Below are 60,948 nucleotides of genomic sequence, written 5' to 3' on the forward strand. Positions count from 1 at the left end.
ATAGCGTGTTCATGGTAAGCGGTATTCAGAGGGGGTTTCCCATTCCCTCCCTCTGAGGCTAGTCCTCTCCAGCTGGCTAGGGCCTGCTCAGCTTGCCATAGCTGCACAAGCCAGCCCCTTCCTTGTCCACAACTGCCAGCTGGGGGGCAACTGGGCTCTTCAGGACTCTGCAGCTTGCCCACAGCTGCACAGGTGGCAGGGCAATTCATTTCCGATCCTCTGTTCAAGGATGTTAAATAATACCTGTGCTATCGCGTTGAGAAACTCTGATCAATCCTGGGTGGAATAGTTACAGTACAAATGAAGATTATTCCCAGATTCTTGTTGCTATTTCAAGTACTCCACATCTCCCTCCCTCCAAGTTGGATTAAAAAATGGCAGGGTATATTAAATCATTTTCTTTAAAAACAACAATAACAACAAAAGCCAGATTGGCTATGAAAAGAATAGAAAGCCAGGTGGAGGGGGAAGGGGACTCACAAATACTGGCACCTACTAAGATGTATTTCAGCTCTGTCAGTTATGTAATATGATTTGGCATGTTTAAAAACCACTGGATTAAAATACAGGCATAAATTTTAAATCAGACCCCTTTTGTCTTTGTGTTTGCCTACATAAGAAGAAATACTTTAAAAATATACCATAGATGGTACAGAATTCCAGTACAATAATCACACGTGACAGTGAACATAGCACCAACCTGTTGATGTGGATGTGGTGCTAGGGGTATATATCACCACCTTTGGTGGGAGTGGCTTAAAGTAAAGCAATTCTGGGAGGAAGCATAGAAGGAAATCTGTAATATTATTCAGGAACCTTTACAATGCACTCCACAATAGGTTAAGGTGTTGGACTACGACCTGGGAGACCAGGGTTCAAATCCCCACACAGCCATGAAGCTCACTGGGTGACCTTGGGCCAGTCACTGCCTCTCAACCTCAGAGGAAGGCAATGGTAAAACCACCTCTGAATACCACTCATCATGAAAACCCTATTCACAGGGTCACCATAAGTCGGAATCAACTTGAAGGCAGTCCATTTCCATTTTTTCATATTTGAACAGGAAAACATAATAGTCAAATCCAAGGACGTTGTCATATTTTTACTGGATCCTTAAGACAAACTATTGCCCAAAGATGGAAACCATAGTTTGTATATTACACAGTTTGATAGTGAAACTTGGTATAGGAATGTGTGGAATATTGCCATCTTAGGGAAAATAATCACTCATCACTTATGGTGTCTACAGGGAATTGAATGACTTATTGATTAAAACATGTATGCACCTTTGATATAAAACAGCTAGATGGTTTACAGAATAAAATCAATATTGATCCATATTCAATCAATAAAATGTAAACTCTGAATAGGGCTTATAACCTTCACAAGAACTTAATACTAGGAACAACAACAAATCTCCTTATGAGATGCCTAATTCTCCTTGTGAAAATACGATCATTCCGAATGATTATATCTTGCAAGACAGCATGTTGGAATTCCCTTACATCGGTCTACACAACCAAGTAGAAAATTCCGCCTTGGACAATAATCTTTCCCACATCTCTTCAGATGATCTTCCTGGTCGTAGCATAACTCTAAAAGGCTGGATGTTTATGTTGTCAAATGAACTGATTCATGTTAAAACATATCTAAAAGAATGTAACTCGCTCCTGTTAACACTAACTTCCTTACAACAAAAACAACAAGTTTTTCACATGAATACTACCAATGCCAATTCATCCATTTCTGCAGTTCCAGTGAAATCTGTTTCAACTACTCAATTAGTTAAAGGAAAAGTGAAACGGAAAAAAAGAACATTTTTATCATCTTGTAGATAAAAGACTAAAAATCAAAAATCATATAAAATAACCTGAAGAAACAAAATGAATTTTAAAAAACTTTTCAGTTTATTGGATTCAATGCCAGATCCTAAGGGAAAAAAATTACCCCCACCCTCAAGAAAGAAAAATCAAGTGGATTGCAAACATACATCTATAAGAGACAAGGACAAGTTGCCTCCAGATTTACCTTCTAAGAACGATAATGATCCTTCTTTCATCAAGGGTACTGTTTGCCCTCAGCCTCATCAGGACCCTTGGCAAGATGTCTTAGAAGGATTACATCCACAAAAGAACAACGGATCATCAGACTCATTCTCATGTTGGAACTTAGTACTAAATAGATACAAATTGGAGTTTGAAAACTATCCCAAATGCTGGGGTTACATAACTGTCGATCTTAGAAAACGCCATTTCATTGACCTCATAAGAAAAGGATTAACAACGTCTCTAAATGTGGGGGACATCGAACATATAGAGTACATTTATTATAACAACAGAACTGCCCGAGCGGTGGTCACCTTTACCTCCCATGAGGCTGTCAACTATTTATTGACTAACAAAGATGCCCTGATAAATCTGGGCTTATCAACTCTAAGATTCTTTGAGAACATAGCTCCTCCAAGAGGAATATTCTTTGACTCTGCTAACCTTCACACCAAAGATAATACCCCTTTTGACCTTTTAATTGACCTGGACTCTGATGAGGAAAAGAACAGGGTGGACGAAGTTAAAGATGTCCTGGAATCTGTGGCATCAGACAAGAATAAGAGATCATGTCCTAGTCTTCTTACATCGGATTTTTTTTCCATTCTCATGGCAACTACGTTAAAAGGAACATCTAAAGTAAGTGACCTGATGGCAAAGCAAGAACACACAAATCATATTACCACTTTGTCCCCTCTTACAGAGCCAAATAAGGAAAATAAGATAAATCTTCAAGAGGAGTCTACAGATGCTATTATAGAAGCAGAGGAACAAGAGTTGTTCCATTCCTTTGGCAATCTACCTAAGACTGAAAGGGATGAAATCCTAGATAGGCTTGTGAATTTAATTCTTCGCCTATCAACGATCCATGACCGCACAGAGAAGGACACGTCTATACCGGCTGAAGATAGTATGGAGATGAATCCCAAGTCCAAATATCAATTTTCACAGGTTCAAAATCAATCCTGGCCATTTCCGATGACAACTTTACAGCCGTCATCACAATGTGAGAACTCAATTTCTACAACATTACCTCTTACACCAAATAATAATCGAGTCTCCCCCCCAATTATGAGGGGCTCAACGGGATATCACCCGATTCTTTCTTGGAATATAAGGGGCTAGTTAAACAAATACAAAGATGAAAATTTCTTAACTTTTTTTATGGATTTTAAAATTATATGGCTTCAAGAAACCTGGACACTGCCAGATGTCCCAATGCAGCTAAACGGCTACCAAGCGTTTACCCTACCAGCGAAAAGACTTAATAATAAAGGCAGGGGCAGTGGGGGTCTTTGTATCTTTGTATCAGATGACTTGGCAGTTACTACTCAAATTATTTCCCCTAATTGTGACCAGTTTGTCCAGTGTGTAAGGATAACCGGCCCTCCTATAGGCGACCTTATAATTATAAATGCATATATACCCCCAGATGTGGCTAGAAGTTCTACTCCAGGCTGCATCTGGGCTTGTCTTTCTGAATTTCTATTCTTTGTTGTACACCAATTTCCCTCTTCTAAAATTTTACTTTCTGGAGATTTTAATGCCAGATTAGGGTCAGCGGACAATGATGGGCAGTCCATGAACCAGGGCCCAGATTTTGACTTCCCTAAAATTCCCAGATATTTGAAAGATCAGTTTGTAAACAAACAAGGGAAAAAATTGGCAGAACTTACTCAATTATACCAACTGGAATGTCTACATGGCTCCCCATTAGATCTGACTAACGGTGCCTATACATATGTCTCCTCGGTTGGGGCCTCTGTAATAGATTATATTTTTGTTTCAAGATCTTTACTTCCAGAGGTTTATACGTTCCAAATTCTTGATAGAGTAGAAAGTTATCATTTCCCCATCTGGATGATACTTAGTTTACGAAACCATTCACCATCTGCTAATCCCACAAATCTGGAGGATGTACAAATAGTCGAACGTAGACTACGTTGGTCCATAGCTTTAAATTTATCCATTGCTCAATCCTTGAATAGTGATCCTATGCTTTTTCTTAGAGATGAAATTATGAACTCAGAGGTTGACATACTTGCTTCCTATCAAAATATTATTTTTCATCTTAAACCTCTCATGATAACAAAAGGTCATTCTAAAACTTTTTGTCCTTTGGAAAAGAGGTGGTTTGACAGGGACTGTAAAATGGCTAAACATAACTTAACATACTTTGCACGTAGGTTTATAAGGGAACCATCTATTTACACGCGGGAACACCTAGTTTTTTTACGCTCCTCCTATAAGATACTATTAAGACAAAAAAAAGACTCTATTCACGAATAAACAATGGCAACAGCTTATCCAAGCCCAGCGGGATGGAAATGATCGCTTGTTCTGGGAAATAGTTATGGGTGGATATAGATCTAGTAGCCAAACCACAACTGACCAAATTTCCCCCCAGTGTGGTGAGCCCATTTTAATAAACTTTACTTTTCCCCATTTGTATTGGATGATACATTACCGGTATTTAATGAGGCAAAATTCTGTTCCTGGTCCCCGGTTACGGTAGCACAAATTCAAATGCTAATTTCTTCTCTGAGAAAGGGCAAGGCCCCCGGGGAAGATATGAGCCCACCTGAACTGTTTATTGATTTTCCGGACTGGTGGGCTCCGATTTTAGCTAAACTCTTTACCCGGATAAATAATACAGGTATAATACCAGAGGGCTGGAGGCAGAACATAGTTATTCCTATTTTTAAAAAGGGACGAAGACAAGATCCTGTGAATTACCGCCCAATTAGTCTTATAGATGTAGGAGCGAAGCTTTATAGTAAATTTCTTTTACTTAAATTACAGGATTGGGAAACTGAGAACATGATTATCCATCCGGAACAAGCGGGGTTTAGAAAAGGACAAAGCACAATAGACCATTGCTTTACCTTATATTTTCTAGCTAGACAATCGATAAATGGACCTACAAAACATCTTTATGCCGCCTTTATCGACTTGGCGGCAGCCTTTGATTCGATTGATAGAGAGCGTTTATGGTCCAAACTGGCATGTACTAACATCGACAAATGCCTTTTACATTTAATTAGGGTTTTATACTCTAATAATACTATAAGAATAAGATCAGGAAATACCATCACTGATCCTATAAAGGTGAATAAAGGTGTTAAACAGGGCTGCCTACTAGCTCCTTTTTTGTTTAATTTTTATTTAAATGATATTGTAACAGAGCTTCAAGATTCATCCTTCTTTGCCCCTTCAATAGGAAACAAAAAAGTTACAATTCTTTTATATGCAGATGATATGATTTTATTATCTCTTACTCCAGTTGGACTAAGGAGATTATTGACAAATCTGGACCAGTATTGTAAAAAGGAATATTTGCAAGTTAACTGTCAGAAAACCAAAATCATGGTTTTTGGAAACAGATATAAACAGCACAAATGGTCTATGGGACATCTCCCTATAGAACAATGTCGCTATTTTAATTATCTGGGGATATGGTTCCAAGACAACCTCTCCTGGAAAAGATATCTTAATACTATTAAACAATCAGCAAATAGGGCGGTGGGAGCATTACTTAGATTTTACAGGACGGTGGGGGGCTTCCAAGCGGTCCCTGCATTGAAAATTTACCAGTACAAAGTACTATCCCAGATTTTATATGGAGCGGCAGTTTGGGGATGGGATGCTATTGCATTCCCGTCTCTTGAAACAGTCCAAAACAACTTTCTAAAACAATTACTTCGTTTACCACCTGGCTCCCCTTCAGCCTTCTTACGCTCTGAATGTGGACTTTTACCAATTAGCGCCCATATTCATAAGAACTTATTAACATACTGGTCTAATTTAAGCAACTCAGCTACTAAGATTCTAGCAAAGTCCTGTTTCGATCAGTCCATGGGGTCCAGATTTTGGAAACAGAGATCCCTTAGCATTTATAAGCATTACCATTTTACGGTAAAATCACCCCTTTTACTTGATAAATCCAAAATTCGTGCCCAGATAACACAGCATTCCAACTGGATAGATAAAATAACCATTCTTAACTCTAAGTTCTCAAAGTGGTTTGGTACATATAATTGTGAACACACAAGGGCTGATTATTTGCTAAATCGTCAATCAGTACATCTAAGACATGCATTTACAGCCCTCAGATTCCAAACCATGCCCTCTGCTATAACATCAGGTCGCTACTAGGATTGCCAGATCTCCGGTTTTCTGCTGGAGTCTCCGGTAAAAGGGGGCCGTCTCCGGCCTCCGGCCATAGTTTGTTTGAAGCCATTGATCTCCGGCTTTTCAGTGTCTTCCTCAGGCACGCATGCGTGATTGACACGCATGCGTGATTGACTGGCCGCCTTCCCGCCCTTTGTCATTGAGGGAGGGACTACTAGAGAGACAGGAAGTGAGCAAAGTGTAGCCGCCGCCCCTGGAGCAAGAAGGCCTTGTCTGAGGAGGCCGGCCCAGCTTGTTGGTAGCTAGGCCTCTGCTTGGGAGTCGTCGCGCCGGGGAAACAGGCTTGGTAGGCCCGAGAGAGAGAGAGGGGGGGCAGGCAACTGAGCTGTGGAGTGAGCAGATTCAGCCCCACTACACCTTCTGCTATTGCAGACAAATACCCCCTGCCTGGGTCATTGCTCCCACTCTTTATGGACTCCATAACTGAAAGTAAACTGAGCTGCTAGAGCCATGAGGAGGGGGAATTGGCAGGTGAGAGGTAAGTTTAAAGATTCCTCTCTCCTTTCCAACATTTGCATTGTTAACCAGCCTGGGATGGGGTGAAACAGAAATATTCCAGATAAAGTAAAATAACATGCCAGTTCTCCCCTGCTTTCACTTTACATTATTTTGGCTACCACAGGTTTGGGAACCTGCATTTGCTAAAATAATATGTAGTCCCTTCTGTCCTTGGGCTGAAATTCTGTGCACACACAAGCTTAATTACTATTAAACTCAGCGCTTACTCCCAAGTAAATGTATGTGGGACTGGGCTGCAAGAGGCACAGAACAGAACGTGAAGAAATAATAACTGAACTGAGTCTGACTGCTCGTTTCTTGAAACCACATTTTTAAACTTGTGCATAAAATAAGCTAGCTGGTTACAAAGTGATTGCTTGCCAGAAATCTAAGGATGTGTAAACACAAGCTGAAGAGTTGTTGGAAATTATCAGGGATGAAGTGTATGTATAGTATTACTCAAACCTGTAGAGCAACATAGTATTGAACTGATGTTTCCTTTAGCTTGTAAATAAAGAAACTGCTTGAAAATTACTGCACAATATAGAAGGTTCAACTGTAATTATTTTATCTCAAAGTGCCTGCTGAACATAGATGTTGACATAGTTTCAGCTATTTTACAGTTTATGACTGCAGCTTACAAACTGTTGGGAACTTTGTAATGTTAGTTTAGTGAAGATATAGTCATGTTAAGGGCTGTCATGTCAGCTTGTTGTTTCTAATGGTTACAGATGATCCATTGTGTCCCAGCTCAGTCACAATGCAACATAATCTGAATCATGTTGTCTTCTGGCTAATCAATAAATGACTCTAGTTAGATAAAAGCAGCTGTGGGGAACCTGTGGCCCTTTAGTTGTTGTTGAACTACAACTCCCATAATCCCTACCTAGCTATTAACAATGCTTGCTGGGGATGATGGGAGTTGTAGTTCAGCAACATCTGGTGGGCCAAAGGTTCCACACACCTGATTAAAATTGTCAGCTGATACATGATGGGAGCTGTGGGTGGAAACTCCCATTGGGTCAATAAACTGATTATCAGAGGGCTCTGATCCTGCAAATATCCAGTTGCCACATACACTACAGTTCAAGATCCACCAGCCACTACAGCAGGTCTGGGGAACCATGGCCCTCCAGATGTTGTTAGACTCTAACTCAGCCTTTCCCAACCAGTGTGCCTCCAGATGTTGTTGGACCACAATCCCCACCTTTCCTGACCATTGGCAATGCTGTCTGAGGCTGATGGGAGTTGTGGTCCAACAACATCTGGAGGTACACTGGTTGGGAAAGGCTGCTCTAACTCCTGTCAGTCCCAGCAAGCATAGCCAATGGTCAGGAATGAATGGAGTTGTAGTCCAACATCTGGGTGCCATAGGTTTCCCCACCCTGCATTATAACATTGCCAGATTTAAAAAAGCAAATTCCTGAAGGAAGGGCTCAGTGGTATACCACATGCTTTGAACAGGAAACGTTCTGGGTGCAAGCCCTGGCATCTCCAAGTCAGGCTGGGAAAGACCCCAGTCTGAAATCCTGCAAAACAATACTCAGCTAGTTGGACCAATGGCCTGGCTTAATGCAAAGCAACTTCCTATATGCCTTTTAATTAACAATAGTTTACAATTTCTGGAAGGTTGTAATGTTGTGAGAAACTATGTCTGCTGGAATTTGCCCTTCTGGGCAATTTTGAAAGTCCCTGTGGTATTTAATATGGCATCTGTAACAGCCAGTACATCTGCCCTTAAACTAGCTTTGCTTTCTTTTTTATGAAATTAACAGTTTGATTCCATGTACGTTTACCCGGAAGTCTAACCCACTAACAATATTTATTCCCAGTCCTAAATATGCATAGGACAGCAACCTACATTATCACTGATTTCACTGAATGTGGTCGCACCATGAGTGCAACCCAGCTCCTCGCTGATTGCAGCAGAATTAATTCTGTATGTACTGCCTTATTAAGACACAGCAACAGATTTATTCAATATCTAAAAGACTCTGGAATGATTGCATGACTAACCAGAAATCTGTAAGCTATATGCAAAGCAAAACTTCATTATGAAATGTTAATGTCTAGAATAATTTATGCAATGAAAAGCTCAAAGTAAAAAGGCTGATTGAGGTTTAAAAGGTTAACAAAAATAGCTGTAACTTCAATACTTAACAGCACAATCCTATGAATGTTTACTCATAAGTCCCACTGTTTCCATAGGGCGGGGCATATACAACCTACTATATGTATTTAGGATTGAAGCCTGTTGTTGTTGTTATGTGCCTCCAAGTCGACTATGACTTATGACAACCCTATGAATCAGTGACCTCCAAGAGCATCTGTCATGAACCACCCTGTTCAGATCTTGTAAGTTCAGGTCTGTGGCTTCCTTGATGCAATCAATCCATCTCTTGTTTGGCCTTCCTCTTTTTCTACTCCCTTCTGTTTTTCCAAGCATTATTATCTTTTCTAGTGAATCATGTCTTCTCATTATGTGTCCAAAGTATGATAACCTCAGTTTCATCATTTTAGCTTCTAGTGATAGTTCTGGTTTAATTTGTTTAACATGGCTGCAACCATACCTACTCAGAAGTAAGTCCTATTGAGTTCTATGGGGCTTAGTTCCTTAATAAGCATGTTTACAGTTGCTGCCTTCAGGGGCATCCATCTGTGCTCCCATCTAACATCTCTGCAACACTAAGCTCCTTTCTTCCAATAATGGCCTGGCCTGAGGGCACGTAAACCCTTCTTGCCAGAAGCAAGTAAGCTAGATTAAATGTTCCCTAAAGGCATTGAACTGTGACCTGGCAGACCAGGGTTTGAATCCCCACACAGCCATGAAACTCCCTGGGTGACCTTGGGCCAGTCACTGCCTGTCAGACTCAGAGGAAGGCAATAGTAAACCTCTGTCTGAATACTGCTTACCATGAAGACCCTATCTGGGATCAACTTGAAGGCAGTCCATTTCCATTTTGCATCACCCTCAGCTTGTGAGAAAGAATGACCTTGTCACTTCAGATGGACCTAGGAACACCCTATTTTAGGTAAGATTTCTATTTTAATCTCCAGATAATTTTTTTTTGAATGGTATGCTCCAAGCAACTATGGTTGATACAATGTATCATGTTTAATGATGTCACTAGGGCCCGCCCCGTGATGTCACTAGGGCCCGCCCCATGACGTCACTAGGGGCCGCCCCATGACGTCACTAGGGCCCGCCCCGTGACGTCACTAGGGCCCACCCCCATTTTCTCAGGTTTTTGGATGGTTCCGACCTGGCAACCCTAGTCGCTACTTACAAACTCCATGGGAACAGCGTTTGTGTATCTGTCTCTCTGGGCAGGTAGAAGATTTGTCACATTACTTACTTGACTGCCCCTTATATAAACAACCAAGAGCTATTTATCTGGACCCGGTGATTAATAATTTGGGCACTACGGATGTCTCTCAAATTATTGTTCTCCTTCTTTCAGATAAAGATCCTCAAACTACTAACATGGTGGCCCATTTTGGTTTTGTTGCGCAAAAATTGAGGGCTAAATTCCTGAACGATTCTGAATTTTAGAGACTTTGTCTAGGTTTCTGGTTACATATGTTATTGCTCTGAGAATTTTAATATGGTTTTAAATAACTAATGTTTTATATGTAAAATGCATGTTTTGTTTTTGCGTTGGCTTATGGCCTGGCAATAAATCTTGACTTGACTTTACTAGATGAGATATGCACTGGCCCCAGTTCATAAGAGGTCAACATGAGCAGGGCAGATGTATCTGTAAAGGTTTCATGCTTTCTTAATGTTGGTGTCTCCCCGTCATTCCTCCCAGCTTCACTCTTTCCTAAGAGAAATCCAGTTTTCAAATGCTTCCATCGGTGGGCTACATTTTGATGAGAATGGGGAGCTTCCAGGTAACTATGATATTGAGAACTGGGTGATGTTTCCCAATACGTCTCATGCAAGAGTGAAAATTGGAAGTATAGAAAGAGAGGCGTCCACTAAAATAAAGTTCACCATTAACCCTGAAGCCATTGTGTGGCCCAAAAAGTTTAACAAGGTGGGTGACATTCCACTGCATGCATGACACCACCTCTAATAATTTATTAAGTCATTCAATAATGACTTTGCACACTTAACAGGGAGCATAGTCCTACTGAATATGGTTCAGGGGTGGGAACTGGCAGCCCAGGGAGCCTCCCCCTCATACAAGGACCGGGTGAAGGTCCATGAAGGCTTCCCACACATTTTGGAACCCTGCAAATTCAGAGTTTATAAAAGGCCTGGTGATAATGGTTGGCCAGTGGCCCCAGAAGCTTAGATGGTCCTGACCTAGCAGCACTGCCTTTACCGCCTTCCCTGCCAGGCCCTTGAAGGGCTGCATTAGCACTGAGCAGGCAGTGGCACTGTTATTGATCAAGAGCCAAGTTTGGCTTCTATCTTCAGTGGCCGTCTGCCATTTTAATTTATGTAATCCCTCTCCCTACAGATTGAATTTTTTTAGCCCACCTCTCATATGGGACAAAAATACATGACAACCCATCAGTTTTTATTGCACAAATATGCATCCCAGCTTGAAACCTCTGAAACCATGTATGTTATATACTCCATTGGGCATCCTAACATCTGATACCAAAAGTCATCAGTCGCTCACCCACTGCCAATCAATCCACCATGTATCTCCCTATTTTTAACAAGCCATTCCTTTCCTAGCTTGGGAATCAGATTTGGGGTCCTTCCCCGTGATCCGTGCAGTGATACTGAAAATCAGCAATGTCCTGCAGAGTGATATTACCCTACAGTGTAATACCTGTAATGATTCTGAAAACCAGTGTGGGGTAATGAGCTTGGTCCAGTCCCAGTCTATCAGCCTAACCTAACACCACACGGCTGTTGTGCGGGAAAGATGGAGAAGGGGAGAGATCCACAGAGGGTCTTGGAGGAAAGAAAAGAAATAATAATCATAATAATACATGTTTAGCTTGATTGTTTTGTTTTTGTATCCTGTGACCTCTGCCTTGAGCATATTTATATATAGCAAGGAGGGATGTAAATGCTGAAATAAACAGGCGAACTCATGCCATTCTGCATCAAAGATGCATCCCTGAAAAAGTGCTTGGGGTCAGTGGGATTAGCGATCCTGATGGGTCCTTTCCAAACTCTATGAATGAATTCCGTAGACGCAAATACTCATTCCAGATTAACTGAGCATCAGTAAAACACACTGTTGAAGAGCAGCAGTTGAACACAGGGTCACCTAAAAATACAAGCTAAACATGTATTATTATGATTATTATTTCTTTTCTTTCCTCCTCTCACCTTCTTCTCTTTATGGCCAGACTGTGCCCCGCTCAAGGTGTACTGAAAGATGCTGTCCTGGATACAAGTTAGTGATTCAAGAAGGAAAGCCGGTTTGCTGCTATGCTTGCGCTCCATGTGCAGAAGGGACCATCTCCACTCAGGAAGGTGGGTGACTCCAAGGGAAAAGGAAATCCCTTGGGAGAACATAAAAAGAGTGGAGATTCCTGTGAAGATTCTCAAGATAGTTCTGAGTGTGGATTCTTTCTTGGCGACTATCTTTTAAATCAGTTTCATTCATTCCAGAAAGTGAATGGAAGGAAATGCCCATGAGGAAACGATCTCTTGAGGAAGCAATCTCCAGGCTACAAACTGGGGAGCACGAGGGAAGCTCGGCATGCACTGCCCACCACAATACATCTCTCTTCTCTAGTTTAAACAATGGCCTCCAGGCTCTGCTTTGTACAAGGGTCGCCAGAGTTATGCAATGACAGAGGGCTTCCCTCTCCCCACTGTTATTACACTTGAAAGAAGCATTCTGTTAGCTGACAAAATAGGCTGCAATGTGTACTTGGTTGTGGGTGGGTGGTACTTATGATAGCTCTGCTTTGAAATGTGTCCCAAGATCCTTTATGTAGCTGCAGGGATCAACTCACCTTGGGAATTTTGGCAAATGTAACAATAGACAATCTTCTGAAATGTGCTGCAATTCTGTGGCAAAGAGGGTCCGAGTAATGAGTAAAGCTGCCGTAGGTCCAGCTCTGCAGTCCTACCTTGCTTCCAACAGAGAGCAAAAGGCCTTCCATGGCCTTTTGAACTCCTCTCCTTGGTGCAGGTGGTTGCAATCAGCCTTCCAGCTCACAGGAGCTTGCAATCTTTCACAGCCAGAACACCTTTGTTGCTCTGCCACACAATGGTGGCTCTGCTCCTAGGTGATTGGCAAGCCCTCCTGTTCACTCTATATATCTGGCTGAAGAGCCAGCAGGGTCTTGCATTTCTGGTGAGTCTGCTAGTGCTCTCCACTGTGTCAACTGTGGGATGACCTTGAAGTTCATCATCCTCCACAGACTAATCTGAAGCAAATATGACAGTTATAGATGTGATACTGATGCCTCATCTATCCTCCTCCTCAGATGCAGATCATTGCACCAAATGTCCAGAAGATCAGCATCCAAACAAGGACCGAGATCAGTGTGTCCCCAAATTTATCACCTTCTTGGCTTACAAAGAACATTTGGGGATCCTCCTAGCTTCCTTTGCCCTCTTCTTTTCTTTAACCACGGGTTTTGTTTTAGGAATCTTCATTAAATATCTTGACACTCCTATAGTCAAAGCCAACAACCGGGACCTCTCCTACATCCTCCTCATCTCCCTCTTGCTCTCCATTTTGTCCTCCTTCCTGTTCCTTGGCCAGCCAAGGAAAGTGACCTGCCTTCTCCGACAAACGACCTTCAGCATCATCTTCTCGATTGCTGTCTCTTCTCTCTTGGCAAAGACCATCACTGTGGTGCTGGCCTTCCTGGCCACAAAGCCAGGGAACAGGGAGAGGAGATGGCTGAGGAAGAGTTTGGCCAACACCATTGTCATTTCTTGTTCCAGTGTCCAAATTGTCATCTGCACCATCTGGCTGGGGATATCTCCCCCATTCCCAGAATTTGACATGCATTCCCAGCCAGGAGAGATCATCCTCCAATGCAATGAAGGGTATGTCGCCATGTTTTATGGTGTCCTTGGCTACATGGGCTTCCTGGCTGTCGTATGTTTCATGGTGGCTTTCCTAGCCAGGAAGCTTCCTGGGTCCTTCAATGAAGCCAGGTTGATCACCTTCAGCATGCTGGTCTTCTGCAGTGTTTGGGTCTCCTTTGTGCCCACCTACCTGAGCACGAAGGGGAAATACATGGTAGCCGTGCAGGTCTTCTCTATCTTGGCCTCCAGTGCTGGCCTCCTGGGATGCATCTTTGTCCCCAAGTGCTACATTATTATACTGAAGCCTTCTCTGAATAAGAAGGAGCATCTTAGGGTAAAAACTAAAGATGGCATCTGATTGTTAATATATTCAGATTTAACAGGAGATGTGCAGCCCAGTAGTAATGAAATGCACATAGTTGTTTTGAGAATATATCTTCTTAGGTATAAATATCTCTATTTTTTTTTTATAAAAAGCATAAATGCTGACAATGAACACATCATGATTCCACAATAGTTGTAGGCCCTTTAGACATAACGTTTGACATGTATTGCTTTACCACAGAATCAATTCCCACTAGATACCTAATCAATTAAATGCATTTGAATGTGTGAAGTGTGGAAAGAGCTTCCATGTGAACAGTAGGCTTACATTACATCATTACATAAACTAACCCAAATATGGGAGAAAGTATTTCAATGCTTTGAAAAGTGTGAAAAAGCTTCAGCCAGAGCAGTAGCCTTAGGTTACATCAAAGAACACACACAGGGAAGAATCCATTCAAAAACATGGAGTATTCGATGCGCTTTAGGGAGATCTGTAGCCTTACAAAACATGCAAGAACCATCACAGCACACAAAAAAAGCTAAGTGCATGGAGAGTATTTCTGTTACAGTGGTAGTCTTATTTTCCAACAAAGATTCCACACCGGGGAGAAACCATTGAAATGCATTGAGTGTGGAAAGAGCTTTAATAACAGGAGTACTCTTACTAGGCATGCAAGGATGCACACAGAGAAGAAACCATTTAACTGAGTGGAATGTTGAAATAACTTCAGTCAAAGCAGTAACCTTACTTTTCATCAAAGAACCCACACGGGAGAAACCATTTCAATGTATCACTGTGAAAGAGCTTTAACAGAGTGGTCACCTTATTCATCGTCAAATAACGCATTCAGCAGAGAAACCATTTAAATGAATGGAGTGTGGAAAGCATTGCAGTTTCTGTGGTAGTCTTACTTTCCGCAACAGAACTCTCACAGGAAATACCCATTTAAATTCATCGAGTATAGAAAGAACTTTAGTCAAAAATAGCCTCCCATCTGGAAAGTCTGCGGGGAGGGGGCGCTTAAGGGGGACCTCGCCCTCCCTCCCCCTCCACCCCCCATTGCATACCTTTGTTTCGAGGCTCCCCCCGTGCAACTCCGCTCTCCAGCATGGCTGCGCACGAAGAGGGGCCCCGCGCTCCCACCCCGTATTTCTTGCCGAGAGGCAGGGCAGGAGAGGGAAGTCTCTCCTTTGTGCTCTTTCCTTCAGCTCCATGGTCATTTGTTAACTCCTCGGCTGCTGCGCACGGAGGGTCGGGGTGGTGGTCAGTCCCCGCTTGCGCTGCGCTCTCCCGGATCTCCCAGCAGAGAGAGGCTTCTTAACGGGTGGGGCTGGGGGGATTTAACAGGCTCCGCTCCGGAGCTCTGAGCCCCGTGGGATGGCAGGTGAACTGTCCTCTTTAGGCCACCCTAATACTTGGCCCAGCAGTGGCGGCCACCCCTGGTCTTGCCCCACCAGTGAGCTGCCTGCCTGGGCTGGGCTTGTAAAGGGTTTCTCCGGGAGGTCGCTCTGCTTCCCGCAGCAGGGGGAGTGCGCCAAGAAATGCACGCAGGGATGAGTGGAGCTATTCGGAGCTGGGAAACTTAGTTTGGCTGCCTTCAGCTCCTCCCTCAGATCCCAGCTATGCTGCTCCCCCTTCTCGCCAGCAGCCTCCAAGACCGGGATCTTCTTTCGTCTCCACCTGCCACACAGTCCTTGTCTCCTTCCCTCCCTCCCTCCGGCCCCAGAGGGATCAGCCTTTTCGGCAAGTGTCATCCCAAACACAGCTAGGGATCCCAAAAGGCATCGCCAACTGAGACGCCGCTTACAAAGCTGGGAGGGATGGAGGCGGGTGAGATTTTGAGGTGGGCACTATTGGAAGTGGGGCAAGAGCAACTCCTGTTTTGTTCTTTTGTTTAAGCTCCAGAAGGGAGATAGAGCTAGGGTCCTCCAGATGGACAGGCTTGTTTACCTTTTACCTGTGATGCTCTGACTGACTTCCTTCTGTCGCTAGAATGTGATGCCTTTAGGGAAGCTTACCTGCCCCTCCTCCTTCTTTGAAGTACCATAAATCATACACATATTCATACAGGACAGGGTCCTCTGCAAGATGGCATTGGTTCCAACCCAGGTCAGAGCTTTATGTTCAGTCACGGCACAGACAAGGTCATTTATCATTTCTGATTTTAGAGTGTTTTTAACTGTATTTAATCATTAATTTTTAAACTTTTGTGATCCGCCCAGGAACAATTTAGTTAACGGTAGGGAATAAATCTAAACAACAACAACATAAGTTTATGTATCAGAAGAATAGCCAAAACATAGAGGAAAGATTATAAGGAACTTGGATGGCCATCCCAAAATATGATTCGGGGCACCACAAATCATAGTTCCACACATCAGGGATACTGTCTTCTATTAGATGCCGTCCATGCATAGTTTAGAGTCTCATCTATGAAATTACATCTTTATGCTTCTTGAGTGAATCATTGTCTGGTGATCTGGCCAAGTTTCCTTCCGCCATGGCACCAGATAACATAGAGTCATACTTTGAGAAGAATGGTTGTGCATTTGATTTATTATATCTCTAAATAAAAACTTTTTTCTTAGAAATATATTAGAATATTTTTGCAGTTCACAAAATCAACAGCATTTCACATGGGCTGGAATTAAACCATTTCACCCATTCCAAATAATCTCCTGGTTTTCAATCATCTCTGAAATAGTAGGAGATTTAGAAGAGCACCTTCTAAATTGCACATTGCACATCATCGTTATTCTTTGGTCCTTTATAGCCTCATTGCTACAATATGACTTGGAGTACTATTTCTCTTTGTGACGTCTTGGAACGACTCATCTGTTGCACAAACATCACTACATCCTGTGTTTTGAAGCTCCCTAATTCCATCGTAGAAGTTCCAATCACTTCAATTTCCCAGATTGTGGAAAGAAACAAATTTCCAATCTTGAAAGTGATCCCTACCACTCTGTACCTGGGCCGGACGGGATGCACTGGTATCTTGTAAAGAACACCCTCCCCTTTCCTGGGGTATATGATTTGTCCTGGCCCAGAGCAGATTTTGGGGTGGGCGCCATCAGTTACTTATTTTTTTCCTCTATGTTTTTTTCTGCTTTGGTTTTGCGTACATGCCCTCCTCCATGCCCTGTGCCAGCACCCCTGCCTGACCCTCCCCTCCTCTTCTTTCCCCCTCCCCAGAGCATTTTCTCTTCCAGATGAAGCACAAGTGCCGCTATTCCGCGGCCCCGGGGCCAAGCAGTGCATCCACTACCTGAACCGCTACTTCTGGGACCGGCAGGAGAAGCTCTACTTCGACAGCGACCGTGGGGAATTTATGGCAGTGGCTGAGCTGAGCGAGCCCGAAGCCGAAGCCTGAAACGACGGTCTACATGCCCGCTGCAGTGAGCCCACGAGGGGGAGATGGGGGCCAACAGCAGCTGGGGGGGAGGACCCTGAAGGGCTCTGCCGCCTCCGCACCTGGAGCCGGAACCCAGCAGGTGGGGAAGCCTGGGGAGCCCCGGTTGGCTGGCTGCCCTGCAGGCTTCCTGGCCCAGAAGACCCCCGCCCCAAAGTCTCTCCCTTGAGACATGCCCTGTCGGGGAGAGGAAGCTCCGTTGAACTCGGACGCTCAAGGTTTCTTCTGAGAAGGCGGGCATAGGATCGGGTCTGCGCTGCCGCAGGGCGCCAGAATTCAGCCAATGGGGGAAGCACAGGGGGAGGGCTGGATCTCGGGGGCCAACGTCCAGCTCCTGTACCCCTCCATGATCCCCAAGTGACAGACAGTCACCTCGGGGTAGCCACGGCCCCTCCCCATCTCCCCCCTCTACCCTGCGCTCCCTGCCCTCTTCTGGCTCAGAGGGGACCCCTTGAAATCCAGAGAGTCCGAGGGAGGGTGCATCACCTTTCTCGCCGAAGGGCCATGCTGGGGGTCGGCCAGCCTTCGTGGGGGTGTTCCGATGCCTCGTGCACACGCGCAACACACACGCATCACACCCGCAGACCACACACACGACTCAGGCAGCCCCCCCTCGCTGTTCTGTCAGTCAGGAGGAGAGTTTGGGGGGAAGAAGGAAGATTTCCTCCCCCATCACAGTGCAGTGGGGTGAACAAATGGGGAGGAATGGCCCCCTTTCCCTTTTGAGAAGGGCCCCCTTCTGCCTCTGGGGCAGAGATTAAAGAGGGAGGCCACGCAGAGGACGGACTCCTTCACATATAAGTTCTTCCTGCCAAAGGAGCATCTCGGAGCAAAATGCGTTCTCTGTATTGGCCCAGCAAGGCAGGATGCTTAGACGACACTGCCACCTGGTGGCCACCAGCATTTCCTGCGGGACCTGTTATAGGGCCAAACTCGTCCAGTGAGCTTCATGACTGTGTGGGGATTCAAACCCTGGCCTTCCAGGTCGTGGTCCAACACTGAACTGGGGGAGGGGCAGGGAGGGGAGGGAGGGGAGGGGGAGGCGATTGGGTGGTTGGGTACTGGGCGGAAGGGAAGCCTCTTTCTTTTATTTATTTATTATTTAATTTATATCCCGCCCTTCCTCCCAGTAGTAGCCCAGGGCAGCAAACAGAAACGATAAAAACACTTTAAAACATCATAAAAAGACCTTAAAGTACATTTTTTAAAAAGTTTTTAAAACATTTTTTTAAAAAAGGGTTAAAAACATTATTAAAGAAAACACATTAAAAGCAATTCTAACACAGACTCAGACTGGGATAGGTCTCAACTTAAAAGGCTTGTTAAAAGATGAAAAGTCTTCAGAAGGCACCAAAAAGATAGCAGAGAACAAAAGGAAAACATTGCGAACAGTATTTTCAGCCTTTTCCCCACCTTTTTATTCTACAGCAGGCACGTGTAGCCTCCCACCCAAATTTAAACCAAAGCTGTCCCTGGCCACATCCACACCAGGCCTTTGTTTCACTTTGGACAGTCACAGCTTCTCCCAAAGAATCCTGGGAAGTGTAGTTAGTGAAGGGTGCTGAGAGTTGCTAGGAGACGCCCTGTTCCCCTCATAGACCTTCAATCAGAGTGGCTGACTGTTCAACCACTCTGGCCGCTGCAGCTCTCTCAGTGGAACAGGAGTCTCCTCTCAGCACCCTTCACAAACTACACTTCCCAGGATTCTCTGAGGGAAGCCATGACTGTCTCAAGTGAAATGAAAGTCTGGTGTGGGTGTGGCCCCCTGATTAGCCAAGCCCAGCAGCCATGAGGTTTTTAAGAACACTGACAGTTGGTCCTTACTGAGCATGCCCCGCGTTATCATTGGGTTCCAGCCAAAATTTCTTAAATTAATTAAAAATCAGCCAGGCATTTTTTAAACTGCAGAAGATGAAGGTCAGAGAATGGGGCAAGGTCAGTATCAGAATTACAGGTACTCTGTGAACATGGCTGATTTTTAATGAATTTCAACAGATTATGAGAACTCTCAGAGACAAAAGTCCAAAAGGGCTCTGAGGTTTTTCTCTCTCTTTTTACACTTTGAACTGTCTATTCTCTCTGACTGTTTTGTGCATCGCCATGAAAATTGACAGGGTTGTTAAGCAAGCGTTTCTGAGTTCAGGACTGTAAGTTTTATAAAGTTTTGTTTTGAAATGAGCTTATAGGAAGCCTCAGAACGGCATGCAGGGGGTATTTTCAATTTAACATTGCAGAATGTGAAAAATCCCCGCTGGCTATACCATACAGCCACTCTCGTGGCTGTATAATAAACTAGAGTTTAACAGCGTTCTGAAATGCTTTTGTGTGCCCGCAAGTGTGTGTTTACCTTAGAAGCAGGCTTTTACCCTGCATTGAGATCATTGAGGCTTGAGACTTAGCAAAATAAGAAAAGCTACTTTATTTATAGAAATACATAGTAGATAGAAAGGCATACCTAGTTCTAACTAACTAACCAAGTTGGAGGCACAACGCCCAGATGTGGGAGTTGCCCTCGTGGCTCAGGAGGGGGAGAGGAACATGTCTGCCCTCCCAGATAGTCAGCAAAGAAGAGAGAGAGAGAGAGAGAGAGAGAGAGAGAGAGAGAGAGAGGAAGGAGGAGGGGCAGATAAGCTTCCCTAAGACAAATCAGTCTGCAACGGAAGAAAGACAAGTCAGCACAGGTAAAGGCAGCCAATGCTAGTCAGCTGAAGGACCCTCATTCTATCTCCCTTATATTAACATAAACATAAGAACAAAACCAGCAGTGGCTCTTGCCCCACTGCTAACCGTGAGCATGGATTTTCTCCCTATGAGATTTTGATGGCGTGGCCCATGTGCATGCCCTATTCACCACCTTTTCTCTCTCATCCTTCCATGTTAAAGTTAGAGGATGAAGCCTTCTGGAAGTACTGATGTGTATTAGTTGATGCTGTTAGAGTATTATTATTATTATTATTATTATTATTAATTATATTTCTATACCGCCCCATAGCCGAAGCTCTCTGGGCGGTTCACAACATATAACATCTAATATACAATTTAAAAACATATATTAAACTTAAAAATTATACCAAAAATACCTAAACATAATTAAACATATAAACAACTACAAAAGTCAGTACTAAAATATTAAATGTAAAATGCATTAAATCAATTGAATATTAAGATGTTAAGATGTAAATATTAAATTGCTAAAATATTTAAAATTATATATATTAAAATGCCTGGGAGAACAGGAAGGTTTTTACCTGGCGCCGAAGAGATAACAATGTTGGCGCCAGGCGTACCTCATCAGGGAGAGAATTCCATAATTCGGGGGCCACCACAGAGAAAGCCCGTTTTCTCGTTGTCACTTTCTGGACTTCTCTCTGGGTAGGCCCCTGAAGGAGAGCCTTTGATGTTGAATGCAGTGTATGGGTAGGTTCATATCGGGAGAGGCGTTCCGTGAGGTATTGTGGTCCCAAGCCGTGTAAGGCTTTATAAGTCAAAACCAGCACCTTGAATTGAGCTCGGAAGCATATAGGCAGCCAGTGCAAGCAGGCCAGAATCGGTGTTATATGCTCGAATCTCCGAGTCCCTGTTAACAGTCTGGCCGCTGCATTTTGCACAAGCTGCAGCTTCTGAACTGTCTTCAAAGGCAGCCCCACATAGAGTGCATTGCAGTAGTCCAATTTAGAGGTTACCAGCGCATGGACAACCGAAGCAAGGTTTTCCCTGTCCAGATAGGAACGTAGTTGGGCCACCAACCGAAGTTGATAGAATGCATTCTGTGCCACTGAGGCTACCTGTGCCTCTACTGACAGGGATGGTTCTAAAAGAACTCCCAAACTATGAACCTGCTCCTTCAGGGGGAGTGCAACCCCATCCAGAACAGGATGAACATCTACCATCTGGTCAGGAGAACCACCCACTAACAGCATCTCAGTCTTATCTGGATTGAGCCTCAATTTATTCGCTCTCATCCAGTCCATTACCGCAGCCAGGCATCAGTTCAGCACCTTGACAGCCTCACCTGAAAAAGATGAACAGGAGAAGTAGAGCTGCGTGTCATCAGCATACTGGTGGCAACGCACTCCAAAACTCCTGATGACCGCACCCAGTGGCTTCATGTAGATGTTAAAAAGCATGGGGAATAGTACTGACCCCTGTGGAACTCCATATTGGAGGACCCAGGACGCCGAGCAAAACTCCCCAAGCACTACCTTCTGGAGGCGACCCGCCAAGTAGTAGAACCACTGCCACGCAGTACCTCCAACTCCCAGATCAGCGAGTCTCCCCAGAAGGATACCATGGTCGATGGTATCAAAAGCCGCTGAGAGATCAAGGAGAATCAACAGAGTTACACTCCCCCTGTCTTTCTCCCAACAAAGGTCATCATACAGGGCGACCAAGGCTGTCTCAGTGCCAAAACCGGGCCTGAAACCCGATTGAAATGGATCTAGATAATCGGTCTCATCCAAGAGTGCCTGAAGCTGGTCCGCAACCACTCTTTCTAGGACCTTGCCCAAGAATGGAACATTCGCTACCGGCCTATAATTGTTAAGAGTTTCTGGGTCCAAGGAAGATTTCTTCAGGAGTGGTCTCACCACCACCGCCTTCAGGCAGCCGGGGACCTCTCCCTCTCGCAGTGAGGCATTAATCACTTCCCTGGCCCAGCCGGCAGTTCCAACCCTGCTAGCTTTTATCAGCCAAGTGAGGCAAGGGTCCAGTACAGAAGTGGTTGCACGCACCTGTCCAAGCACCTTGTCCACATCCTCGAGCTGTACCAATTGAAACTCATCCAACAAACCATGACCAGACTGTGCTCTGGATACCTCACTTAAATCCACTGCTATAACATTGGAGTCCAAGTCCTGACGGATACAAGAGATTTTATCTTGGAAGTGCCTAGCAAAGTCATTGCAGCGTGCTTCTGATGGATCTATCATGTCCTTAGAGCCAGAATGTAACAGCCCCTGGACAGTACTGCATTCATAGGTCAAAGAGGCCTTTTCAGAGCCCCTCACGGAGCCTGGTCATCCCACTCTCCCTTTATTGGTGGCAAGGTCCATATCTAGTGATGCTGACAACCCGTTCTGCCATCAATGTGCAAGGTACAAACATCTGAGCACGTGTCACAGCACAAGAATGTTGGAGCTGAGCTGAACCCAGAAGCCTACCTTCTGAACCTCTACCAACTGATTCTGTACCTGATGCAAGTGAGACAAAGTTTTCCCATGATCCAGGACCTAGAAGAGCGGCAACTGGTCTTGAGTCCTAACAGCCCAATTACCAGCACCTGGGGTGCAGATTGGCAGACTGATAGGAGACAGTAGCTACAGGCCAGAATAAAGCCTTAAGAAAAGTCCTCTTGTGAGCCTTAGCGCTGACAGGCAGCTGTGACTTTGACCCATGAAACAATTTTCCTTTTGACCTTGTATCTTCCACACTCATTGTGGCACCTGGATTCCCAGGCACTTTAGACACTGAAAGAAAAAGGTGTTCTGGTGCTACAGTGGAGTTTGGCTCGTGTTTCTCATCCTGAAACTCCTGCTGGATTGATGAAGATAAATGACAATGAAATCTTGAAGAGTAGCCTGCAGAGGCAAGCCAAAATAATACTGGAACATGGGAATAGGGGGGTGTTTCTTTATATACATGTTGGTCTCTTTCACTCTAGTGTGAGTAACTGTTGGATATGCTCCCTACTCCGTCCATGGGAAGGGAAGCGTTGCCCTTGTACCCATCCCTTTGACTGAAGAGAACGTCACTGACACGGCCCCCATTTTTATGCCTATGGAATGGAAATGGTTCAGCGCAAATTCTACCTGGGACATAGCCCCTGTGGCCCAACAAAATGGGGTTTGGTAGGTCCTGCAGAGATTGGGTGAGTTCTGTTTTTTGGGAAACAAGACCAAAGGAAAGAAAGGCATAGAGGTTGGTGTAAGTAAATGCAAACATTATTTCACTCTTGAAGGGGACTGGAGAAATAACTGATGGAGAATTTTTTGGGATCTTGGACTGGGGGTCCTTGAAGGAATTTGAAGACACAGGCTTGAAGCAAAAAGGTAGGCCTTTATTCTTTACAAGCATATGGAGGGCCAGTCCTCCAGAGTGCCTGGTGAAAACTGGACTGAGGCAGTCTGCCTGACTCTTATACATCATTAAGTGCAACATGTGACATTAGTTTACTAATCCTACAAGTTCCTTCCCACAAAACAACAGTTTCTCCTCTCTGCAATATTTCCAAACCAATCAGAAAACATTAGGTAATTCTACTCTCTAGTTATATAAACATCTGTATGATGGAGGAGAAAAAAATGATTTTTTCTATAATTCATACATACAAACATATAATAAAATTAAGCAAAAGGCCACAGGCCTTGGGATCATAAGAAAAAGCAAATTCAGCTTGAAGTTCACAGCTCATGAGGAGCAGGTAGGCCTGAGTGTATAATTTGCTTATGATTGATGATGTATTGTTGATGAACAAGCATGCATGCTTAGTAGGGAAGGCAACTTTCTGGGGAAAGCTGGTTAGACTTCCCATGGTAAAGATGAGGATTTAGTTAAGATTATGGAGAATTCATATGTCCTTTTGTTTGTTTGCTCTATATGAATATATATGTATTTTAAAGAAAATCTACCCAGAGGACGATAATATCCTAGAAGCTTGGAAACGAAAATCAGTTAATTGGCAAGGGTCACGTTCACCTCACTGTGACTACCCTCAATGATAATTCTGTTGGTCAGTGACGCAGGTTGTGAGACTCACAGACAAGGTTTTTAGCAGAGAGAGAGAAACCTGAAGCAGAAGGGTTAAGCTGTGAGAACAGAGTTCCAGACAATCAAGGTCAGTGTGGCTGGCTGAGAGTGTGATAAGCTGGGAACTGGCAGGAACTCAGAGTGTGGGGGAAGCAATGTCAATGGAGGAAGATGTCTCTAATGTCTTTGCCTAGTAAAGACTCTTACATGAAACTTGCCTGGCCTGTCTTATTCCTGTTCTAAACGGCTTTTGGATTCAAACCACGTCTGACCTACACACGCAATCGCAACAGGGGTTATGGGCCCAGATTATGAGGCGTGGTAGCGGGTTCGAGAGCTGGTGAAGTGGCGTTGTTGCAGAGAGAAACAAAGCGCAAGTAAGAGGCAAGTAAGAGTGGGCAACATGGCTGTAAATCTGTCTTCCGGGATGCCGAAGGAGAGGCTGAATGCTGTAAATTACTCCAGCTGGAAGTGGAGGATGAGAGCTGTTCTGATTAAAGAGGATTTGAATGATGTCGTGGAAAAAACCCCTCCGGCAGCTCCTTCAGCAGCGTGGCTGAAGAAAGACGAGAAAGCGAAGGCTTTTATTACTCTGGGGCTATCAGATTCACAACTGTTGCTGGTGAGTAATGAGCCGACAGCTAATCAGATGTGGGAAAAGTTAAGAGCCGCGCATGTACAGCAAACTGCGGGAAGCAGGCTGTGTTTAGCACGGAGGCTATATCAGATGTGTTTTACAGATGATGTGACTATGGAAGAGCATTTGGCTGAATTTCGTAGATTAAATGCAGAGCTGCAACATCGAGGCGTGCATCATAATGACTTGCAGATGGTGTATCTCCTGTTATCTTCATTTGATCAAAAATGGGACGTGCTGGTCGCTGGTCTGGAAAGTCAATCTGACGGTAATCTAACTTTGGACTTTGTGGAACAGAAGCTTCAACAAGAGTGGTATAGGAGACAAGAGAACAAGAAAATAGAATTAAAAGAGGCTGAGACTGTGTCTGTACAAAAACATCGAAATCAAAGAAGCAGGGAAGAGACTAAAACATGTTATTTTTGTGGATCACGTGGGCATATACAGAGACATTGTTTAAAGAAGAGGAATTACAGAGACTTTGAAAGTCAGAGGGCAAGCGTGAACTTTGTTTCTAAGGAGAGCAATAAACTGATTAACTCTAAATGGCTTCTTGACAGTGGAGCGTCTAATTGCCTAATCACAGACTCTAGTTTATTTTACACTTCAAAGCCGACGCAGGAGAAGCTTTATCTGGCTGACGGATCTACTCAGGACGCTACTGCGAGAGGAACGCTGAAGATGGGTAATTTGGGAATTTTAACAGATGTATTATTGATTTCTGGTTTCAAATATAACATTCTATCAGTAAGAAAATTGGCTCAAATAGGTTGTAAAGTTACATTTGAAGGGGATAGATGTTTTGTGAGAAAAGATGGTGAAATATGCATGCAAGGGAAATTACAGAACAAAATGTTTATGGTTGAGTGCAAGATTGAGAAGTCAAAATATGTTAATAATGGTGCATTAAGAAACCAGGTATATGATATTGAACAAACTGTTGTGAAGAAACGTGTTGTAGAACATCCATCACAGGAGGCCATTTCAGCCTCAAGCAATACATCAGAGGATCCCTCTAATTTGGCTGATATTGCTCAACTACCTCGTGCTGAGCAAGAAAAGTGGAGGGCTGCCATGCAAGAAGAAATAAATGCTATGAAGAAAAACCAAACATGGTCACTATGTACATTGCCAGAAGGGAAAAAGGCTGTGGGATGTAGATGGATCTTTAAAAGGAAAAGGAATAGTGCAGGTATAGTCACAAGATATAGAGCCCGCTTAGTAGCGAAGGGCTACATGCAGATTTATGGTACTGACTATGATAATGTGTTTGCGCCTGTAGTGAAATTCGAATCAATCAGGCTGTTACTAAAGATTGCTGCCATAAATCAAATGCAAGTGTTTCACTATGATATTATCACTGCCTTTCTTCATGGAGTGCTAACAGAAGACATTTACATGGAACAGCCAGCAGGGTTCACCGAAACACCAGGCTTAGTGTGTAAATTACATAAATCATTATATGGCTTGCGTCAAAGTGCAAGGTGCTGGAACACACGGTTAGATGAAGTGTTAAAAGATATGGGTTTTTCCAGATGTGTTGCTGATACATGTGTGTATGTAAAAAGCATGAATGGCAAGAAAACGTATTGTGCTATTTATGTTGATGATATTCTGTTCTTTTGCCCGGGAGAGGCGGAAGAACGACAGTTCTTTGATAGCTTAAAACAGCAAGTGGACACAAAGTGCCTAGGGCCGGTTGCACAATATCTGGGAACAGAAATAAAACGCACTACAGATGGTGGTTTTGCTCTATTGCAGACAGGGAAGATAGATAGTCTGCTAGAGAGTTGTGGCATGAAGGAATGCAACCCTGTGAGTACTCCAATGACAGTTTCATTCCAGCAAGAAGAATGCAACACAGCATATGAAAAGCCAGAATTTTACAGACATGTTATAGGGAAACTGCAATACCTTGTGAAGGTATCTAGACCAGATATATGCAATGCAGTGGGCATCTTATGTAGAAAAGTAGAAAAACCATCAGAACATGATTGGCTTGGGGTCAAAAGAGTGCTAAGATACCTGAAAGGCACGAGAACAAAGGGATTAATGCTGTCAGCACAGAACCACGGAGGCATAGACTGTTATGTAGATGCAGATCATGCTGGAGACATAGCCAGTCGAAAATCTACAACAGGCATCATTCTTAGATTGCATGGCTCAGTACTGGATTGGTGCAGCAGAAAGCAGAATATAGTAGCAACCTCCAGTGCTGAGGCTGAATATGTGAGTCTGTCCGCAGCTTGTAATGAAATCCAATGGTTTACGCAACTTGCTCAAGAAGTGAATGTGAATGTAAAGTATCCCATAACAGTATTTGAGGATAATCAGACTTGTATTGCAATGGCAACATCAGAAGCTAACACAAAAAGAACAAAACATATCAGTGTGCAATATTTTCACATTCGCGATTGTATACAACAGGGAGTCATTAAACTACAATACTGTGACACAAAGCATATGTTGGCAGACATAATGACGAAGCCACTAAGTGAAGATAAATATCAATCTCTAGTACAGATGCTTAACGTGAGTGAACAAACATGAATCTGTGAAACTTGTGTAAATAAAGAATAAAGAGAAACTGAACTGAACTGAAACTGTAAATAGAAACTGTAAGAAACCATGTACTGAAATGTATTTGTAATGAAAAGTTAATGTTGTAGAAATGTAATAATTGTAACATGATGTTTTGTAGTCTGTAAGTCTCAGGTGGGGGCTGTTGGTCAGTGACGCAGGTTGTGAGACTCACAGACAAGGTTTTTAGCAGAGAGAGAGAAACCTGAAGCAGAAGGGTTAAGCTGTGAGAACAGAGTTCCAGACAATCAAGGTCAGAGTGGCTGGCTGAGAGTGTGATAAGCTGGGAACTGGCAGGAACTCAGAGTGTGGGGGAAGCAATGTCAATGGAGGAAGATGTCTCTAATGTCTTTGCCTAGTAAAGACTCTTACATGAAACTTGCCTGGCCTGTCTTATTCCTGTTCTAAACGGCTTTTGGATTCAAACCACGTCTGACCTACACACGCAATCACAACAAATTCTGTCCCAAACAAAGTGCGTGCAATCTCTTGATTAATATACTTTTACTATGTGATATTAGAGAACGAGGTTTCTGATCTCGCATACTATAGAACCTGCATCCCTTTGTGTTTGACGGAGAGTGGCTGGCTAAGTTTTATCTTTTTCCCTTTACTGTGTTCCCTAATCATTCTTTATATTATGTGGCTTTCAGTTATAATATGGTGATTTAAAAATTAATCTTTTTCTTTAGCAGTGTAAATTATAAGTGGAATTTTATATAGAAACATCCAGTCACTCTAAGGAGAACCAGAAATTGGCCTTACATCATGGTATTATCTAAGGAACATGTTGTTATGTCCTAGAGATGTTCCTGGCCAGCTTGACTGAACAGAAGCCATGATAGAATGGAATGGAATGGTACATATTGGTTTCAGAACGGTACAAGATCATCAATAACAATATGACAGTAGAATAGTGGTATAGTAAATAAAACATTACATTACATATCAGTCAAGGGGCCAGATTGACATTAATCTGAGAAGACAGTCACACAGTAAGGATGGGACGCATCTGCTTGATTATGAATATACATGTATTCATTTTAATAATGTTACCTGATTGGTTGGAAATATCTCAAGAGGGTTAGATCGGAGAAGAAAGCTTATGTGATTGGTTAATTACTGTCACATGCTGTAACTGTACTGTATAAAAGAGCTTGTACACAGTGCCTCAGTGCAGTCCCTTCCAGACTTTCTGGAGGTCTGTCCCTGCATATGCTTGTAGAAATAAAGGCCTACCTTTTTGCTTTAAGCCTGTGTCATTGATTACTTAAATGACCCCCAGCAAAAGATCCCAAGGAGAAAAATTCTCCAACATGTACAGGTAATTTGCCATTGTTTTAATATACTTCTTATTCCAATATTGTCTGTCTTACTAATATCACCATTGTTCTGCTGTCCCCTTTGACTAATGCTCTTCCAGGACAGCTGAAACCAGTTACTACCATACACTACATTCTACTATTGTGAGTGGGCCTTCATGCATACCCGGGACCTTCTATATTCCATTGTTCCTGATCGGCCAGGTTGACCCAGGTACACCTGGAGATATTGAAACATGTTCCTTGAGCAATACAATGATACCAAGTTGGGTCTGACTTAACTTAGGGTGACTGAAAGTTCATGAGCACCACAGTTCTATTAATTTGCTATAAGGATTCTTATTCCTTATATTTTCTTAGAAGTCCCATTCCTAAGTTTAAAAATACATAGCTATAGAGAAGGGATTATGATTAAAATACTGGACTATGACTGGAGACCACACAGTTAAGGGAGACACTGGGTGATTCTGAGCCAGCCACTATCTCTCAGCCTCAGAGGAATAGAAAAAGCAAACTAGTTCAGAATACCTTTTTACCATGAAAACCCACTTACAAAGTTTGTATTCTACCTATCAAGACTGAAATTAAACACACGGGGACATCTGAAAAATAAGAGTTAAAACATAAAGTTTCTCCCATTCTACTTTGGTAACTGTAACACTTCAGGTTACTGGGAATACCAGAAATGATATGCAGACACGAGATTTGCTTACAAGGAGATAAAATTTATTGAGTAAGTTACACACACACAGGTGCACCCAATAGAAGTGGATCAGATGACACAGCCCTGCAGAAGCTGGTGTCAGTCTGAACAACCACACTGGGCACAAGAGATACTTTTATAGCATACATGTTTACCAGCACAATGATGAAGTTACATAAATGATTGATTATAGCAAAGCATCAAGTCATGCCTTCTCAGCATATTATTTGCTTGATCTTGGGCTAGCAAGCCACTTTCCCAAGATGAGAATTAATTGCTAGAAAAGACTACCTCATGGCACTAATTAATGCTACTGATAACCAAGGGTTCTTGGCAATCAACCCAGCTTCTTGGCAGGCTAGCTCCCCTGCCTCACTTGTTAGCATTGCCGATAAGACACCTGCACTGCTAATGAAGTTTACAATGAATGTCCTCTGACCCATCCTCTAGCCAAGAACGCTCACAAGCTAAATACCTAAGAAATGCTGGGGCCCTGAAGGGGATACAGACCTTCAGATTAAACGCAGCTATACATTCTGCATTGACTATACATTATCTTTGCCTATAGATGGGCTACAGTAATGTTACAACGTTTTCCACTAGTCAGAGCCATAGCTCTACAAAATCAAGAATAAACTATTTCAGTAATAATTAGTTTCCCAGGATCAAACGGTTTAAAATATCAATCATGGATTACATGCTCATTTGCTTCCGAACAATATACTCATTAATTCGGTTAATTACACACACAGGCCTGTTTGCTTCATTTCATGAGTTGAGAAGTTCAAGCTGAACTTGCTTCTCTATGAGACTGCATTTTCAGGTCTCATAGGCCTGTGGGCCTTTTTGCTTAGTTCCTTGTGATTTTATTATATTTCATAATCTTATACCGTCTAGTATCTATGTTTATATGTGTGGATATATAAAATTCTCCATTATAACTACACCCAGAATCCCACTTTCTGCCAACGTTATCATGATTTTCATGCTTCCTGCAACTATTCTATAGATAACATGATCCATTGTTCTGCCCTTGCCAATTCTGGTGCTCATCAGGTATGGGATTGCAAATACCTGAATGATTGGGGAGCGTGTTTTCAGAATGGGACTAGCAACTCTCATGAGAAGAGCATTGATATAGTGAGCATAACGGAGACCTGGTGGAATGGAGAAAAACAGTGGGATACGGTTATTCCTGGATATAAACTATATCGGAAGGACAGGGAAGGACATATTGGTGGCGGAGATGCTCTATACGTGAGAGAAGGCATTGAATCCAGCAAGCTCGTAACCCCAAAAAAGGCGGACTCCTCCACAGAATCATTGTGGGCGGTGATACCATTCCCCAGGAGAGATTTAATACTGGGAACGATCTATCGTCCCCCCGATCAAAATGCTCAGGGAGACCTTGAGATGAGATATGAAATTGAGGAAGCATCCAAACTAGGAAATGTGGTAGTAATGGGTGACTTCAACTACTCAGACATAGACTGGCCGCATATGTGTTCCAGTTATGACAAAGAAGCAAAATTTCTAAATATTCTAAAAGACTATTCCCTAGACCAGTTGGTCATGGAACCAACCAGAGGGATGGCAACCCTGGACTTAATCCTCAGTGGGGACCGGGACCTGGTGCGAGATGTAAGAGTTGTTGAACCGATTGGGAGCAGTGACCACAGTGCTATTAAATTAAACATACATGTAACTGGCCAATTGTCAAGAAAATCCAACACGGTCACATTTGACTTCAAAAGAGGAAACTTCACAAAAATGAGGGGATTGGTAAAAAGAAAGCTGAAAAACAAAGTCCAGAGGGTCACATCACTCGAAAATGCTTGGAAGTTGTTTAAAAACACTCTATTAGAAGCTCAACTGGAGTGCATACCGCAGATCAGAAAAGGTACCGCCAGGGCCAAGAAGATGCCAGCATGGTTAACGAGCAAAGTCAAGGAAGCTCTTAGAGGCAAAAAGTCTTCCTTCAGAAAATGGAAGTCTTGTCCGAATGGAGAAAATAAAAAAGAACACAAACTCTGGCAAAAGAAATGCAAGAAGACAATAAGGGATGCTAAAAAAGAATTTGAGGAGCACATTGCTAAGAACATAAAAACCAACAACAAAAAATTCTATAAATACATTCAAAGCAGGAGACCATCTAGGGAGACAATTGGACCCTTGGATGATAAGGGAGTCAAAGGTGTACTAAAGAACGATAAGGAGATTGCAGAGAAGCTAAATGAATTCTTTGCATCTGTCTTCACAGTGGAAGATATAGGGCAGATCCCTGACCCTGAACTAACATTTGCAGGAAGGCATTCTGAGGAACTGAGACAAATAGTGGTAACGAGAGAGGAAGTTCTAAGCTTAACGGACAATATAAAAACTGACAAATCACCGGGCCCGGATGGCATCCACCCGAGAGTTCTCAAAGAACTCAAATGTGAAATTGCTGATCTGCTAACTAAAATATGTAACTTGTCCCTCGGGTCCTCCTCCGTGCCTGAGGACTGGAAAGTGGAAAATGTAACGCCAATCTTCAAAAAGGGATCCAGAGGGGATCCCGGAAATTACAGGCCAGTTAGCTTAACTTCTGTCCCTGGAAAACTGGTAGAAAGTATGATTAAAGCTAGATTAACTAAGCACATAGAAGAACAAGCCTTGCTGAAGCAGAGCCAGCATGGCTTCTGCAAGGGAAAGTCCTGTCTCAGTAACCTATTAGAATTCTTTGAGAGTGTCAACAAGCATATAGATAGAGGTGATCCAGTGGACATAGTGTACTTAGACTTTCAAAAAGCGTTTGACAAGGTACCTCACCAAAGGCTTCTGAGGAAGCTTAGCAGTCATGGAATAAGAGGAGAGGTCCTCTTGTGGATAAGGCATTGGTTAAGAAGCAGAAAGCAGAGAGTAGGAATCAACGGACAGTTCTCCCAATGGAGGGCTGTAGAAAGTGGAGTCCCTCAAGGATCGGTATTGGGACCTGTACTTTTCAACTTGTTCATTAATGACCTAGAATTAGGAGTGAGCAGTGAAGTGGCCAAGTTTGCTGACGACACTAAATTGTTCAGGGTTGTTAAAACAAAAAGGGATTGCGAAGAGCTCCAAAAAGACCTCTCCAAACTGAGTGAATGGGCAGAAAAATGGCAAATGCAATTCAATATAAACAAGTGTAAAATTATGCATATTGGAGCAAAAAATCTGAATTTCACATATACGCTCATGGGGTCTGAACTGGCGGTGACCGACCAGGAGAGAGACCTTGGGGTTGTGGTGGACAGCACGATGAAAATGTCGACCCAGTGTGCGGCAGCTGTGAAAAAGGCAAATTCCATGCTAGCGATAATTAGGAAAGGTATTGAAAATAAAACAGCCGATATCATAATGCCGTTGTATAAATCTATGGTGCGGCCGCATTTGGAATACTGTGTACAGTTCTGGTCGCCTCATCTCAAAAAGGATATTCTAGAGTTGGAAAAGGTTCAGAAGAGGGCAACCGGAATGATCAAGGGGATGGAGCGACTCCCTTACGAGGAAAGGTTGCAGCATTTGGGGCTTTTTAGTTTAGAGAAAAGGCGGGTCAGAGGAGACATGATAGAAGTGTATAAAATTATGCATGGCATTGAGAAAGTGGATAGAGAAAAGTTCTTCTCCCTCTCTCATAATACTAGAACTCGTGGACATTCAAAGAAGCTGAATGTTGGAAGATTCAGGACAGACAAAAGGAAGTACTTCTTTACTCAGCGCATACTTAAACTATGGAATTTGCTCCCACAAGATGCAGTAATGGCCACCAGCTTGGACGGTTTTAAAAGAAGATTAGACAAATTCATGGAGGACAGGGCTATCAACGGCTACTAGCCATGATGGCTGTGCTCTGCCATCCTAGTCAGAGGCAGCATACTTCTGAAAACCAGTTGCCGGAAGCCTCAGGAGGGGAGAGTGTTCTTGCACTCGGGTCCTGCTTGCGGGCTTCCCCAAGGCACCTGGTTGGCCACTGTGAGAACAGGATGCTGGACTAGATGGGCCACTGGCCTGATCCAGCAGGCTCTTCTTATGTTCTTATGTTCTTAAACTTTACTGAAGCAGAGCCAGCATGGCTTCTGCAAGGGAAAGTCCTGTCTCAGTAACCTATTAGAATTCTTTGAGAGTGTCAACAAGCATATAGATAGAGGTGATCTAGTGGACATAGTGTACTTAGACTTTCAAAAAGCATTTGACAAGATACCTCAGCAAAGACTTCTGAGGAAGCTTAGCAGTCATGGAATAAGAGGAGAGGTCCTCTTGTGGATAAGGAATTGGTTAAGAAGCAGAAAGCAGAGAGCAGGAATAAGCGGACAATTCTCCCAATGGAGGGCTGTAGAAAGTGAAGTCCCTCAAGGGTCGGTATTGGGACCTGTACTTTTCAACTTGTTCATTAATGACTTAGAATTAGGAGTGAGCAGTGAAGTGGCCAAGTTTGCTGACAACACCAAATCGTTCAGGGTTGTTAAAACAAAAAGGGATTGCAAAGAGCTCCAAAAAGACCTCTCCAAACTGAGTGAATGTGCGGAAAAATGGCAAATGCAATTCAATATAAACAAGTGTAAAATTATGCATATTGGAGCAAAAAATCTGAATTTCACATATACGCTCATGGGGTCTGAACTGGAGGTGACCGACCAGGAGAGAGACTTCGGGGTTGTAGTGGACAGCACGATGAAAATGTCGACCCAGTGTGCGGCAGCTGTGAAAAAGGCAAATTCCATACTACGGATAATTAGGAAAGGTATTGAAAATAAAACAGCCGATATCATAATGCCATTGTATAAATCTATGGTGCGGCCGCATTTGGAATACTGTGTACAGTTGTGGTCGCCTCATCTCAAAAAGGATATTCTAGAGTTGGAAAAGGTTCAGAAGAGGGCAACCAGAATGATCAAGGGGATGGAGGGTCTCCCTTACGAGGAAAGGTTGCAGCATTTGGGGCTTTTTAGTTTAGAGAAAAGGTGGGTCAGAGGAGACATGATAGAAGTGTATAAAATTATGCATGGCATTGAGAAAGTGGATAGAGAAAAGTTCTTCTCCCTCTCTCATAATACAAGAACTCGGGGACATTCCAAGAAGCTGAATGTTGGAAGATTCAGGACAGACAAAAGGAAGTACTTCTTTACTCAGCGCATAGTCAAACTATGGAATTTGCTCCCACAAGATGCAGTAATGGCCACCAGCTTGGATGGCTTTAAACGAAAATTGGACAAATTCATGGAGGACAGGGCTATCAATGGCTACTAGCCATGATGGCTGTGCTGTGCCACCCTAGTCAGAGGCAGCATGCTTCTGAAGACCAGTTGCCGGAAATCTCAGGAGGGGAGAGTGTTCTTGCACTCGGGTCCTGCTTGCGGGCTTCCCCCAGGCACCAGGTTGGCCACTGTGAGAACAGGATGCTGGACTGGATGGGCCACTGGCCTGATCCAGCAGGCTCTTCTTATGTTCTTATGATCCAGGTGATGGTAGTACATTCAACCATGCAAAAGCTGGTCTTTTCCTCTTCCACAAAGGCCCATGGGAAGCTCTAGTTGAACATTATTGTTCTGGGGATAAAGCCTATAAAGTATTGCCAAATATTGGATTGACTCCTGCTATGTTGCCTGGCTTATACCAGCTGTCAGGGTCACTCAGGTACTCCCAGTTGGTAGAATCAGGAACAAGAGACCCTCACCAATCCGAGAGAAAAGAGAGAAAACAAAACCTGTTCGCCGCTCTGCACAATGAGACATAGAAAACCACAGGCCCTTAACGATGGGCTCAGTAATAGGGTGGTCTTTCCTGCCCTTGGGTGGCACGGCCGCTGTAGGTTCTGGAGGTTTGAGACTTCAATCTTTACTAGAAATTCCTGCAGATGAGACCAAAGAAGCTCTCCCTATGGCCTCTATCGCTATAAATATCTTACCGGCAACCCAAACGCAAATAAGAAAAACGGTTCTCCAAATCAGGATGGTGTTGGACTATTTGCTCACTACAGATGGAGGAGGCAGAGTAAAACATCTACTAAATTATGTTATAACCGGATTAAGCTTCCTCATATATATGTAATAGTCCAGCTGGTGTTATGTTGCATTAGACAATGTGAGACAAAGACTACTAAGTCCATCACAAAAAATGATGTTCGAATGATGCACATGGAGGTAAAAATTACAGAGGAGGAGGATCTACAGGAAGTAGATAAAGTAATGCAGGAAATGTCATTAATTGATTATTGAATTTGGCAGCTAGAAACTGCCAGGGCGGGAATATGATGGGGAAAGACTGGACAACTGAGAGGCCATTTTGGCTTCCGCAGCCACCTTGGCCTCAGCATCCATCTTAGGTGCTCACCCATCTCTGCAAAAGTCAAAACCCCTCTGACTCTGCAAAGCAAAAACTGACAGGCCACCAAAAGAACAGGTGAAGGGAAGTGGAACAGTCTGTGGTTAATCTAAGAGAAGAAGATTGTCAGGGGTCTGAAACTCCCCAGAAAAATCCTGTTGGTAGCCTGGATTCCCCGCATGGATCCTTTGATGCACAGAAAGAGTAGAACTCTGCTTAAAGCTTTTTTCACATTCAATGCATTTATACATCTCTTTCCTTGTATGGATCCTTTGATGTGCCTGAAGGTAGTCATTCTGATGAAAGGTCTCTCAACACTATAAGCAGGTATAAGGTTTGTTCCCTGTATGAGTTCTTTGATGCGAAGTAAGGTTGCTACTCCAACTGAAGCTCTTTCCACACTCCAAGCATTTATAAGGTTTGCTTCCTGTGTGACATCTTTGATGCGAAGTAAGGGTTCCACTCCGAGTGAAGCTCTTTCCACACTCAAAACATTGATAAGGTTTGTCTCCTGTGTGACATCTTTGATGTGAACTAAGGGAGCTACTGTCACTGAAGCTCTTTCCACAATCCAAACATTTATAAGGTTTGTCTCCTGTGTGAGTTCTTTGATGCAAAGTTAGGGTTCCACTCCGACTGAAGCTCTTTCCACACTCAAAGCATTGATAAGGTTTGTTTCCTGTGTGAGTTCTTTGATGCGAACTAAGGGCGCTACTGTGACTGAAGGTCTTTCCACACTCCAAGCATGTATAAGGTTTCTGCCCTGTATGAGTTCTCTGATGAGAAGTAAGGTGGTGTCTCCGACTGAAGCTCTTTCCACACCCCAAGCATGTATAAGGTTTGTCTCCTGTGTGAGTTCTTTGATGCAAACTTAGGTTTCCACTCCAACTGAAGCTCTTTCCACACTCAAAGCATTTATAAGGTTTGTCTCCTGTGTGAGTTCTTTGATGCAAAGTTAGGGTTCCACTCCGACTAAAGGTCTTTCCACACTCAAAGCATTGATAAGGTTTGTTTCCTGTGTGACATCTTTGATGCGAAGTAAGGGAGCTACTGTCACAGAAGCTCTTTCCACACTCCAAACATGTATAAGGTTTGTCTCCTGTGTGAGTTCTTTGATGCGAAGTAAGGGTTCCACTCTGACTGAAGTTCTTTCCACACTCAAAGCATTGATAAGGTTTGTGCCCTGTATGAGTTCTCTGATGCGAAGTAAGGTGGCTACTGTGACTGAAGCTCTTTCCACACTCCAAGCATGTATAAGGTTTGTCTCCTGTGTGAGTTCTTTGATGTGAAGTAAGGCTGCTTTTGTGACTGAAGCTCTTTCCACACTCCAAGCATTTATAAGGTTTGTCTCCTGTATGAGTTCTTTGATGCGAAGTAAGGTGGCTACTCTGACTGAAGCTCTTTCCACACTCCAAGCATTGATAAGGTTTATCCCCTGTGTGAGTTCTTTGATGCGAAGTAAGGTCGCTATGCCACTTGAAGTTCTTTCCACACTCGAAGCATTTATAAGGTTTGTCTCCTGTGTGAGTTCTTTGATGCAAAGTAAGGGTTCCACTCCGACTGAAGCTCTTTCCACACTCCAAGCATTGATAAGGTTTGTCTCCTGTGTGACATCTTTGATGCGAAGTAAGGGTGCTACTCCACCTGAAGCTCTTTCCACACTCCAGACATTTATAAGGTTTGTCTCCTGTGTGAGTTCTTTGATGCAAAGTAAGGGTTCCACTCCGACTGAAGCTCTTTCCACACTCCAAGCATTGATAAGGTTTGTCTCCTGTGTGACATCTTTGATGCGAAGTAAGGGTGCTACTCCACCTGAAGCTCTTTCCACACTCCAGGCATTTATAAGGTCTGTCCCCTGTGTGAGTTTGTCTCTCCTCTTGTCTCTGCTCCATCTTCACTCCTCAGTTTCTGCTCCTGAACCTGCTCCTCAGCTTTCTCCAGTGATACTTCAGACGGTTCTCCCTCAGCCTTGACACCCCAGATGTATCCTGAGGGAATGAAAAGGAAAGGTGATAAAATGCTGTGGAGACATCCTGTGAATATATTGTGATTTGTACTTTGAAAACATGTTTCTGAGAGCTCTGTTGATATCAGAGTTTAACTGTCAAAGCTCGAGGCCTCGTATGTAGTTAGTTTAGTAGTAGGTGCTTGGTAACAGGTTGTGAAAAGAGACACAGAGAGAGACAATTGTAGCAAAAAACTGATCTCTTGTTTCTCCATTTAAGGTGAAAAACCAAGTATTTATGCACAGCTGGAATTTACAAACCTAGGATGCATCCTGTCTGACAGGAACATCGCCCTTTCCACTGCCAGAGGGCAGCTGGCATCCCATCCTTCCCTCCCAAAATGTTAGCCCCTGTTACCTGCAACACAAGACAGTGCTGGAAGATGAGACCCCAGGTCAGAAGGAATTCATCGAGCTACTGGGGAAGAACAAAGGACAAGTACGAGTAGCGCTGTGACTAATGATGCAGCTGGGTCAAAGCCAAAAGGAAGCCCAGAGGCTGATGCGCACAGATGCAAAAGGAGAGTCCAGAGTTGTATGACGCACACAATAGGAACATGGAATGTGAGAAGCATGAACCAGGGAAAGTTAGAAATTGTCAAGCAAAAAATGGAACGCATTAACATTACAATAGTTGGCGTGAGTGAATTAAAATGGATGGGAATGGGACATTTTCAGGCAACTCCAAAATATTTTATGCAGGATATGAGAAATTAAGAAGAAACGGGGTTGCTTAATATTTATTTATTTATTTATTTATTGCATTTGTATACTGCCCCATAGCCGAAACTCTCTGGGCAGTTTACCACAATTAAAAACATTAAAAACAAATACACAAATTTAAAAACACATTTTTAAAAAGCAATTTAAAAACACATGCTAAAATGCTTGGGAGAAGAGGAAAGTGTTGACCTGGAGCCGAAAAGATAACACTGTTGGCGCCAAGCACACATCACCACAATCATTCCATAATTTGGGGGCCACCACTGAGAAAGCCCTCTCCCTTGTTGACAGACTCCCACCTTCCCGTGGAGGAGGACCTTGGATGTTTATTTTATTTAGTTAGTTAGTTATTATTTTATTTATACCCCAGCCTTCATCTATGCGCTCTATGTGGGGCTGACCTTGAGGTTGGTCCGGAAGCTGCAACTGGTGCAAAAGGCGGTGGCGAGACTGCTCACTGGGGCACGGTATCGCCAATATGTCACCCTGCTGCTGAAAGAACTGCACTGGCTGCCCATTTGCTACCGGGCCAAGTTCAAGGTTCTAGTTTTAGTGTACAAACCCCTGTACAGCTCGGAACCAGGATGCCTGAAAGACCGTCTTACCGCTTATATACCCAGCCGATCACTGCGTTCTGCAGGTGAGGGCCTCCTGCAGATGCCATCTTATAAGGAGGTCTGTTCTGCACAATACAGGAAACGGACCTTTAGTGTGGCAACACCTACCCTGTGGAATTCCCTCCCTTTGAATATTAGGCAGGCACCATCTCTGCTATCTTTTCGGCACCTTTTGAAGACTTTCCTCTTTCAATAAGCCTTTTAAGTTGAGACCTATCCCAGTCTGCATCTGTGTCAGAATTGTTTAATATGTTTTTTAATAATGTTTTTAACCCTTTCTTTAAGTTATTTTAAAAATGTTTTTAATGCTGTTTTTCATTTAATGTATTTTAAGTTCTGTTTTTTATGGTGTTTCAAAGTGTTTTAGTGCTTTGTTTGCCGCCCTGGGCTCCTGCTGGGAGGAAGGGCAGGATACAAATACAATCAATCAATAATTTAATTTGTATCCTGCCCTTCCTCCCAGCAGAACTCTTGATTCTCTCTGACTGTTTTGTGTAGTACCATGGAAATTGGGAGGGTTGTTAAGCAAACATTTCTGAGTTCAGGACTATGAATTTTGTAAGGTTTTGTTTTTAAATGAGCTTATGGGAAGCATCAGATTGGCATGGGGGTATTTTTGATTTAACTGGCTGCATCATGTGTTAATATCTGCCTGCCTGCTCTCAAATTTGTGGTCAGCAGACATAGTGCCAAGGACAGTGTCAGACCATTCAATGGTTGGTGCCAGGAAGGGAGTAAGAAGGCAGACATTGATGATCTTCTAACAAAAATATGTACCTTCTCTCAATGACTTGCTACCATATGGATTGGCAAATGCATTACAGTTTGAAAGCCAAAAGGACACAGAAGGTATCTGGGAAATCAGAGGCCTATGAGCTGTTCTGGGAAAAGTAATGGAAAATATTATCAAAGACAGAATTACGAAACATGGAGTGCAACACAGCAATCATGGGATACGAGGAAATAAGCTTTCATGCATCAGTAAGTGTTTAAAGATCAGGAAGGAGAAAGCAGGAATAAATGAACAGTTCTCCCAATGGAGGGATGTAAGAAGTGCCCCCCCGCCAATCATCAGGATTAGGACCTGTGCTTTTAAACTTGTTTCTAAATGACATAGATGTGGGGTGAGAAGTGAGGTAACCAGCTTTACTATTGATATCAAGTTCAGGGTGATTAAAATAAAGAAGGATTGTGAGGAACTCCAAAAGGAACTCTCCAAGCAGGCTTGGGTATTAAAGAGGAAATGCAATTAAATGTAAGCAAGTGTAAAGTGATGCACAGAAGAAAAAAATCCAAACTGAACCGGTGGTGACTGACAGGAGAGAGAACTCGAGGTCATAGAGGATGCCTCAACTAAGGTACTGATGGTATAGCTCTGAAATTGGTGGATTCCATCTGAGGAATCATTAAGACACAGATTGAAAATAAAACTACCAATATCATAACGCCATTATTATACAGCCACGAGAGATTTCAAAACAAAACCTTACAAAACATATAGTCCTGAACTCAGAAACACTTGCTTAACAACCCTGTCAATTTTCATGGCGATACACAAAACAGTCAGAGTGAATCAAGAGTTCAAAGTGTAAAAAGAGAGAAAAAAACCTCAGAGTCCTTTTGGACTTTTTTCTCTGAGTTCTCATAATCTGTTGAAATTCATTAAAAATCAGCCATGTTCACAGAGTACCAGTAATTCTGATACTGACCTTGCCCCATACTCTGACCTTCATCTGCTGCAGTTTAAAAGTTTAAAAAAGGCCTGGGTGGTTTTTAATTAATTTAATAAATTTTGGCTGGGACCCAAAGATAACACGGAGCATGCTCAGTAAGAACCAACTGTCAGAGTTCTAAAAGCCTCACAGCTGCTGGGCTTGCCTAATCAGGGGGCCACACCCACACCAGACTTTGATTTCATGTGAGACAGTCATGGCTTCCCTCAAAGAATCCTGGGAAGTGTAGTTTGTGAAGGGTGCTAAGAGACTCCTATTCCCCTGAGAGAATGGTTTAACAGTCAGCCACTCTGATTGAAGGTCTGTGAGGGGAACAGGGCGTCTCCTAGCAACTCTCAACACCCTTCACTAACTATACTTCCCAGGATTCTTTGAGACAAGCCATGACTGTCCAAAGTGAAATAAAGGCCTGGTGTGGATGTAGCCAGGGAAAGCTTTGGTTTAAATTTGGGTAGGAGGCTACATGTGTCTGCTGTAGAATAAAAAGGTGGGGGAAAGCCTGAAAAAGAATGATTCTGTTTACAATATTTTCCTTTTGGAAAGGAAAGGTGCTGTTATACTGAGAAATATAAGTTTTCCTGTACCTATAGAAATGCTGACAATACATGTAGAATGATGACAAAGACCTTTGGTAAGTTGGCAACAGTAGGTCATTGACCGTTTGCTAGAAGTCAGCAAAACTGGGAATAATACAATGAATGATTTAGAGGTTGCAATTCGCTTATCTTGTAGCTTTGTGCACAGTGCAAAAGTACAGAGCATGATTACCCCCACCTTTGGAATGTTCATGAGTTGCCAACTGCTTGAATCCAAAGTGTATATCTGTCTGTAAAATCATGACTGTTTCAGACCTCACAAATGACATGAGTCTATGTGAGCTCTCCGCTTTGCAAAACGTATAATAAAAGGCCTTGGTTTGTAATTCTGAGTCTCTGTTGTGTGAGTATTGGGGTTCCCACCCAACAGGAAACAAACCTGAAATTCTAGTGTAACAGTTTGGGCGACTCCGCCGGGAGTTCCTCTGGTTAACCTTGCGAGTGCTTGTGCTGCGCTGGAGAGCTAGGGTAAGAGTGCTCTAGGTCGTTTTGACCTGTCCCTAAGGCCGGGCAGATGGAGAGCAAGCACTACGTGAGTATTAATTAAGGGCTCCCATAAAGACTCAGACGAACCAACGCTCATTTCCTCCTCTCCTGTTAGAATCTAATAAGCATTGCCAGTGTATGTGGAGAGGGAGGTGTGGCTGACAGCCTGCTGAAAAGCTCAGGGGATCCTGGGGAATGTGGAAACTCCCAATTGACTCTGAGTGTTGAACACAAGATGAGTTAGATTTTTCTTGAGGAAACAGGTGAAAAACCCGGAAAAATGAGAGCAGGCGTCACGAAAAAAAAGCATGGTTGGGCATAAGATGTGGAGTGGAGTTGTCTGGCTCCTGTGTGGGTAGCATTTTCCCGAGAAGTGAGAATGATTTTGTTTAAACAGATGTGTATGAATTAAGTACTTATGTGAGAATGTGTGAAAGGTTTCTTGAAGTGTCTGTATAAAGGTTTTCTGTGGGAATATTATAAGAGAATTGTTCCGCCTTGGCTATTGCTGTTTAAAACATCTGTGCTTGCTGCCTTTGTTTTTCACAAGACTTAAAGAGAATAACCTAATCTGTTCCTTTAGCAATCTTTGAAGTTAGTGTGAAGGAATTTGCTCTGTTTGTTTAAGCAAGTGATTAAGAGTGGTGGTCCTGGAAGTTTGGGGCTTAGACAGAAGGTTTGAGCTACATAGACAGTGGAAAGGTTAAAGAAACGGTGATTAGTCGTGATGAGTAAGGATGTCTTGGGCAAAAGTGGATTGTTTTAGAGAGAAGAAAAGAGAATACAGTTCCTTTTTATTCTAGTCCTGGTTTTGGTTTCATCATTTCAGTAAAAGATGAAGCCACTGCTTTTTGTCGTCTGGTATTGTGTAACTTCTTGCATTGTTTTTGAGCATATAAATTATGTTTTAATTACAGGAATTAGTTCTTGACTGACCCAAGGATAGAGGGTTTCCTTTATATGATCAAAAGTTTAATCTTTTTTATCCCACTTGGCTTTCCTGGTAGAAGCTAGGAATCTCCTTTATTTCATTTGTCCATCTTGATTGATAAATGTTAACAATGCTTGTTTTGTTTTTATAAAGGAGAACCTTTAAGGTCTCCCTTTTGCTCTCTCCTTGTCCGGAGAAGTTCTTTCAGGTTGTTTTCTCCATTGATTTTTTATTTTGCAGCAGTTGAGAAAAAAAAAACCAATTGCTTTGTGTTAAATGAATGTAGTGTTTTTAATTTGGTGTGTTTTTGTTTGTCTTTTCTTGAAAAGAATTGCAAACAACGATGTGTGTTTTTGTATGACTTTTGAGAACATCTTTTTAAAGGCTGGCAACATTTCCTTTATAATGCAGCACAATTTTAAAAAATTGGGGGTCACCATTTGGGAACTGAGAAAATTGGCAAGAAAACCAGGCTTGAGTTTTTAATAATAATCCAGCCTGAAAAACTAGAGGTCTTTGGTACAAATTCTGTAGCTACGGCGGGAGACAATTCTCTCCTAAAACAGGGTGTCATGGATCACAGTGCAAGACCTTCTTTGGCACAAAAAGAAAAAGAAACAGTTGAAACCAGGAGGGCTTCTGTCTTTGAGCAAAGTCCTATTAATGTTCTTAAAGGGGAACATATAAAAGCATCTTCTGAAAGTGCAGGCCCTTGCTTAAATGCTTCAGAGTTGCTTGAAAACATACAAGATGTGTCCACCTCCATGAAAACAAATACTAATTTGAATGCTTCCCTTGGGTTTAGTACACCACAGTCTTTTGCTAATGAGCATTCTTTTCCAGAGGAACAATCTCTTGCTGGCAAATAACCTTTGGATCAAAACAAGACTCAAAGTATAGAGCTTCTAGCTTTAGGAAGAGTCTATCCAAATGTTGAATTTATTTTGAAAAATAATACGATTTGTCTTCCAAAACAGCAGCTGGTTTCTGATACCATCTATATGCAAATGGACAAGTTGCAAAGCCCTGATTCCAACAGGAAGTTGCTTTCTTCATTGTCACTTGTGTGTGCAAATTCAGGCACTGATGCAAATGTGTTATTGCATGCAGTCCTTGATAAGATGAGTAACAGGGAACCCAGAGGAATTGATTTGCAAACAGGGTGTTCACTGGTGAAAATTCCCTGACAGGGTACAAATGGAAGTCAATAAAGTCCAATGGTTACAGACATTGGATGAATTATGGTAAGAAACAAGGAAAGCGTATTCAGACATAAGGATAAGACTTACAGAGATATTGATAAAGATTCCTGCAGGACTAAATATTTTCTTTGGGCCTCACTGAAGGTACAAGTTCTTGTAGCCAAGCAGTGGAAGGACAAACCACCTGATGTGCTTTCTCCCTCCAGTCCTAGTTGTGTGCATGCATCCCAAATTCAGGACTTCAGTACCCAGGAGGTACAGTAATATGGTATTCTTTAATGGGCCAGCTTAAAGGGTGTGATATGCATATTTTGTTTTAATCATGCTAATTCTTTTCAGCCAAGTCATGACCAACGAGAAGAATTTGGGAAATTGTAAAAGGCCTTCCTCTCTGGGGCTCCTTTTCCTGTTTTTCCCAGTATTTTTGTATCTTTCTAACAACCTCTGCATATGATCAGAAGCTAGGGAAACATGTTGTGTGTCTGTCTGTCAGAAACCTTTCTAAATTGTATCTTTTTCACTACTAATGGCCTGTATACAAGGCTGCAAAAGGTGTAAATATAAAGGTGCATGAGGGTTCCACCCCTCCATTTCTTTTAGTAGAGATTTGTTCTTAAATGTTGAAGGCCAAGCTGTATGGTATGTACAGATGTGTGCAAAAACATTAATGATGTGGAAAAACAACATTACAACTTAGTGTTTGGCTATCTATGTGAGAACATGCATGAATTATACATGTTTCCATACCTCATTCAAATAATGAATGATTTTATATCGGGTCTTATAATGTGAGAGAATGTTACAGATGCCATATAAAAGAGTGTTTGAAATAGGGTTTGTCTTTAATTATGATCAAATGGATTCAACGTTTCTCAGTTCTTGTATTCCACCAATATAGCAGAGCAAAGAAACACAGATGCCCTCTCAACCATGGAACCCTGATGCTTTGTTTTCCTCAGAAGGCCTGTTTTTAAAGGATCTGATGAATTCCCACCCCGACATGCCAATGGGAGAAAAAGGCATTTCTAAAAAGTCACATGGGGGAGGTGGGTTCTTAGAAATACAGTCTCCGTACTTTTTCCTTCCAGAAAGAAAGCTGCTGCAATAAACTGTTTTTCTCATCATTTGAATTTCTGATTAGTATCAGCAACCCACAGACTGATCGATTAAGCTGGCTATCTGATCTTTTGAAGATGAACTTTGTACAAACCTGCAGTGTGTTTCAAAGCTATGACTTGTTTTATTTCAATTGTAATGTTGAATGTAAGCATTTATGTATTGTGACTATTTAAACATTGGCTGTTTTTCCTTATATAGTTTAAGTGTTAAGAATGTTTTGCTCTTGGGATGTTTTTGGCCTTTTAAATCCCTCGTGATGGGGTCTACAATGGTTAGGAATAGTGCAATACTCAGAAAGTGCACCAGTGGGCTATAATTAAGCATGTAAGATGGGTAACAATTAATGTGAATGGATGTCAACACCATAAGAATCTAGGAAGATGATAGTTTGGAATCCCATCAAAATTGCTTTTCTCTCAAAATGATTAATGTATTTTATGGCTCTTTTATGCTAAGAAATGAATTAAGTTCAACTATTGTATATTCTGGACATAGGTGCATGTGCCTTAGAACATTTTGTGATTATGTTGTTATTGATAAGTGTTATATACAAACTATGCTAAGATATATCAATGGATGCTTTGTGGTATTGAGGAAATAGTAGGATGTGAATTTTTATTTGAAAGGCCCTGTATGGACCATCCAGAGAATAGATTTGTTTCACCATCTCAAACCCATTGCATTAGGTTATGGCCTAGCTAATCTTCAGAAGTTATTTTCTCATCCTATGTTACAAACAACTAGAAGCAGTTAAACAAATGGGAGAACAAGCTACATGTCAGATAGCACATGATTGCTATACAGTCACTTACATTATAGATAAGTTCTTATAGATAGAGACACACAGATGGTGGAATTCTCTCTTTGGTTGGGGTGAAGACACCAAAGGAGGTTTAATTCTTATAGTGCACCCCATTGTGGTGATTTTGGTATTTTAATTTTGGTCTTCTTAATAGCCCTTGTGATATGGATTCAAACTCAAATGGCACAGTCATGCCAAATGGAAGTAAGCATTGGAGCCTGGGGCAAGACTGTGATTGAGGGGTGAAAGGACATCTGTATGAGTATGCCCTTCACCGGGGGAAGTGTAATAGCTTGGCTAACCCTATTTTGGTTCAAGTGGAATCTAGGAGGTGCAAGGCCAAGAGCTATAGCTTCCACCCCAACTCTCACATACCCCCACTTGACTGGTAATGCGTTCCAGAGGTTTTGTGCAAAGGAAAACAAGGGCAGAAATTAAGATACAAAATTAAAGCTACAGCATAAATATTCTGCATAATTGTTATTTTGTCCTTTGGCAAACTTCCCTCACCTACAGTGAATCCCATTGTTCGTTAGAAAGAGCCTTAGTTGTCTTTAATGCCAATTAAAAGCATATATGCAGATATACACGCAAGCATATGAGGTTTTCTGACCTGAATTAATGGAAAAAGCATTCAGGACAGTGAAACAATCCAGAAGTAACCTTCTTGTGTTAGCCATTTAAGCTAAAAGGTGGTTCAAGCATTTAGTGTAGCAAAGCTCTCCACAAGAGGAAATTAACGGTTTCCCTGCCCTAAATGCTTTTGAGGGAGGACTGTTATACTGAGAAATATAAGTTTTGCTGTACCTATAGAAATGCTGGCAATACATGTAGAATGATGACAAAGACCTTTGGTAAGTTGGCAACAGTAGGTCATTGACCGTTTGCTAGAAGTCAGCAAAACTGGGAATAATACAATGAATGATTTAGAGGTTGCAATTCGCTTATCTTGTAGCTTTGAGCACAGTGCAAAAGTACAGAGCATGATTACCCCCACCTTTGGAATGTTCATGAGTTGCCAACTGCTTGAATCCAAAGTGTATATCTGCCTGTAAAATCATGACTGTTTCAGACCTCACAAATGACATCAGTCTATGTGAGCTCTCCGCTTTGCAAAATGTATAATAAAAGGCCTTGGTTTGTAATTCTGAATCTCTGTTGTGTGAGTATTGGGGTTCCCACCCAACAGGAAACAAACCTGAAATTCTAGTGTAACAGGGCTACCCTTCTCCCCTCCCACTCCCTGCCCCTTCCCTGGGTCAGTGTTGGACTATGACCTGGGAGACCAGGGTTCAAATCCCCACACAGCCATGAAGCTGACTGGGTGACCTTGGGCCAGTCACTGCCTCTTAGCCTCAGAGGAAGGCAATGGTGAAATCACCTCTGAATACCATTTACCATGAAAACCCTATTCAAAGGGTCACAATAGGTGGGGATTGACTTGAAGGCAGTCCATTTTCATTTTCAAACATGATTGCATAGAAATAAATCCTACTGAACTCAAAAAATATGCATATGATCAAACCCACCCTCCCTTCTACTTCCTCCTATCCCCTCCTCTTGTCCCTTCCCTCCCCCTTCCTTTGCTCCTCACTCCCCATCCCTTTCCAATCCCCTCTTTCCCCTTCCCCTTCCCCCTCCTCCCCTTCTTCCTCCCCATGGTCAGTTTTACCTATCTTAAACATGATTGCATGGAAGTAAATAGCATTGAACTCTATAAGCATGCAAATGATCAAACCTGCCCTCCCCTCCACCTTCCTTTGCCCCCCTCCAATACGCTCCTTCCACTCCCACTCCCCCCCCCATGGTCAGTGTTTCCTATCCTAACCAAGATTGCATAGGAGTAAATCCCATTGAAAATAAGCATGCAAATGATCAGACCTGCTTTTCTGCTCTCCTCTCCTCTACCTTCCTCCTCCCCTGCCCACTCCAGCCCTGCCTCCCTCCCTCCCCCGCCTGGTCAGTTTTACCTATCCTAAGCATGATTGCACGGGAGTAAATCACACTGAATTTAATAAACATGCAAATGATCAAACCTGTCCTTCTCCTCCCCTCCCCATCCTGCCTGCTCCCTTCCCAGTCCTCCCCTCTGCATTTCCTCCCCTCCCTCCTCCTCCTCCTCCCCTCCCCATCATCTGTGCTCAGTTTCACCTATCCTAAGCATGATTGCAGGGGAGTAAATCCCATTGAACTCAATAAGCATGCAAATGATCCATCGATTCTCAGCAAACTTGGACAGGATCCCATCTCTTACCTCCCGGATTAAAAAGCAGAGATATTCACTAAGAGGCAAAAAACCTTGCGGTTTAAGAACATACCTATAGCCCACATCTATTTCTATCAAACTTTAAAAAGCAGGGAAATTGGGCAGCTATAGTGAATGCACCAGGGGAGCAGGAGACCTGAACTCCTCTCTGAGATATTGGACTGCCCTACAAATTGGTCAAAATGCAAACACCATTTGGGTTGCTCTTTCACAGTCCAATCCACTTCCTGTGTAGCTGGGAAGAATCTGGTAACATGTGTCTCTAGTGAATATTATAGCCAGCGGGGATTTTTCACATTCCGCAATGTTAAATGGAAAATACCCCCGCATGCCATTCTGAGGCTTCCCATAAGCTCATTTCAAAACAAAACCTTACAAAACATATAGTCCTGAACTCAGAAACACTTGCTTAACAACCCTGTCAATTTTCATGGCGATACACAAAAGAGTCAGAGAGAATTGAGAGTTCAAAGTCTAAAAAGTCTTGTTTTGTTCACCGCCCAGAGAGCTATTCGCTATGGGCGGTTTAAAAATTAAATAAATAAATAAATAAATAAATAAAAAAGAGAGAAAAAACCTCAGAGCCCCGATCAGGGGGAGGAGCTTCAAGATGGCAGCCATCGGTAAGCAAATCTGAGATATCCCTGCAGCATTTTTCTATTTTTAAACTACTTTACCTCAAACTAACCAACTGTTTGAATTCATCTTTTGAGTGAGTAATTGATGAGGTTTCTCCCGCTGCATTTGGATGCAAATTTTTCCATCTCTCTCCCAGCTGCTTCTGTAAACACTAAAGGCTAATGCTGCTCACTCAAGGCCGACGGAGAGTGAAAGATATATTGTGGGACTTTGATCTAGCGCCAGCTGTATAAACAAATAAGGAAAGACTCTAAAACATCTCCTTACAACTCTCTGCTCTTAGCCTTCTTATCAACAGTAACAACAACGAAATAACTCTTTTACTTATACCTATGCGGCTCTGAGTACTCTGCCCTTTTCTGTTTTAATTCCGGCATTTTAAAATTTTTAAACTTTTAACTGCTGGGGCTATGGTTTTTACCAGGAGGAATTACAAAACTTTGGGCTTGGTCCCTATGGAACTTGCCTTGCACTCCAAGAAACTTAAACAAACCAAGATCAAGTCCTTTTTTGGCCCCAGAACTGGGCACGGGAGCTTAGAAGTCGTGGGGGATGAGAAAAGCCCTGAGGGAAGTGAGGCAAGTGAGATTTCCAGCTCTAGAACCCCTATATCGGATGGGAACACAGTACCCTTTCTGACCACACAAGCACAAATCCAAGAGACATCTCCCTTGACAAATACCCCCCTTGACTGGTCTTTGGACTTAAAAGGTGCTTTGCAACTGGGATCCCCTGACCCTCCCTCAACAAACCTGGCTTCAGAGTTAGCTGCTGTGGAAAACAGGACTCATTCAGAAACTGTCTTGCTAGCAGCAGATCTTTCTGAACCTGAACAGGGTTTCCAACACCCCCTTAGCCGCTTGCCTTGTAAGGAAGCATTGCCTCCCACCCCCTCACATCACCTTCCCAAACTTTCAGAAGATGTAAACAGATCACTCCCGGTCGGAGACCTTCCTCTTGACTGTTGGTTCTTTATGCTAGCTAAAGACATAGATTTAATGAAGTCTTTCCTGTCTGAATCAAACACCCTTCTTTCCATCCTAGTAGAGGCCTCCAGTAAATTCACCCGATCTGCGGGGACTGTATCTAGAGGCACTCAGACGGGCCCAGGACCAATACAAACATCTCCATGCGCTAATTCTTTTTTTTTAATTAATTTTTATTCAAAGTTTCAAAGATCAAAACAAAACAAAGAGAAAACAAATTAATAACTAATATAATAAAAAATATTGACTTCCGATTTGTCGCAAATCAGCTATAAGTATATAGTATATAACAGACCTGTCCCTTAATATTTTACAAAATCACTTTCCTCCAGTAGTTATCTTAATTAATCATCAAATCTCATTAATATCATATCATTTTGTTCTATCCGCAAAAAGTCAAAGAGAGGTTCCGCTCCTTGAGAAATATATCCATCAGTTTTTCTCCAGATATACTTGTCAATTGATCCATCCCTATCAAGTCAGCTAAGTCCTGTACGCTAATGCTAGGAGCCTGCGAACCAAGATGGGAGAACTGGAGTGCTTGGTCTTAGAGGAGAGCATTGATATAGTGAGCATAACGGAGACCTGGTGGAATGGAGAAAACCAGTGGGATACAGTTATTCCTGGATATAAACTATATAGGAAGGACAGGGAAGGACGTATTGGTGGCGGAGTTGCTCTATACGTGAAAGAAGGCATTGAATCCAGCAAGCTCAAAACCCCAAAAGAGGCAGACTCCTCCACAGAATCATTGTGGGTGGTGATACCATGCCCCAGTAGGGACTTAATACTGGGAACGATCTATCGTACCCCTGATCAAAATGCTCAGGGAGACCTTGAGATGAGATATGAAATTGAGGAAGCATCCAAACTAGGAAATGTGGTAGTAATGGGTGACTTCAACTACCCGGACATAGACTGGCTGCATATGTGTTCCAGTCATGACAAAGAAGCAAAGTTTCTAGATATTCTAAATGACTATTCCCTAGACCAGTTGGTCATGGAACCGACCAGAGGGACGGCAACCCTGGACTTAATCCTCAGTGGGGACCGGGACCTGGTGCGAGATGTAAGTGTTATTGAACCGATTGGGAGCACTGACCACAGTGCTATTAAATTAAACATACATGTAACTGGCCAATTGCCAAGAAAATCCAACACGGTCACATTTGACTTCAAAAGAGGAAACTTCACAAAAATGAGGGGATTGGTAAAAAAAAAGCTGAAAAACAAAGTCCAGAGGGTCACATCACTCGAAAATGCTTGGAAGTTGTTTGTGCCTGAGGACTGGAAAGTGGCAAATGTAACGCCAATCTTCAAAAAGGGATCCAGAGGGGATCCCGGAAATTACAGGCCAGTTAGCTTAACTTCTGTCCCTGGAAAACTGGTAGAAAGTATGATTAAAGCTAGATTAACTAAGCACATAGAAGAACAAGCCTTGCTGAAGCAGAGCCAGCATGGCTTCTGCAAGGGAAAGTCCTGTCTCAGTAACCTATTAGAATTCTTTGAGAGTGTCAACAAGCATATAGATAGAGGTGATCCAGTGGACATAGTGTACTTAGACTTTCAAAAAGCGTTTGACAAGGTACCTCACCAAAGGCTTCTGAGGAAGCTTAGCAGTCATGGAATAAGAGGAGAGGTCCTCTTGTGGATAAGGCATTGGTTAAGAAGCAGAAAGCAGAGAGTAGGAATCAACGGACAGTTCTCCCAATGGAGGGCTGTAGAAAGTGGAGTCCCTCAAGGATCGGTATTGGGACCTGTACTTTTCAACTTGTTCATTAATGACCTAGAATTAGGAGTGAGCAGTGAAGTGGCCAAGTTTGCTGACGACACTAAATTGTTCAGGGTTGTTAAAACAAAAAGGGATTGCGAAGAGCTCCAAAAAGACCTCTCCAAACTGAGTGAATGGGCAGAAAAATGGCAAATGCAATTCAATATAAACAAGTGTAAAATTATGCATATTGGAGGAAAAAATCTGAATTTCACGTATACGCTCATGGGGTCTGAACTGGCGGTGACCGACCAGGAGAGAGACCTCGGGGTTGTAGTGGACAGCACGATGAAAATGTCGACCCAGTGTGCAGCAGCTGTGAAAAAGTCAAATTCCATGCTAGCAATAATTAGGAAAGGTATTGAAAATAAAACAGCCGATATCATAATGCCGTTGTACAAATCTATGGTGCGGCCGCATTTGGAATACTGTGTACAGTTCTGGTCACCTCATCTCAAAAAGGATATTATAGAGTTGGTAAAGGTTCAGAAGAGGGCAACCAGAATGATCAAGGGGATGGAGCGACTCCCTTACGAGGAAAGGTTGCAGCATTTGGGGCTTTGTAGTTTAGAGAAAAGGCGGGTCAGAGGAGACATGATAGAAGTGTATAAAATTATGCATGGCATTGAGAAAATGGATAGAGAAAAGTTCTTCTCCCTCTCTCATAATACTAGAACTCGTGGACATTCAAAGAAGCTGAATGTTGGAAGATTCAGGACAGACAAAAGGAAGTACTTCTTTACTCAGCGCATAGTTAAACTATGGAATTTGCTCCCACAAGATGCAGTAATGGCCACCAGCTTGGACGGCTTTAAAAGAAGATTAGACAAATTCATGGAGGACAGGGCTATCAATGGCTACTAGCCATGATGGCTGTGCTCTGCCACCCTAGTCAGAGGCAGCATGCTTCTGAAAACCAGTTGCTGGAAGCCTCAGGAGGGGAGAGTGTTCTTGCACTCGGGTCCTGCTTGCGGGCTTCTCCCAGGCACCTGGTTGGCCACTGTGAGAACAGGATGCTGGACTAGATGGGCCACTGGCCTGATCCAGCAGGCTCTTCTTATGTTCTTATGTTCTTAAGTCCAGTAATTTTAATAGCCATTCTTCTATTATCAGTATTAATTCCATCATCCATCTGCCATCCTTGCACACATGTTAATCTTGCTGTCATAATCATATAGTAAGAGTCTGATGGGAATTTCCTTCATCACAAATATTTCCTTGCAATCAAGTCTGAATGTATTACTGAAATGTTGTTGTAAGGTCATGTCTCTGTTCCTCTTCTTTCCGAAATGCACCAGCATATCTCTTGAAAAATTTTCCATTGTCACATATCTAAAATTAATTCTGTAAATGTTCTCTATTTCAAGTTCCATCAAATTGTTCCAGTCCAGAAATTTTATGAAGACATTAATAACTTTATTTCTGATATCTTCACCAGTTTATTCAGGAACAGCATTAAATTCCAAACAGTAATCTTTGTCTCTAATATCGATCACGGCCATAAAATCCAAATCTTTTTCCAATTCCACATTTGATATATCTCTTCCAATCTCCAGAATTTGCTCCTTCCCTTTAATTTCTTTTTCATCTTCTATTGCTTGTCCAATTATATCTTGGGTCCCATCTGCTTCTTTTCTCATATAATCCTTTATTTCTTTCAGCTCCTGTTTCACTTTGCCAAACTCAATTGCCATCTCTTGTCTTCCCTGTCTCAGTTCTTGTTTAGTTGTCTTAATCTCAACCATTATCTTCTGAAACATATCCAGAGGCGCATCCAGGGTCTCTGCCACTTCTTTGATTGTCATTCTTAAAGCCGAAGAAAAAACCCTTCAAATTTCCAGTATAGCCACAATTCCCAAGCAAAGAATAATTTGCTTCTTTTCCCAGCAATAAGGGAGTTAATATTCCGAACCTGTTGACATCATCATCTTAGACAGCACAAACTGCCTTATCTCTTATGTGTCCAAGAATGCAAAACAAATTTAGTTCACAGCATCAAAATAATTAGTCGCATAGAGAACAAGCAGATTTGTCACAAAAAAAAGTAGACCGGACAAAATAGTCCCAGACATATAATTCTCAAATATTCATATAAATCAAATTTTTCTCTTCAGATTAGATGTCCCTCATCCGTTTGTATCTTTATAATGCTGAATTCCAGGTCAGCTTTTTGCTATAAAGCCAAAGATAAGCTGTTTTGATTTCTTCCTCCTTAATTCCACATACAAAAGAGAAAAGTATGACTAACCCAGGGATTCTTTATTGCTGATTCTTTAACAGATCTCTTTTGCTGTAACAACTTAGTCCAATTGATAAAAATAGACAGAAGGATGCTTGCCTGCTAAAACCCGTTTTTCTTTGAAGAAAAAAAAAGTCTCGCTTAGTCAGTTTGAGTTTGCTTGAATTCCTTGGCTCTGTCTGGCGTTGCTGGCTGCACCTTCATTCATAGGGGATCCTAATGAATTCCAGTCCCCAACAATCACAACGAAGCTTTTGTGGATGATCTCTTCGTTTCTCCCTTACCTGGGAGAAAGTTTTTACCAGTCAAAAAAACCTCTTCTGACTGGTTTTAAAACTGAAAAAGCTTCCTCTGAGATGAGAGCTCGTCTCAAAGGCAGTCACAGGCGGAGCGATCCTTCCGGGAAGTCCTCCATGCGCTAATTCTAAGAACTATGGGACCAGGCTGGCAGGGACTGCCTTTAACAACAAATGAAATAAACGAATCAAATATCTCAAGATGGCTAAGAAGACCTCTTCTTCTTCATCTAAGAAAAGCAAGAATATTAAATCCTTCAAGTACAAATGCCATAGCAAAATGAATTTTACCAAACTCTTTCAACTGCTGGATGTCATTCCTAACCAGAAAAGAGAGGTGAGACGGAAATCCCCTGCTCAACTAGTAAGACCGAAAGTAGACAAACCAGCCATGAATGCCTTAGTCTCACATCCTCTCCCCTTGCCTCCCATACCTATTGACTTTCCTCAGTGCCAGAAGACAGGCCAACAAGACCCTTGCTCTCACAAATTACAGGTAACAAATTCACCTCAACGTCGACCCCCTGTTACTAAATGGGCTCTGGTTCTTAGCCGACAGAAACTTGTTTTTTCCAATTACCCTAAACCCTGGGGTTGTATTGCACTTTATGATCGTAAAATCCATCTTCTGGGAATCCTGGAAACAGTCACTCCAGGTCTTTTTTCCTTGGGAGACATTCTCCGAGTGGAATATCTATACTATAACCATTCCACGGCTCGGACAGTAGTGACTTTTAAATCGCCTGAGAAAACAAGCCAACTATTTAACAACAGAAGCGCCCTTCACCCAAGTGGCATTACAATAGCAAGATTCTTTTTGCCCCCCCACAACCAATACTCAGTTGCTCCTCCTTACCATCAGAAAAACCCTGGACAGTGCCTCTTCATGTACCTGTGGAGAACCTAATAACATTGGATGACGTTACGGTATCGCCTCCATCTCCTTGTGTGTCGTGTCCTCCGGCAACCCCTGAGCAACTACCTATTGATCTTGACTTAAACCTTAGATCAGGGAGTGCTGTTGGTAACGATGGGCTTTATCATGAAGAAATAAAATTATTTGAAGCCTATGCTTCGCTTCCGCCTGCAACTCAAACAGACATAATTTGGAGACTGCAAAGATTAATTACCCAATTAAAGGAATTGCCGAATGGGGGGCCCTTAATGAAACCCAGAATCTCCAGCTACTACAGGGGACAGAGCAAATTTATACTAAAAAACCTCCAAACATAATTGTGGAATAATGGCAGTGACGTCTGCAAAATAGTCTCCAGTGAACCTCAGAAGTATCTCAATTTGCACAAGATAAGACAGTGGAAGGTGAAATATATTCTAGCAAAAGTCTAGATGTGCTCTATGTTTTTAATTGATCATGAACACCTTGCCTTAAATAAAGTGGTTTAAACATAGCAGGCTGAAAACATGCATCCTCTTTTTTCCAACAATTAGAGTCATTGCTAAAGTAGCAGCATATTGTGATCAGTCTGATCAAACTGCAGTTTCAGATTCAACTGTTAATGCACCCAAAATAGAAATAGAACATAACCTCCAATATAAAACACAAAAGTTGTCTTCACCATCACATGACAATGACCAATAAAAAGGCTCTGAAATTAATAAAAATACATTTGACACAGATTTCTAGGATGAATAAGGAGGGGGGAAATTTTCTGGTTTAGATTCTCTGTAGAAACATTAGTAACACAGGAAAGAAGCAAAGTAAGAAGAACACCAACAAACATACAAAAATATAATTATCCATCTTTGGGGATGGCAGGTGTTGCCACCACTCACCACATGCCCAGAGGCGCATGTTACCAAATTCTTCCAAACTACACAGCAAGTGGATTGGACTGTGAAAGACCAACCCAAATGGTGTTTGCATTTTGACAACTTTGTAGGGCAGTACAGTATCTCAGAGAGGAGGTCAGGTCTCCTGCTCCCCTGGGGCATTCACTATAGCTGCCCAATTTCCCTGCTTTTTAAAGTTTGGTAGAAATATCTGTGGGCTATAGGTACATTCTTAAACCACAAGGTTTTTTGCCTATTAGTGAATACACATCTAAGTCGTGATCCTACTTGGAATGCTGTCTACAGTTCTGGTTGCGTGACCACATAAATAGTATTCTAGAGGTGGAAAAGGTAGAGAAATGGGCAGCCAAAATGATCAAGGGTCGCAACATTTGGGAATTTTTGCTGTAGAAAAAAAGCTTAGAGGAGACACGATAGAAGTGTAAGATCACACAGACCTTTAAAGCACATGCAACACAAATGTAAAGCACATGACTTGCCCCAACGAATCCTGGAGAATAGTTTTTCCTCACTGTGCTACATTCCCAGCACCCTTCAGAAACTACAACTCCCAGGACTCTTTGGAGGAAGCCACATGCTTTCAATGTACACTGTGGATGTGCCATAAAGGGGTGTGGTGTGGAGAATCATGGATAACACCCTCTGGTTTAGTAGGGAATTTACACCTGGTGTAGGAAGAGGGAGCGGGAAGTAGCGCCCACCAATTTGCACCCATTTCAGGAAAAATGTCACTCGCTAAACAGTTTGTCTGCCAGGCTACCCTAAAACAAGGAGGGCAAGGCCACGTTTCTGCTTTCCTAAATTGAACGGTGACCTTAATTCCAACAGAGTAGGAAACTGGGGAGGGCTGGTAGAATGAAGGTAGTGAAAGAAGAGCCTCACTATTCAACTATCACAGCTGAACCAAAGGACAAAGGAGGACACATGAAGAAGCGGCCAATTTAGCACCCCGCTGTCGACTTAGCTCTGTTGCAACTATGAAGTGCCTGCTTCTCCAAGCTTAAGGCCGTGAAATTCATCATCAAAGACACAGATGTTGACACAGCGCTGAAGTTGGTTCCCAGTTCCCAATTTGCTTGAAAGTTCAAAACACTACGAAAGAAAAGTTGACATCTACAGCAACTTCAAGCCAAAGTTAACATGTCTCTGAACCCCAAATATATATGTTGGGGAGCCCTGTAGGATATATCACTGTGATCGGGGGACTCCACCATCAAGAATAACAGTAAATTTATGCAAACAAAATAATCAGGCTTCTGATATTATCATAAATGCATAGATGTTGTAAAATCATAAAAATAAGTAACTGGGGGTGCCCATCCCAAAATCTGCTCTGGCCAGGATGCATCATACACCCCTGGAAAGGGAAGGGTGTCCTCTATCACATACCAGTGTGTCCCACCTGGCCCAGAGCTTCTCTTCGGCGCAGGGCATGAATAAGGACATCTACAGAAAACCAAAATGGACAAAAACACTCAAGAAAAAATATGTAACTGACGGTGCCCACCCCAAAATCTGCTCTGGGCCAGGACAAATCATACACCCCAGGAAAGGGAGGGTATCCTCTATAACATATCAGTGCATCCCGCCTAGCCCAGAGCTTCTGCTGGACACAGGGCATGAATAATGGCATCTATGCAAAACCAAAATGGACAAAAAAATGCAGAAAAAAGTAAGTAACTGGGGTGTCCACCCCAAAATCTGCTCTGGGCCAGGACAAATCATATACCCCAGGATAGGGGAGGGTGTATTCTATGAGATGCCCATCTTTCCCAGGTAAATTAATGAATTTATTTATTTTTATTTATTTAATTACACTTTTAAACCGCCCTATAGCAACAAGCTCTCAGGGCGGTGTACAACAAGATAATGAAGAGTAAATAGGGGACAAGATGTAATTTGCAGTGACCAAAATCTGCTGTGGGCTATGAAAAATCATTCACTTGAGCAAAGTGGATATTGTCCTCTGTGAGATGCCACTGCCTGGAATGGTTTTTCTTGTGGGCCCCCAGTTACTTATTGTTTTCAGTGAATTTTTGTCTATTGTGGTTTTCTGTAGATGCCCTTATTCGTGCCCTGCGCACAGGAGAAGCTCTGGGCTAGGCAGGACACACTGGTATGTTATAGAGGACACCCTCCCCTTTCTTGGGGTGTATGATTTGTCCAGGCCCAGACCAGACTTTGAGGTGGGCACCCCCAGTTACTTATTTTTTTCAGTGAGTTTTTGTCTATTTTGGTTTTGAGTAGATGCCCTCATCCGTGCCCTGCACCCAGTCGAAGCTCTGGGCTGGATGGGATGCATTGGTATCTCCTAGAGGACACCCTCCCCTTTCCTGGGGTATATGATTTGTCCTGGCCCACAGCAGATGTTTGGGTGGGCACCCCTAGTTACTTATTTTTTCCTTCATGTGTTTGTCTATTTTGGTTTTATGTAGATGCCCTCATCCGTGCCCTATGCCCAACAGAAGATCTGCACCAGATGGGACGCACTGGAATCTCATAGATGACACCCTCCCCATTCCTGGGGTACATAATTTGTCCTGGCCTAGAGCTGATCGCAGGGTGGGCACCCCCAGTTACTTATATTTTTTTGTGTGTTTTTGTCTATCTTGGTTTTGTAGCTCCACCGAGAGTATCTGGATTAAAATTAATGGGGCAAGTAATAAAAGGAATGTGGTGCTTGAGTGGTTGGCGATCACTCATGGCCAAGTAAGATTGTATTTCAAGTTAATTTGGTTGGAAGACGCCTGTGCGTGAATTTGTTTTATGTGGGGAGATCGGCGCACGACGATCAACACACAATCTTGACAGAAAAAGGCTTTGATGCAATGGCATGGATACCATGACAACTGGAAGTCCTTTATCTGCTGCAGCCTTCATCTACCTTCACAGCCGTTCATACCTTCACACACATTGTTATAATCCGCCTGTTCTGCCATTGAGGACATTCTTGGATCGTTCTTTGTCTGGTTCCTCTCCCTTGACCCTACTGCCATGGGTGACCCTGCAGGGAGCACATGACTCCCGACAGCATTGCTCACAGGGTTCATTGGAACACGCAAGCCCACTCACCACTACAAAGTGACAATCCTGCGAGGGGAGTGGTGCTTGGAGTCTACTACTGACCACCCAATCAAAGACGAAGATGAAAAAGTAACTTTTGAAAAGCAAATTGCCAATGTTTTCAGGAGACATGATGTAGTACTAATGGGGGATTTCAATTATCCCGATATCTGCTGGGAGACAAATTCTGCCAAACATGGCCCCTCCAAGAAATTTCTGACTTGTGTTTGAGATAACTTTCTCAGCCAGAAAGTGGAGGAAGCAACCAGAGGATCAGCTATCCTGGACTTGATTCCTACCAATAGAGATGATTTGGTGGATGAACTGGCAGTTACGGGAACTCTGGGGGAAAGTGACTACACCATACTTGAATTCTTGATTTTAATAGAAGCAAAAGCTGAGAGTAGCCATACATGCACCCTGGATTTCAGGAAAGCTGATTTTAATAAACTCAGAACAATTGTAAGTACAGTTCCATAGCAAGTGAGCCTAATGAGAAAAGGAGTCCAAGATGGGTGGGAGTTTCTAAAAAAGGAAATTCTAAAAGCGCAATGGCAAGCAATTCCAACAAGGAAAAAAAGGGGTAAAACAGCAGAAGAAGTCAATGTGGCTTCACAAAAAGCTTAGTGAGGACCTGAAAACAAAAAAGGACACATACAGGAAGTGGAAAGAAGGCCAGGCCACAAAGGAAGAGTACAGGCAGGTCTCACGGAATTGCAGGGATGGCGTCAGGAAGGCTAAAGCTGAGAATGAGCTGAGGCTTCCCAGCGATGCTAAAAGCAACAAAAAAGCTTTCCTCAGGTATGTGCATAGAAAAAGACAAAAGAAAAGTAATGGTGGCACAGCTACTCCATGAGGATGGCAAAATGGCAACAGATGACCAAGAAAAGGCAGAAGTGCTCAATTCCTACTTTGGCTCAGTCTTCTCCCGCTATTGGTGTGGGCACCCCTAGTTACTTATTTTTTATGATTTTATGACATCATTAGGCATTTATGATAATATCAGAAGCCTGATGATTTTGATTGCATAAATGTATCGTTATTCTTGACAGGGAGAGTGCCCCGATCACAGTGATATATCAGACAGGGAACCCCAACATATATTTTGGGGTTCAGAGACATGTTAACTTTGGCTTGAAGTTGCTGTAGCTGTCAACTTTTCTTTTGTAGTGTTTTGAACTTTCAAGCAAAAAGGAACTGGGAACCAAATTCAGCGGCGTGATATGCCCGAGGAATGCTTCGATGTGACCCAACAACGCCAGCTCAGCTCAGGGGAGAGGCAGGCCTTGGGGCAGAGCTGCATCCTCCATTTGGAGGGTCTGCGGGGAGGGGGCCCTTCAGGGGGGCTCTCCCTCAAGGGGGCTCTCCCTCTCCCACCCTCCCCCTCCGCCCCCCATTGCATACCTTTGTTTCCAGGCTCCCTCCCCCCACGCAACCCCGCTCTCCGACATCGCTGCGCGCACGAAGAGGCCTCTGGCGTCTCCACTCTGCATTTCTTGCAGAGAGGCGGAGCAGGAAAGGGAAGTCCCTCCTTCGCGCTCTTTCCTTCGTTAACCCTTTAAAGAGCAAAGTGGCTGAAGCTCCTCGGCTGCTTCGCAGGGAGGGAGAGAGGAGGCGGGAAGCCCCTTTCTGGCCGGTGACCCTTCTGCGTATTAAAAATAAAAATGCTATGCACATTTTTTAAAAAGGGCTTCGAGGGAACAGCTTAGGCTAGCCTAAACCCTCTTTCCTTTACCTGTTAGATTTCCCTGTGCAGGGACTTTTTGTGTTGACTTGTATGGAGGAACATCCCACTCTGCTACAAACCTTCTGCAGTCTGAAGTGACTGAGTCCAGCCAGAAACAGATTTCCTGCCTCATGCCTTCCTTCTGGGACTCTCGTGTTACTGTGCTGAGCACC

At 42.9% G+C, this 60,948-nt stretch overlaps 1 protein-coding gene across 1 annotated transcript; it reads right to left on the bottom strand.

Moving 5' to 3' along the window:
- Positions 1–32,777: 32,777 nt before the first annotated feature.
- Positions 32,778–60,539, bottom strand: LOC133381667 (zinc finger protein 420-like). Its single transcript, XM_061621031.1, has 2 exons — positions 60,454–60,539; positions 32,778–37,751 (listed from the first exon to the last, which is right to left on the bottom strand). The coding sequence occupies exon 2, from the start codon at positions 37,653–37,655 to the stop codon at positions 36,081–36,083; it is 1,575 nt and encodes a 524-aa protein (XP_061477015.1). The 5' UTR covers positions 37,656–37,751; positions 60,454–60,539; the 3' UTR covers positions 32,778–36,080.
- Positions 60,540–60,948: the final 409 nt, after the last annotated feature.

This window comes from Rhineura floridana, chromosome 3 (assembly GCF_030035675.1).
Source record: "Rhineura floridana isolate rRhiFlo1 chromosome 3, rRhiFlo1.hap2, whole genome shotgun sequence".
NCBI classification, from domain to species: Eukaryota; Metazoa; Chordata; class Lepidosauria; order Squamata; family Rhineuridae; genus Rhineura; species Rhineura floridana.

Coding starts and splice junctions, on each gene's coding strand:
- LOC133381667 (XM_061621031.1), bottom strand. CDS start 37,655: ATGGAGCAGAGACAAGAGGAGAGACAAACTCACACAGGGGACAGACCT.